The 70,641-nt window shown below is 42.8% G+C and overlaps 4 protein-coding genes across 14 annotated transcripts; 1 reads left to right on the forward strand and 3 right to left on the reverse strand.

Moving 5' to 3' along the window:
- The first annotated feature begins 6,580 nt into the window (after window positions 1-6,580).
- Window positions 6,581-17,407, forward strand: CLBA1 (clathrin binding box of aftiphilin containing 1). Of its 2 annotated transcripts, none has more exons than XM_075104082.1 (6): window positions 6,581-6,758; window positions 7,743-8,418; window positions 11,870-12,018; window positions 13,521-13,650; window positions 14,927-15,040; window positions 16,494-17,407. In XM_075104082.1, the coding sequence occupies exons 2-6, from the start codon at window positions 7,960-7,962 to the stop codon at window positions 16,533-16,535; spliced, it is 894 nt and encodes a 297-aa protein (XP_074960183.1). In that variant the 5' UTR covers window positions 6,581-6,758; window positions 7,743-7,959; the 3' UTR covers window positions 16,536-17,407. The 2 variants fall into 2 exon arrangements, with proteins under 2 accessions (XP_074960183.1, XP_074960182.1); XM_075104081.1 differs by having other exon boundaries at window positions 6,583-6,758; window positions 16,478-17,407.
- A 4,251-nt stretch (window positions 17,408-21,658) lies between these two features.
- Window positions 21,659-43,712, reverse strand: LOC142062101 (SERTA domain-containing protein 2-like). 8 transcript variants are annotated; one of them, XM_075104087.1, is made up of 4 exons: window positions 41,737-43,712; window positions 40,209-41,656; window positions 33,194-33,322; window positions 21,659-25,333 (listed from the first exon to the last, which is right to left on the reverse strand). In XM_075104087.1, exons 3-4 carry the CDS (start codon window positions 33,250-33,252, stop codon window positions 24,478-24,480), a joined length of 915 nt encoding a protein of 304 aa, XP_074960188.1. In that variant the 5' UTR covers window positions 33,253-33,322; window positions 40,209-41,656; window positions 41,737-43,712; the 3' UTR covers window positions 21,659-24,477. The 8 variants fall into 8 exon arrangements, with proteins under 8 accessions (XP_074960188.1, XP_074960189.1, XP_074960187.1 ...); XM_075104088.1 differs by having other exon boundaries at window positions 41,896-42,393; XM_075104086.1 differs by having other exon boundaries at window positions 41,741-42,393.
- An 841-nt stretch (window positions 43,713-44,553) lies between these two features.
- On the reverse strand, window positions 44,554-53,937 carry CDCA4 (cell division cycle associated 4). Of its 3 annotated transcripts, none has more exons than XM_075104093.1 (3): window positions 53,822-53,937; window positions 49,055-49,135; window positions 44,554-46,123 (listed from the first exon to the last, which is right to left on the reverse strand). In XM_075104093.1, exons 2-3 carry the CDS (start codon window positions 49,091-49,093, stop codon window positions 45,368-45,370), a joined length of 795 nt encoding a protein of 264 aa, XP_074960194.1. In that variant the 5' UTR covers window positions 49,094-49,135; window positions 53,822-53,937; the 3' UTR covers window positions 44,554-45,367. The 3 variants fall into 3 exon arrangements, with proteins under 3 accessions (XP_074960194.1, XP_074960193.1, XP_074960196.1); XM_075104092.1 differs by lacking the exon at window positions 53,822-53,937 and adding an exon at window positions 52,923-53,095; XM_075104095.1 differs by lacking the exon at window positions 53,822-53,937 and adding an exon at window positions 52,725-52,877.
- A 12,421-nt stretch (window positions 53,938-66,358) lies between these two features.
- GPR132 (G protein-coupled receptor 132) lies at window positions 66,359-67,731 on the reverse strand. The gene has a single exon (XM_075104096.1). The coding sequence runs from the start codon at window positions 67,711-67,713 to the stop codon at window positions 66,619-66,621; it is 1,095 nt and encodes a 364-aa protein (XP_074960197.1). The 5' UTR covers window positions 67,714-67,731; the 3' UTR covers window positions 66,359-66,618.
- Between the last annotated feature and the right edge of the window lie 2,910 nt (window positions 67,732-70,641).

Raw genomic sequence — 70,641 nt, forward strand, 5'->3', positions numbered from 1 at the left:
ACCACAGTCACACTGCTTTACCAGAGCAGTGGCATCGTCTGGCAGAAAAGGCAGACGACCACCTTACACACATATGCAAAACTCACACAAATTCTGCCTTTTTGCCATTTAATTCCATGGTTTTATTTTCTTGCAAGGATGGCATATATTTTTCATTCATACTGTAGTGCTATACTTTAAGAAATAAAATGACATCTTTACTAATAATTTATTGCATTTCACAGGGTTTGGGGACATGGGGACATCCACCAAGGACTTGGTGTCTTCTTTTGGGGGCAGATAACTTAAACTATCTTTAATTCTGTTTCCCACTGTGCAAGGTGAAATGGTGACGTTTCCCCCTGTGCAAAGTGCAGTAGTGACCACTACTCCACCTACCCTGGAGCCCTTGTGAAGCTCACTCAGAGAATGCAGAAGCGAGATCCTTATGATTAAGGAGCTACAAATATGCTAATTATTACGATTCAATGTTCTTTCAAATGCTGCTTGAAGCGAGGACTTGAGTTTTTAAAAATATTTTTATGGTAATGCTTTGTTTGATTTTTTTTCCTAGAGATTTGTTAAGTGTCAAGTGCTATGACTTAAGTTGAAGCACAGCACTTCTAATGGAGTGTCTGACCTTTCAGCAACCTCACTGAACAGCACCAACGAAATTTCCAGGCAAGCTAATTAATACACTGGTACAGCAGCAGTCGGGTGTACCTCCAGCAGCTTAACTCTCAGCCAAGAGGCTGAAATCTTCCTACCCTCCCCACACCCACATCTCACTAACAATAACGGATTTGGGACCTAATCAGGCATTAAAACAGAGGATTAGTGAGCTGCAAACTGCAGAGATCGTGACTCAGTTTACAGTGCATGCAGGGGACTGGCAAAAATTACAAGGCATGCTTTCAGTAAATTAATGTCTACGTATCTGAAAACCCATGCTGGCAGCAGAGACTGTTGGACTTATACTCAATATACATGTGTGACTATTTTGAACGGTCAGCAGAAAAAGCTACACAGAGTGGTGGCTTAACGGGAAACGACAATAGAGCAAGGAGAGGGTATAGGCAGGTGACTGCGAAGCACCAGATACAGTTCAACTGTGACACCACACACTACTGCCATACATTTCAACAACTACCTTTTTGAAGATGTGGAATACGTAGCATCCTTCTACAAGCTCTAGCACATCCAGGGAGTGTAGGCCCCACCTTCACCTGGGTTCAGAAGGGGTACCCTAAAGAGAACATATGCTCCCAGTTTTTCTGCTTTGACTACACTCAGGGCAAGATGAGATTTAAGTAGGAGAAGAAAACAGCGGCAAGAGAAGCAGGAGTTGGAGGTTTCAGAGCTCGAGAGATGTGTAATCATCTGCCTTGAGGATCTTTCCCTCAGCCAGGTGGATCATGAGAAGACAGACCTTTAGATGGCCACTGGCTATGCCTACAGTAGCAAGTAATTTGGTTCAATAAGGCTGTCTTCAGAGGGCTGGACTCACACGTCAGTCACTGGAAGGTGCTGAACTCCCTCTTCCCCTGGCTCCTGCTGCAGGCCTGCCTGCAGGATGTGTGTTCGGAGAGCAGTTTAGTGGCTCTGGAGGGAGACGCTGTTGTGGGGCTGTGCCACCTCCCCAGAGCCTTTGTTTCTGAGTAGCCAGTCTGGCATCTGTAGTATCTGTCAGCCCTGCTGAATGAGTGGAGAAGTGTTCTACCGTATCTGCTATACACATACATTACAATGTTTGTTGTATGGCTGTGAGGTAAAGTCAGCCATACCGGGTCAGGACTAGGCAGGCAGTTTCCAGTCGTTGCTGATAGTTTCACGTAGCTGCTGTGTGAATGATTTCTCCTGCAGCTCATAGCCCCCGGAGAACTGCTTTTAAAGGTGTGCCAGCTCTCCTGGGCAGCCTGCTAATATTTGTCACTTCCCTGCAGATCTGAGCCCAAAGCTGTAATTCCGTCAGAAGCTTTGTGCCCCCCTGCCAAGCAACATGTATAGAAAAGCAGTACACTTACTGTGTTGGTAACAGGAATGTGCGTATGGGGGTGCTGATGCCAGCTATGGGGGGGAGGAGGAGGTAAAAAAAGGTATCTTACAGTACAACCTCGAAGAGATCTTGCATGGGATCCAAGGATAGGAACCCTGGGGCCATGTCAAGGCACTGTCATTGCTCAGGTTCTCCACCATGGTGAGAGTCCAGTTGAGCAGCTGCTGCCATGCTGTGGTCGCATAGTAGGTGCATGTCTGCCATGCTCTCAGTGAAGTGTCACAGGACTTTATTCTCCCAAAATCTGTGGACTGTTGCTTGCCAGTGCTTTCATAGCAGGAGTAGTTGTGAGGTTAGCGACCTCCTGCTTCTGCCACCAAATTATTCTGCTACCTAGGAAACCTTGTCCCTCTCATGGAATAACAAGCACTACCACTGCCATAAGGCGCCCAAGTCGCAACTCTCTGAGTTTTTATGAGGCTAAAGAAAGACGAGAGAACAGCTGGCAAATGCATAGTAAGAAAAAAGATCTGATAAAAGAAATGAGGGGTTCAGCAAGTGGGATTGACAACAGAAGGGAAAGCAGCTGAAGAGAGGAAAGGATTTCAAACTCGAAGTGTCAGTGGATGATGAAGTGGTGGCAAAGACTTGAAGGCTGGCAGATGCTGGCAGACGGGAAGGTGCCTGTGGCACTTGGCCCTTCACATATAGCACAAGAACCACCTCAGGATCTTGCGGGAGCTCTGAGTAGTTTGAGAGTCTTCTTTTGGCACATGTGCTAGGTAACATGCTGGAGGATCTTAAAGTAGTGCAGCCCACACATGGGTTTGGAAGATGTTTCCATGAAGAAGTACTGGAGTGGAATGGCATTTCACTGCCTTTCCCCAGAAGACACCTAGTTTGTGCTCCTCAAAATCACTCCAAGAACCAGATTAGCCACAGACGCAAGTGTGAGCTTTGCTTCAAAACCACACTACTGGGGTAGACAAAAGCACTGAAGGCAGCCAGGGCACGTATGTCTCTTGCATATCTAACTTTTTTGAGAGATGGATTACAGCTCCCTTATCTTCCACACTTGAAAGAAAGAGAAGGACCTAAAGCATACATCTCCTGGCAAAGGATGATGCCTTTTTTTATGGGCAAGTCTTTCTATATTGACAACCCATCAGTGTAGGGGTCCTAGGAAATGGCTTTTCTGTGGTCAGTATATAAAGCTGGTGGTCCAATACCTTTTTAATGTAGTGTGGAGAGGGGATGAATTACTCCCCCTGCTCCGGAGGATGAACAGTGTTTTTCTGTGCATGCAAGAGAGACAAGGGAGAGCTGCCATCTGCTGTTGGAAAGATTCTGGTTCATCTTTTAGCCCAGACACTAACTGCTGCAGGTGACTCATTAGTGCCAGTGACTCCCATCCCACTGTTTCAGCACACAGAGAAATATTCCACAGGGGGCACTGGCAGAGGTAAAGTTTGCCCTGCAGTGCTGTTGTTCTAATCTCTAACTCAGGAAAAAGCCAAAGGATTTTGCTGACATTTTGAAACTTCCATGCTGAGACACCAACAACAATACAAAGCTGGAAGGTATGGCAAAAAAAGCCATGCCTCCCCAGGAGGGAGTTTATTGGAATTATGAATCACATATTTAAATTTAAGCCATAGCTAGTCAATTAAATGCAATGTTTTTCAAAAAGCTGAGCACTCCCTATTGCTATCGAAATGAAAGAGCTGCTGATGTCCTGCACTTCCAAAACCTGGATACTTACAATGAGAAAAAAAAAATTTAATCATTTACTGAAAAGGCAGCTCATTTAATGAAAAGTTACTTTGAGTCAAAATTACTTATCTATTTCTGAAAACATATTTACTTTTACTTTCTAAATGACATTTTTAAGCCAGTTTAGCTAAATGTAACTTATTCTTTTTTACAAGAAAAGATATCCAAATATTTAATACAAATGAAAGAAAATATTTCTGTCATTTAAATAGCAAGCTGCTCTTGTTGAATGCTTCACTTAAAAAAAAAAACACTGAAAATTCCACATAAAAAGGTACTGATTGTTTATATTTTTTTCCAAAACAGAAAATGAATGGAGAAAAAAGCCATCCATATCATCCTAGTCATTTACAGGGCAACCACACAATTCAATAATTTAGGACTAGATCTTTCACACAAGTAAAAATTCATATTACAGCAGTGCGGTGCTGATTTGTTCTGAAAGTAAATATTTTTCAGTTTTTCTGTTGCATTTTTTTTATTGTAAATTGGCATTTTTCCAAAGGTCAAAATGAAAAAAAAAAACTAGAGTGTATGTACTAAACTTACACACTGGAAATAATTTTCCAGTAGGAATGGTGGCAGGAGCAGCAATAGCAGCTGCAGATGAACGATCAGAAAAATCAGTTGTTTATGTTTGTGAGTTTTTCAGTAGTGAGGCTCTGCTTTTGCAGATGCATACATTTAAGCGTCTAAATAGAAGGTTATAGTTTATGTTTGAAGGTTTTGGCAAATTGACCCTGTAAATAAAGACTGTACTATTAAAAAAAAAAGTGATAGTTCAGAAAGAAATTCTTGATTAAATGCAGGAATTATGGAGTAGATGCCAAGGCCTGGTATATATAAGACAAACTCTTAAGACTTATCCCTCAAACAGATAACATGATTTTTGTCCCCAATATCCTTCAGAGGGGAAAACTCTTAATCCAACTGTGGTAATGTTTTTAACTTAAACTAGTCAGTCTATGCGAGGGTCTAATTTAAAACATAAATTAGGGATCTCAGCAGCTGTCACTCTCACTCAGCTGGCTGCGTCAAGAGAAGTGAATGCAGAGGAGGGCAGGTGAAATCCACTTTGCAGGGCCGCTGCACCTCGTGCTGACTCCGATTTGAAAGTCTGCCCAAAGCGCACCAGCGCTGATTTTTCTTGGGGTGATTGTGGGTTTTTAGCTGTGTTTTCCTGAGAGCGGCGGAGGCAGCAGTAGGTACATCCAGCAGATGGTGCAGCCGAGTGCTTCCTCTGCAGGGACTCAGGGTTAGCAACTGGTTTTCCCGAGGTGGGTGATAAGGTGTGCTGGAGAGAGAAACAAACACCACCATTATGTGGCAAGTGCTTAATGAAGTTACTGATGTTACTCTGGGAAGCAGGCACTATGGTTTCTTCTGTTCCTACACTGAGGTTTCTATGGTCTGGGGCAGCTTCTGATGCTTACCAGCTCTCCCACCGCTCCATACAACTGTAAAGACAGCTTGAACTTGGCAAGGCAGGGGCAGGTTTGCAAAACCCACACATCCCTTCCCCTGTGGATGCAAAGCATGGTATGAAGAGGAGGGCTTCAGCCTTTGTGTAGTCTGTTTGTAGCCTTTTCCTTTGAGAAGGCAAAGGAGAAAATGTAAAGCTGTGCAAAACAACCTTGGTAGCTGAAAAAAGCTGAGCTCCCTTCAAAACTGAAAAGAGAGCTGCAACCCCAGAGGTCCCTGCAGCACAAACTTACTGCAGTGTAGGATGATGCTATCCTAACAAGTGTCAGATGCTTTGGGGCTGAATTGTGGTCCTGCTGAGCTGGCTGGATATCCTCAGAGCTGCAGGCTGCCACGGGATAGCCAGGGAGGGTAAGAAACTGCTCCAAAGCAGAAAGAAAAGAAATTAAAAAATCTTTCAGAGACTTGCCGATAAAGTTGCTTTGGCTGTGTGTCTGGGCATCGCTCCCAAATTCAGCCTCTCACCCTCAGATAAAGCACTACAGCCTGGAATGAGAGTCAGATGTGTGGGAGGGGAGCACATGTATCTGTGCCTCGGCTGGAAAACATATATACTGTAATGCCTAGAAAATGCTTTTTACTTTGGGCCTTGCTCCAGAAAACCTTTCTTCTTGCTTTTACAACTGTCCCCAGTTGCTTGGGACTGCTCAGATGTTAAACCCAGCCCCAAGGACAGGGATACTGAGGAGTTTTCTTCACGCTCTTCCCTCTGCCACCCAGATGTGGGAGCAGCCAGCCTTGGGCACGCTGCTGGCAGGGCGCACTGCCGCTCCTCAGAGATGGGTGAGAAGAGGGTCACCCCAGGCTGCGGGGTGACCTGCCTGCAGCGCCCAGACCTGCAGCTTCTGGCTCCATCTGATACGAGCGGATCAAATCCCAGCCTCAGGAGAGAGGGGACACAACCAAATACCTCATGGGGCAAAAGGAGGGAGAGAGGAAGAGGAGATCCCGAGAGGCTGTCAGTGGCCTATTGCAACCATTTTGTCATGAGGTTATATTACTGGGTGAATTGATTGGGGTTTTTTTTTTAAGTCCGGACCCTGGAATTTTGTAATGATGCGAGGATTTTAGCTGTTCTCAAATTAAAAGCAAACATAAACCACTGCTATCAAACCGTATGTCCTTAGCCTGCCAGATGGCAGAAAGAAGCTGGAAAAACGTGAATACTTTTCTTTTTCACTTCACAATTTTAAAACGAATCTCTTCCCGGAGGGCGGCCGTTGCCTTCTGGCTGGGAGGCGGCGGAGCGGTTTCAGCCCAGGGGAGACGCAGGTGAAGGCACCCGCGGCGGCCGAGGGGCCAGCCAGGAGCACCGGGGAAGTACTTGGCCGCGGCTCCGCTGCCCCGTGCCGCTCCCCTGGGCGGGGCGGCGGCCTGACAGAAGGCGGTGGCCGAGGCCGGGCTGGCCGGCGGGGGAGCCTCTCCGGCCCCGCCGCGGGAGGCAGCGCCTTGGCTGAGGGGCTCCGGCGGGCGCGGGGGGCTCCGCTGTGCCCCGGCCGGTCACGGGGTTGCGGCCCCTGGATGGGCGGTAAGGCTGTTTCCTCACGGGTGGCGCGCCCCGGGGTGCCCGGTGGGGCGGGATCGGGGCGGCCGCCGCCCGCCGGGGCTTCCCCAGCCGCGCTCCGCCCGGGGTCCCGGGGCAGGCCCGGGCGGGAGGGAGGCCCCCGCAGGACCCCCTGTCCTGGCCGGCCCCTCCGAGCCCCGCCGCTGCGGCTCGCCCCGCCCCTGGTCTGTGCCCGGCCCGCCCTGCGCCCCCTTCCAGATGAGCTTGGAAGGAAAAGCCCCGAGATTGGGGTCCGCCGGCTAAGCTCAGAAAGTATCTAATATCGGCCGGTCTTTCAGGAGCGGTTTTCGTGTAGCTCCTGACCCGCCCCCCCCCCCCCCCCAAAAGAGCTTGTCAGTCGGAAAAACGCTTGAGGAGGTGCGATTAGTCGAAACCGATAAATGCCGCGTTGCCTGTATGATTTACAGGTGTCAGGCCGAAGTCGTCAAGCCGCCTTAGCCGCGCGCGCGGTCGGAGGCGCTGTGTTTCTGCCGGGGCTCAGCGGGGCCGAGCCGGGCCGAGCTGAGCCGGGCCGAGCCGAGCCGGGCAGAGCCGAGCCCGCCCCTGCGCTCCTCTCGGGCGGCGGGAGCCCGCGCCCACGGAAAGGGCCCGCAGAGCATGCACGGGCTGGGAGAAAATCGCTGTAGGAAATATGTAATAAGTGTTGGATGTTGTCTGTAATTATTTCGGTTTGTCTTCTGTATGCTCAATCAGTACTCAGTTAATATCCAACAACTTCTGTTAAGTGTTTTCTGACTATCGTGCACTAATTTAGTGGCTTGCTTGTGGTGCGGGAAGATAGTTACGTGTAAATGTTAAATAATTTGGCTACGCCGATTTTCAGCTGTATAATCCTGGAATGTGTTTATTTTAATCTGAGCGTTCCTTCTCCGACCTTATCCGCTGTCCTTCTTTATTCCTACCCAGCCCTTATCACAGAAGTATTTATTTACAGTTCTTTCTTTGCAGGCTAATATCCTACGCAGAAAGTGAGACAATAACATGCCCATGCCGATTACTGTAGGAGAGGCTGAAGGACATCCTGTTTTGATTTCGCAGTGCTGTTATTCTTTGGGGTGATATGAAGAATTTTATTCTGTCTTTTAAGTATTCAGATTTCTAATGTAACTGAACTTCAGTAGCCTTTTCTGCAGTACAGATTTCAAGAAATGAATTTTTCTTAAAGATGCAGAACCTGTCACTAGTAGGAAGTCTTACTAATACAGACACATCACACCGCATGTCTCTAAAAGATCTAGCAGCTGAAGCAGGCGGTGTGCCTCTCGATGAAAGTGACCATGACTTAAATGAAAGTACAAATAATGAAGAAATCATTAATCTTGAATTAATGCGGCCAAGCTTCCCATTAGAGAATAGCAAAAGGAGAAGTTGTGAGGGGTTTTCTGAGGGCAGTTATGGTGCCTCAGAACCCAGTGGTTCCTGGGGCGATTTTGAAGGCTTCAAGGAGTCCTTAGACAAATCAGAGAGATTCGGTCATAATTCTGAAGTTTTGGTGAAGTCAGCAAAAACTTCTCGAGTTGATACGGACTCAAGCAGCGGACATTGTAGCACTTCTGCTGGGCACCTCAGTTCTGAGCCATCTCTACACAGTGGGAAACAGGAGGCTTCGAGCTCTCTAAATGAGGTATGTGCTAACAGTAAACCAAAGACCAGAAATGTTTGGGTTACTGTTTCCTACATCTCAAGATTTGTATCTGAATGTCTTCTCTATAGAGGATAATGCTGTACAGGGAGGGAAACTGTCAAGCTACTTTGCAGCTAACTCAAGTGGAACAAAAGCAACTTCTTTACAGTGTTTGACAAATACTTAAGTTATCCTGCTGGAGAGCTTTGAAGAATGTAATGCACTACTTTGCTTCTAGACACTAGGAATGAGTAAGCAGTAGAAAGGGTGAACCTTGCCCTGAAGCACACACAATTTAAGAGCTAGGCAAGAATGAGCGCAGGAGACAAAAAATCGGGAAGGTGGGTGAGAAAAACAGGGGGGACACAAATTCTATGGGCTGCCTGCAAGCTTATTGAAATAAACCAACATAAAATAGAGCTAGAAATTGTCAAAACCAATAACTTTTGATATTTAATATACAGCCTGAGTAATCTAACGGTCTTTCTGGATTTTTAGATTGATTGCGTGTGGAAGTTAATGACACAAAAAACTGCGTAGAAATAATTTAATATCATTCACTTTCTAGCACAGGATGTTACATTTGCTCATACAATGTTAGAACCAATAGTCTGAATAAATAGTGTAATGTGTTCTTATCAGCACAAAAGAAAGGTTCAGGTTAAGGGTTATACGTTGGTGCAATTAATGAGTTTCTATGTTTACCAAACATGCATCACCAAAGCAAAGTAACAGAAGGAAATTAAGAATGTACAAATACAAACCACCCTCATTCTCGCTACTTTTACCCTACTTTAAAACACTTGAAAAAAGAGAACGATTGTCAAAGACTTCCAGGGTGTTAATCAGTAGCAGTAATAGCTTACTGCTTGTAGTCTGTTCGAAGAGTTTTAGTATGCGTAGGGAACTGTGGGGGTTCTGGAGACAGGCTTTCTTGCCCTTGCCTGTGAAGCCTACCTGTTGCAGAGGTATTACTGGGGAAAGCACAAAGGTGCGCATGGGGTAAGCTGTCCAGCACTGAGAGAGTGGAGATCACAAGACACCTGGTTACTGGTGCGCAGAGAATTTAGATTGTTTGTAATGCTGGAAATTTGGGACAAGAAGTCTCATGTTGAAAAAAGAGAGTATGTAATGACTGGAGCTGAAATAGAATATAGCAGATTGTTTGGTTTCTTTCCAACAGCAGTAGATCTTAATCTTCCTGAAGCCTTTGCTTTATTTTTGCATTTATTAAAGGCAAAATGAAATGTCCAGTACAAGCTAAATAAGTTAACTGTGCCTAGAGTTTCAAGTTGTCTCAGGGTAGGGAAAAAGCTGCAGAGCTGTTGGAGATTTCTTTGGGTGTAGAATATACATGTAGCTTGTCCTTCGTCCATGTGGTTTTTGCATTGCTTGTTTGAGATCTTAAACTCTTGAGGTTGGGGCTCTGTCTTCAATATGGTCAATTAAAAAAAAGTCCAGGTAGGTTGGAAGGGACATCTACAGATCATCTGAGGTCAGATGTCTGGCTGACCTTCAGTATCTAATGCTTCAGTTAATTAAACAATGTCAGTCTGTATTTTAAGATTAAAACAGTCACTAATTTCCTTGCAGTAGCTGGATATTTTGCCTATATGACTGAATTAGGATTTTTCTTGTGTCCTTTAAATACTGGACTTTGTGAAAGGAACTAGTGCACTTGCTTAAGCACTGGAGTATTCTGATATAATAGGATATAGAGGATTTAGTCAAAAAGCAGAGATAAGAAATTTGTGCATTCATGTTTTTATAATTAGTACAAACCTGCAAGGTAAATGAAAATATACCCAAATTTTGTTTTAGAAATGCCCACTGAAGTGGACAGTAATCAAGGTAATTTAAAAAAAATATCTTGCATTTGTTATCTGGCTTGGCTAAACTCTAAGCCGGTGACTTTTATGCATGTTGGAGTAACATCACAGGCTCTAAGAAGTTGTTACTATTGCGGCAGACCTGTGCTTCCCTCGATTCACACTTCTGTGGCTGTAACTTCCCTCCCACCCCAAAGCCAAGAGCAGCTGCCTGATTTTTCCTGAGCTCCCATCCCATTTAGGCTTTGGTATTTACTTGGAAGTTTTTTTTTTTTCCTTGACTGTGCCCCCATGTATGCTTTAGCAAGTGTGCTTTCACAGAATTCTGCTTCTCAGGCATCTTCCTGCTCCATATAGTATCCCTGTTAAGTTAAATCTGCTGAAATAATTTACAAATTGATTTAAGTATTATGACACTTTGGGCAAGATGGAAAGGATTTTGCCCAGGAGTCTTTGAACGTCACCCTTCAGGATAGGCAGTATAGCAAGGCCTTACTTCAGAAGGAGCAGCGTGGGTCACAAATTCTATTTCTAGAAGGATGCTCAGAAGTGCAGAAGCATTTTACCAGCTTTCTTCATTTTGCCCACTCATCATTAGATTAAATCCACACTCTTTCAGTATTCACTGCATTCGTCTGAGTTCAGTATAACGAAACTGTGGAAATTTCTCAGTTTATTTCAGCTGTTTGAATGACAACTAAATGAAACTGTCAAAATATGGAGCATCCATGCTTATGCTTTTCAGATTAAATTGTTGATTAAATTGTTGCAGGCAAAGCATGCAAGCTGACTGGTTTCATTCTCTAGTTTTCACACAACATTGCTGCTCCTGGATTGCAGTCCCTCTGCAGGGTGTTGCAGTCAATTAATTGCTTTGATTTAGAAAACTGCAGTAATTCCTTCCTTGAAGGAAGAAAAGGACAAAGCTTCTGGACCAGATGGCATGATAACATCCCTTTAGGATAGGATGTAAATTATGCACATTTTTCCTTGTACATGTATTTCTTAGCCCTCAGATAACCGTGTTACTTCCAGTAGGCCTGTTTGGATTGCTCATGTGGCTCTGTTCAGTCCTCCAAACTTCCTCCTCATCACTGCTGGAGGAGGAACAAGTATGTAAATCTGGCACTGGTTTTTAACATAGGCTGGAAAATGTTTGGTGCAAATGCAAGGATATAAGAGGCATGCTGACCCCAGCTTTTATGCAGGCTTACACGGTGCAAGTGTTTATTGGTTACAAGCTTTTGAATTGATGTATACATCAGTTTTGACCTGGACTGAATTAGCGGAGCAGAAGAAGGAGCCCTGAGTGCTGATAGGCAAAGCAGTCTATAACTTAGTAGCTGGGAAGCTAGAGACTAAGGTTCATCAGAAGCTCTTGGACTCTTGCTTCTCCTCCTGTAATTCTAGGTAAATGCTCAAAACATTGAACTATGGGCTCAGTCCCTCTGTGCCATTAATATTGACACAAATTTTAAAAACAGTCAATAATACAATCTCTGGAAACATTGTAGTCTTTGGACTAGGCCCTTCATTAACTGTGGGGATGGTCTGTAATATGTAATAATTTGTAATAAAATAATAATAATAATAATATGTAATAAAACTCTTTTTTTTTCTAGGCAAACCACAGCTATGAGGATACATTTAAGTTGGGCTTTCCAGAAGTGTCTGTCTCACAGTCCAGAGAGAGCATAAGAAGCTTAGATCAAGTACTTGATACAAATAATGAAGATATTGGAATTCCTGAACTCAAGGAGAATCAGCTTTGGTAATGAGTTGAGATTAACAGTTAAAAAAAAAATTAAAGGTTCCTTAGCAATTACACCATTTATTTATTTATTTCATAATTTAAAAATCAGTGGTACTTGCAGGTGAACTTAAAATTCTTTTCCATCACTATGCTCTTCAGCATATAGATCTTGCCAATTTTGTGTTGTCTTGTTAAAGGAAATGGATTGTATTTTAACCATTGAAAAACAAGGAAAGGAAGATGTCAAAATTACAAATTCCTGCTTGGGGTTTTTCCTGCTGCTGGTGTACCTCCTTATGACTAAGCCTCTGGAATGCCAGCACACCCAACAGGCAGCCTGTTCTTCCGGTTCACTTGTCCTTTCTTTACAACACATCTAACTTATTTCTCCACCGTCTGAGGCAGGAGTGTTCCTGCTGCTTCTACTGACAACCCACTGCTTTTTTTCCCACTCCCTCCCCAGTTTTCCCAGGTGGTAACTTCTTCTCATGTTTAACCAGATGTGCTTCAGAGTCTGTGGTGCATCTGGCTTCTTTGCTGGGGTTATGTTAATAGCTATTAGTATCATTAACTTAGCTTCCCTTGAGACAGATGGAATGTTTTTAGACTGGTTACCTGTTTTTGAAGGATCAGCAGCTTCTCAGCAGTGTTGCAGTTACAGAACAGTATTGTATTTATTTTTGCATATGTCTGAGGCTTTGTATCTAGAAAGCTGGGTGAGGCCATACTTTGGAAATGTCATAAGAATCACAAGAAATTTAGCCAAAACATCTAATGTGGGCATCCTTTTGGCAAGTTCCTTGTATGTGCGTGATATTCTAATTGGCCTCAAACTTGTGGAGAAATATGATATATATGTAAAAGGGACTGTAATATTATAGCAGAGTACCAAATACAGAAAAAAGACCCTGATCCAACTGTGGTGAATAACTAAGGTCAATGATAATTGCATCTTGTACTAAGCAAAAAGCAACTGGATTTCTATAGGATGAATGCAATATAAGAACCCAAAGTACTATGTAGAGGGAACTCTCTAATTCTCACTGTTTCAGTAGCGTGTGCCTTTGGCTTGGTTGGCAGTACCTATGTGTCCAGAGCAGATGCAGATCACTCACCCGAGCAGCAGGCTGCTGCAGCGGAGAAGCACGACTGACGGGGGGGAGAAAGGTTTGAGAGACAGAAAATGCAAAGTGCAGAATTAATAGGGCTGAACTCCACCCGCATTTCACAGCAATTGAATAATCTGAGCTGCTGGCATACAACAATCTCTGAAATACACTTCTAACGCACTTATCTGAGGAGCCCAAACATACAGTTATGTTGTCTTACTGTTTCCGTTAATTGTCATGCAAGCTTATTAGTACCTTGGGTTGATAGTTTGAATGAATAGGTTTAAGATAAATTGCTTTGTAGATCAAGGTAGGCTAGTACACGACTTGTGTAGTGAAAATAACTAAGTTATATACATCTACTGGAAACTTTGTACACCTTATAACCTCAGACTGTGTTTTTTTTCCTAGCATTCATTCTGGAAACATATGGAGGACACTTAGAGATTTTGGTAATACCCCCAGCTTAAGACATCCCCGGAGTAAATCTCATTGCCAAGAAAACCTCTTGAGTGTCCTTGGAATAGATACAAATCAAAAGGTAATTGAGCATCGGTTTGCTAGTATGCCAGTGTAAACCCTTGGTTATGAATCTGATTTTCTGTAAGCTGTACATGCAGGGGCACGAGGAACTAGAACTGGGTGAGTCATAAGTTTTTTTTACAGACACCCTTTTAAAATGATAGTCTGGTGTTTTCTCATCATTATGTGTAAGTGACTGTGAAATTGTGCAGGATCAAATTTCGATTGTCTTTACATTGAAGTCTCCATTATGTGGTGCCCTGTTGCATTAGGTGGTACGTTCAGCTTTAGTACAGGTGTAGAATTAGCTTTCAGATGTGTGTGCAGTAAGATGGTTTTCTTTTTTTGCTCAGAGTGTGATAAAATTGTTAGCCTCTAATACCTTTCCATTAAGTGAAAATCATATTTGAATCAGAGAGGCTGTTAAAGTAATTACTGGATGTTTTTACTGTATACGAACTGAAAGCGTGTTCCCTTTTCCTCAGATTATTCTATTTTTGTAAGGCTTGAGGGAGAGGAGAATGTTTTAAATTGAACTGAGAACAAACCTACAGTATTTAAAGATCTCAAAAAGAAATATCTCTGTTCAATCTCTTGTTTTGAGAAGATAAGGGTATCAGAGATGGTTTAGTATTCAGCCTGGTTGCTTAGTTGGGATGAATTAGTCACTTGTTCTCAGAAGTAACTGTTTCTATCAGTAATTTGATTGCTGAAGCATGAGGGGTGGGGTGCTGCATTCAGTGTTCATTTTACAGTCATATTTGACCTTTCATACAAGTTGTGGACAAACAGAATGACAGTGCTGAAGGTCTAGGACCTATTCTGCACTTGAAAGTGACTTCTATAGAACTGCCACTTAACAGGAGGGAATGGGAGATGTTTCTCCAACAGAGTTCAACTCCCCTTCTCTTCCTTTCTTGCCCATAGACACACTGGCATTAAATCAAAGCACAGTCAGCTTAAACTTATGTCGCTACTTCTTTTCTGTTACTGGAAGATTGTATTGCTCTGTGAATACTGACAATGATGATGTATTTCTTGGCTATTTTATGGTTAGTTCTAATTTTAATTGGAAATGGCTTTTTAAAAAATTTTAAGTCACAGTTAGCTTCAGCTGTGTAAAACTTGTTTTGGCATAAAATTGTTTTAATGCAAGGGGAGCACATGATAAATTAAAACACAGCTTCAGAAAATAGGATTTAGTGGTTATTGTTATTTGAGGGAAACTTCTTTAGGTTATATGCTTTGAGATCATACAGAAATTTATACATAAAATGTAAATTATGTTTTACTAGGAATTTTTGGAGAGCCAGGATGACATCTTTGAGGAATCAAATGTTAAAGATAATGAGGACTTCAGACTTGATGGATTCAGTATGAATGACTGCAAAGCACTGATCCAGACCAAGGTAAGAATTGTTCTGAAAGTAGGTACTTCAGAGAACCACAGAGTGTTTCCTGCATGTCCCTCTGTGCCATAGCCAGCTGTTCTAGCGTATGTCCTAACGTAATTGTTTGGTCCTGATACGATTTTTTGGATGTGGAATTGTTTTTTGCTCTTTGAAATCTGTCTGACAGCTTTAGTAAAGGTACCGAATGCAAAGCAACATAACGCGGGGGATACTGACGTGTAAGGTTATTTGTTACCTAAGCTGGACCTTATGCCACATTACCTATTGCTTGAGAGAGAGCAGTGATACATAGAATCTAGTCAGGATGCTCTGATGGCAAAGGAAGATTCGCGTGTCCGTAGAAGGATCAACGTGTCAATCACTGAGAGTGATGATTGTAACTCACTCCTAAAACATATGGTAACGGAGACATTAGAAGCAAAGCTGGTAGAGAAGAAATTGCATTCAAACTTGCATTTCAGATACTCAGAATGATTCAGATTTGGTTTGTTCAATTGGGGAGAAAACAGGAGCTACTTAAGGAGGAAGGCAGAATTGATGATGTAATTACAAGGATTTGAGAACATTACTGGTTTTTAAACTGTGTTACAGAACATATAGAGAGGTGAAATACTTTGTTGTTAGTGCGTTGATGTCTTTGGTCAAACAGGCCTTAATGAGCTCCGTTTCTTTCTTGCTAAAGCAATGCAAGTTAGAAGGAAAATTCTGTGATTCCCCATTGCTTTTAAAAAATATCACCCACTTTCTGTTTCCAGCAAAGTATTTTGGGTTTAATGCAAGGTCCCTTCCTCAGCAGAGAACAAACTTGAGCAACTGTTGTTTCTGTGGAGATGGACAGGTTAACGCACACTTTCATTGCTATCTTTTATTCTACTTACTGCATGGGACACAGAGGATGTACGCTGTTCTGGGAACCCTGTACATACAAGCTGTTAGGCTGGAAAATTCATAAAGAAAAACCGAAAGGGACTGTCCAGCTTATTTCTTAACAATTCAGTTCGGCTTTCCTCAATGAATACGTGAGGGGTGGGATCGCAGTAACTGGAAATGTGTAAAATACAGAGACAGGGTTTAGGCAAAGGATAAGTGGTTCAAGGTAGACGAAGAAGGAATAAAAGTAAAAAGAATCATAATAGAAAGTTAAGGTAAATGGACAATATTTTTCTGGAGTAGCCTCTGAGGGGAAAGAACAAGGCGTGCATCTTGGGGTCTCAAAGTAGAGCTCATCAGGAAATGTATGTCGCCGTTTCTAATTCCTAAGCAAGTTAAATCATATAGTGGGATCTTTTCAATTTATCTTCCTAGTTATGTCATTTTCTTCTTTCTTATGCTAATTTTATTTTTAGGATATCTGTGTAAGAGATTGAAGTATGCTAAGTGATTAGCTTACTGTAGGATGGAAAAAAATTAACTTAGTTTTTTGTTTTCACTCAGCTTTCTGTATCACCAGATTCCAGACACGGTCATCTTTTCACCTGTAACCTCTTCATGAAAACCACATCATCAGATGGAAACACGAAATATATAACAAGCCCAAGGAAGAACAACGTTTTTGCTACACACAACCTAAAAATGAAATTTTTCAGTAGTGATATTTGTTGAACCAAATGCACTTTTTTTATTGTTTTTGAACTGAATGGAGTTTACCTTCATTTTGTTACTGGCATGGTACTATACACTACATGTGTTCTTTAGGAAAGTAACGTATTACTGTATATGAAGTACCTAAAGCCCCATTATTAGGAGATATTTATCCTATTTAGTTATGAAATCAGAGGCGTAGTTTTGTCCTGCTAATTTCTCCTGCAGAGTCATGCCTCTTGCAGTAAATTCAGCTGCAACCACACTTCAAAGATACTCTGGTAGAGTACTCTCCTGAACTGTGGACCTTTAAGGCCTCAATGCCTCTTTGATCAAAAACCTTGTTTCCCTGCCAAAATCTAAACACACCTGAGGTGTGTTGCAGTGTGCCTTGTCACTGCCTCTCCTCATGTGTGGGCCAGTCTGGATCAGCTGAGATCCAAAGTTACTTTGCCACTGCTGGACATAACAAGAGGAGCCATCTACATCCGCTGGCTTTCACTGGGGCCTAGGAAAATAAAACTCTCAACTTCTGTCTGATAAAGTGTGCTGTGCTAATATGGGTAGAGCCAGTGAAACGTTTTGTTCTGGCATTCGTTTCTAACTGAAGTAAATCACCTTTCTGAAGCCGATTGTATCAGGACTTCCTGGATTTATTCAGCTACCAAACACTTACATGATGCCTAACCGTGCTTGTTAAAAGCTTAACTGTGGTGTAGTTCAGGTCCTACACTGCGCAATGCTGTAAATTGCTGCTCTTTATAAATTTTACAGTAACTGTCACCTGTGTTGCCCATCTTCCTGCATGCCTGAGCGCCAGAGGGGACGCACTTCACTAGCATTCATGTAATCTGTGCTTCTTTGCTGCAACAGCTTGATTCATTAGTAATAACTTTTAAGCAAGTTACTAATCTGTTTATGGCTTTGGCCATTCTGAATGAGAATTTGACTTGGCTTTTTATTTTGAAGAGTTGCTAAGTGCTGCAACTGACACTTCATGTGTTAAAAGCAGGGAACAAACGTGGATATTCCCAAACTAAGTTAATTATTTAATCCTGTGCCTATTCTGTTAGCATTAAGCATACTATAAAGCACTGGCAGACTCCAACCCTTCATCTAGTAAACAGTTCAGCAGTGAAATTACAATTGCTATAATAACTTATAGCTTTAGTAGTGTTTATGATACCTCAGTGCTATTACCACAGGATGACCGGTGTATTGGTTACTCAGTAGATGGTAACAGGCCATTTGGAAAAGCACTATTTGAAAGCGGCTCAGCCGCTTCCCTGGCCCCAGAGGGAGTTCTGCAGTGCCAGGCTGAAAACGCCATGTGGTACAAGAGCAGGGTTAACTTTTTCACTTAATGCTGGATTTGAATCTAAGTCTTTCAGAGCCCTTAAACATGTATTAAAAAGGTGGTAGTTATAACTCACAAAAAAGTCAATTACCAATGAACAATGAATAGATAGTTGAGGTTGGTAATAAACATTACTGAAATCAATTGTAAGAACAACATCCTATTTTTCTGCTTGCAGGCAAGCAGGGCCCTGCAGAGGGGCTTGAGAGGGCAATCTAGCGTGTACGGTGGGCGGATGCACCAGAGCCCAGAGGCCCTCTTTTTTCCTCTGGGCTTGCAAGTTTGCCTTCGCTTTGGCTAACACCAGATGGCCATCCTGAAGAATGTTTTGCACTGTTACCCCAGGAGAAGGGTGAACACACAATCTTTCCCTCATAGTAGCAGGTTTTACAGCCCTCTCCAGGTACCTATGGGAGGGGGGAATGTTTTCAGCACTTTGTGGTTCAGTGGGGAAAAAAGTACTGGGGCTGCAAAGGTGATGGGCTCCACGTTTCAGGTTTTTCTTTCTCAGAGAGATGCTTTGGGCCACCTGACCCCTCACTGCCTGTAATCACTAACCGCACAAGAAAGCAGAGAGAGCACTGACTCGTCTTCAGTCTGACATGAACAAGTTCATCTCTTCAAAGAAAAAGACTAGCAGATTAGTAATGACAAAGTAATTCATTTCAGCTTCAAGGTTGTGGAATGCTGGCAGCCCTCCTACCCTTATCAAGATTTGGACACATCCTGTGTATTTGGGGTATTCACAAAGAGAAAATTGCACTTCATTTCTCTTAACTGACAGGAGAGGACGCTCAGGGCGACAAACCAAATTTTAGCCCAGTTTTCAGGCGTATCACATTGTATAAAGTAGCCTGGCCCCCTGTTCTTATCCTGGGAAATGAGGGGTGCCGGAAACCCCTCTGGTGCGTTTTGCACAAGTACTGGCTACTCATTTCCTTTAGTCATTTCCTCGTTCCTGCCCTCCCCAGCACCCAGCCAGGCGTGCCAACAACCGCGCGCGCGCACTCTGCGGGTGCACGGCTGCGCTGAGAAGTAGCAGGTCTCTAGTCTGTGAAAAAGGTGATGGGAGGAAAGAAAAACTTTGTATCTTAGAACATTTTAGCTCTGAATTTCATAATTTCTCATCTGGGTTGTGAGCTCTCAGCTGTGAAATACTGAGTTTTGATGAACTAAACATGTTACTGTACTCTGTGTTTGCAGAAAGCAAATACCATAGACTTTTGATATTTGCTTGGGATTTTGAAAAGGTGAAAACTAAAGCATGGTAAGAGTCTTAGAGAACAGAGCTAGACAGAAATGCCTTTTTCTTGCGCTGAGATTAGAGGGAAAATACATCCATAGAGCAAAATTTTTAAAAGTTCAGATCAGCGGTGTAATTACTGACCTGTTTCTGTTGAAGAAACACTGTAAACAGCTTTGCAAAAAAAACCAACTGCATCATGAAAGACTGAAAATAACTCAATGCATATTCTGCTCACAGGTACAGCATAAGGAAAATTCTAGGGAACTTAACAAAAATCTTTCAAATTGAGCAGAGTAGGAAGGCAAAGTTTGGGGAAGTTTTGTTTGAGAAACAGCATGTTGCTAGCATTTGTAGACTTTTAAAAATAAGTCCAAATGACATGTAGAATTTGATTAACGAAAAAAAAGGGGGGGGGGGGGAGCTAGATTCCAGACCCTAGGATGGTTTCTAAGTATACCATAAGCCCACTGTTGGTTGGACATAAGCAGGAGACTTGGGCGTAAAAAAAAAACAAAAAATCTTGCAGAAGCTTAGAAGTTCTTTTCGAAATGCAGGGCTGTTACAGGATTTAAAAGCACTCTCACCTTTTTAATAGTGAAGATCAGTTTGAAGAGTCCTCCCATTTTTTAGCAGGACTTCCTGAAACACTCCTGCTCCTGTTAAGATGGCAGAGAGAATTTGGCTAAAAATGAGCTGCATTCAAATTAATTGTTAAACCGCAAACTTCTCTGTGGATCAGAGTTTAACCTGCCAGATTCACTCGTAGGATTCAAAGAAAAGAAACAGACAACGCACCCAGCCAGCAGATGCAAAAGGCTTGCTTCAGCCACACCAAGCGGAAGCTCTCCCTTCCTCCCACTGCCTCATCCCACGGATGAGACCCTCCGGCGTCGTCAGCCCACAGCCCAGCCCGGGTGCCAAAGCACAGCTGGCAGGGCTTAGCACTCTGCTGGGATAAATGGGTCCTAATGAGGGAAAAATGTATGGCATGAAGTTGGAACTTTTTTTTTTTCTTTTTCAACCAATGCAAGATGCCTGTGACCGCTGGGCAAATACTTAAATGCCGAAAGTCTTCCAGCTTTCCTGAACTTCTGCCTTAATAATACATAGTTTTAGAGACACACTTATGCATCTTAATAGCTTAACCCTTCACTTCTAATATTGGCTTTTAATAGCTCAAAATTAGTTTTGCAACTAATTGTAACTCATCCTTCTCACGGAACGAATAGGTTATTATCTTTCGTGTATTTTACTCTTGCTTGAGCAGGAAAGTTAGGCTTTGTAAGTCTCGCTGCCAGCATACAGAATACTGAGCCTGACAGAGCACTCGGGCAGCACCTGCACCTCCCCACCTAGCCCTGCTTTAAACCAGCATTGCACTGAGCTGTGCTGCTCAGCGTACTTTTAGGTTCAGATCTTTCAGTGTGGCTAAAACTGGTGATGATATTTGAAAACCTACACCACCTTTAAAGATCCTCAATGTGACCTGAAAGCAATATTTCAAAAATATTTTCTTAGAAGACTAACCTGAGCACGCCTCCGTAAGGCAGCATTTTCTATTGCCGAACCTCAGGACCCATCAGTACGAGAGCAGGTCTGCACTGCAGGATCGGTAACGTCCTGCTCAGCAATGCGGACTGGCCCAGGGCTCACATTGCCATGGTAACCACCTCACAGCTAAAACCAGATTTCTGCAAAGAAGTTACTTCTGGACCTGCACTTTTCACATCGTGATCAGCAGGCTCCAGGGCAAAAGGCAGGCAGAACTCCCGGTCTGCAAGTAGCAGCTAATGCAGCCTCATCAAAAGATGAAGCTCACTGCAGAAGAGTCAGGATCTCATTTTAGAGGCCCACAAGAGTTAAGAGGATGGAAACCTCTAAATCTGCTGGTGTAATTTGTAGTAGCACAGACTAGCAAACAGCCTTCCACTAGCACTGAGTGGCCTTGTTTTCGTCCCAGACGGACAAGTATGTAAGCCCAATGTGTCAACAGTACATGCATCAAGGACACTTGTCTCCAAGGCTTGCTTTCAAGCACGCAACCCCCGAAGCAACACAAAGAGGCACACGGGCCAGGAAGACTGCGTAGGGCAGTCGAGACAAGAACCAGAGGACAGCTCAGTGCTAACACACACGTGCCACCTGTTCACAAGAGGAACCCCCCCACCCCACCGGCCGGGGACAAAATGCTCTGTGGGCCACCCCTTGTTTTGTGGGGACAGGACAAACCAAGGGCAGGTGAAGCTCTTTATGGTATTTATTATTTCTGGGGAAATATGAAGAAAAAAAAAGAAAAAAGGTATAAAAGCAGTCAGCCAGGGCAAGTGTGACATCTTTGTGATTAAAAGACCAGATGAAGGGTGGCAAGGTGCCATGGAACTTTTTTGTTTTGTTCTTAAAACAATAATGGAAGGCTTCAAACCATAAATGGTTAAACTGCAAAACTGTGGCTTTTATTTCCAAACATACAATAAATAGGTCCACCACAACTAGCCTCTAACTTCATTTTACATGGAAGGATTTTAAAATTAGTTTGTGCATATTTAAAAATTAAACTTCCCTTTGCACATAGTTCCATACACAACCGAACTGCATTACATACCAGCTCACGGTCTTGGCACTGTGATGCAAGCAACCAATCAGAAACAGAGCTTTGCAGCAAGCACTTGAACAAAAACTGCATTCTGAATTGTTCATAAAACATCTACCAACAATTTAATCTATTTCTGAAGTATACAAAAAACTTTAGCCTGTAAATGTTGAAAAGTTGTCTTCTCTCATGTTTCTGTAGGGGCTGCAAGGTGAGTAAGTGGATTTATTAAGGGTTCACTATTTGCTGCATGATATAATTTTCATACCAAAATATCTTTACTGCATAGTAACATTCTGTATTTTCAAATGCAAAAAGAAATTAGATGCAGTCTTTTATTTTATTCCTCATCACTGAATTTAAAGACATTTTTAACCGCAACTCTCCTTCATCACAGTGCAGAAGGCCCTTAATATTTCAAGGATTTATTCAGTCATATCTTTAATACAAAAGTAGAGGCTGAGGAAAAGCCAGAGTAGTCTATACACAATGCACAATCTGTGTACATTCTGAAGCTGTACCTCTTCAAGAACTATTTATACACTCTTCAAACAAATCCCTTTATCCAGCAATTCAAAATACTTTAGATCAGAAGTTTTATATTAGAATCAATACATTATATGCTTATAAATACATTTATACCCTTAGGTTGCTAAACAACCCCGATGGCTGCGAGGATGTGACCTGAACTGGTTCTCCATTGGTTCGGGATACCCAATTGTATCGGCAGCTAACTGTTAACCGAAACAGTCACAGTAAAAAAAAAAAAAAAAAAAAAAAAAAGGAGAGATCTTTGCACAAGGTAGGTCTCCCACAGCATCAGTAAGGACTCAAAATACTAGGTGACACCCTGGCCCCTTCAACAGGGCCAGGATTTCAACTTCTGTGAGATGCAATGCACAGGCAACATTTCTTCCTCTGCTGATGCCCCATTCATGAAAAGTTTCAGCAGAACAACAACAACAACAAAAAACCCAAAACCCAACAAACCAAAAGCAAAGCTTTTACAACTGCAAATTTTCTTACAGGACAGGTGCTGCAGCTTTCAAGAACAAAGTAAAAGTTTTATAATTAAAAACACCCTCAAAACTAATGTGCAAGTGTGTAGTTCAGAAGATGACAGCAAGGATCAATACAGACCTCAGTTCAAGCTGAAACAGAGTATCCAAACTATCTTACAGGAAAATAGTTCTCACTGCAAATCTCATCTTCAGTTATCGAGTGCGCTTATATATAGTTATATACACACCTGCCACAGGCACGCACCCCTCCTTCCCCAGAACAACCTGCAGCGCCATCAGCAGCAACCGCCACAGCGCTTCCAAAGCCCACCCGGGCCCCAGCCCTGGCGCCGCACCTGCGCCGTCAGAGCCCCGAGCTCCCACGACACGGCTGCAGGGTGGCTCTCGGTCGTCAGCACTGACTCACCACGTATCAACGCGTATTTCAGGAGTACTCCGAGCAGTGAGCACCGGTGTATTAAGAAGTGTTTTCAACTTTTGTTTCTTAAAGGATACAGAAATGCTGACTCTCGAGTATCCTCCAAAGGTGCTAGAAGTTTTAAATTTGAAGCGTTTCTTTCCACAATGCCAGGTATACAAATGTGTATCTTTTTAAATAATATTGCACATAAAAATCATCTTAAACTTTGTAGTGAAAGCAGGGTTGAAGGACAGTGTTTTCCAAAACGGATTAAAAAGCTACCTGTACATAGCAAGTTTTAATTTAAAGAACGCCAAGATTATTCAAAATCTAAGCACATAATACTGACAGAAAAATGTTAAATTGCACAATCTACATATAAATTACATTTGTAAATACTTAAAGGTTTTTAAACATTGAATACCCTTGATTTCACAAATCAGCTAGGTCACCGTCAAAGGATCAGCTTAATGAGTTAGAAGTACTTTCCCCCAGAAAAAAAAAAAAATAGAAACAAAAAGATCTGCAGTCTTAGACGAAGCACTGGAAAGAGTTAAAGCATTTCAGCTCAGAGGTAGTGCTAAACACATCCAACTAGAAGTCCATTATATTTGAACTATGATGAAATAACGTAGTAAAATGTAGAAAGACTATAAAATTTACAAAAATAAATAGTTCTGAATGCTTTAGAAAATGCAAGAGACTTCGTTGATAAGCTTCTTGATCTGCTTTTCTGACTGAAAGAAAGCAAAGCATGTCTCATTTTTAAAATATACCCATCTCTAGTAATGTGTCTGCAATCCACGCGATCCAACTACGCAACTTGAATTATGCCAACCTGGCATAGACTCTGATATTAAAAATAAAGTGGAGGCTTTGTAAAAGATCATCTTATATGAAATTTGCTTTGCATGTAAATTCTTCTGACAAATTAAGAATTGCACATAAAAAAAGTTTATTGAAAGAGGCATGAAGGGTGATAAGGGTATGTGCCTATTGTTCCACATATACCCTGGAAGGAAAAAGATGATTGCACAGTTCTGATAAATAAATATTTCTTTAAAAAAAATCTGCCACTTTTTTGGTTTATAAGTTTTGGAATCATTTATGAAATCCCACTATGGACAAATTATTTTTAGTTTGTGTTTTCAAGAATTCTTTACAACTTTTCCAGTGGCTTTTATCCTGAAATCAAATGGAAGGTGGCAGTTAAGAAGTATCTTTGGGTAAAACAGGTATCAGGATCCAACCAGAATCTCCATGATGTGGTCCAACTCACTCAGATCTGTTCTACAGATCTGAATGTTGTTTGCTGAAGAAGAATTACAAGATGGAAAGGTTTTCAATGGTTCTTCTGTAGCAAGAGATGGTGGTCTGGGCGGCATCAGCGGAGGGCAACAAAAGTCTGAATCATACATTGAAGTGTCAATATCTTCAAAAATGTCATCTATTGCCAAATCCTTCAAGTAACTAGTTGAATTTGAAATCTCAAAGGAACCAAACACACATTCAGCTGCCTTCAAATCCTGTCTATCATCTTCTAGTTTTAGACCAGAATTTTCTGGAAACTTTGGCTGGTCATCTCCAGTAGGAACCAGACAAGTAGGTGGGCTTATATCTTCTACAAAGTCTAAATCCTTCAGAATAGACGAGATAGCAGATGACATATCATCATCTGAAACTATCAGCAGGCTATTTTCAATTGGGTCTTCTACAGGCCGCAAGTCGCAACAGTTAGACTCTTGCTGACTAATACCTGAAGGCAACTGAAGAGAAATCCCAGATGACTCCATCCCTGTGTAGCTGTGAGAACTAGGAGTAATGCCAGGGCAGACATTAACTGGCTGCTGATTACTCTCTTGTCTCATTTCGTCTTGAATTTGCCGTACTGTGTTGGCTATGAGGACAGAGCGGTGCAAGTTCGGTTCCACCAGCATTTTGTACGTCTGTAACTTGGTGAGGCACATATTAAGCACCAACTGCCTCTTAAGCGGATATGGCAGATTTCGACTGGAATCAAAGGCACTCGAGAGACCAGCCATGTTCTCCTCATAGTCACTCAGCTTGCGTTTTAGACCTCTCCCCAACATGAACCTGAAAGATAGAAATTATGAATTAATCTTGGGCAAGCTTACTGCTTCTTCTGCACGATGTCAGCAGACACTTCTGAAAAGTCTAGCACAACACGTATTGGTTAACTTAGACTCTAATGCCATAGAGCACTGAAAGACAAAATAAAATCCTACACAAGACACTACTTTCATTGAGAAGCATTTTCCACCTCTATTCTTTCATAACAATTTCTTTTAAACAGAAAACATGAAAGAAACATAGTAATTTTTAAAAAAAGTTTTATGGTTTACTTTTAACTCTACTATGAGACTATGAATTTAATTATTTAAAATCTTTAATAGGTGAGCTTTCTAGCCTCTTATCCATTTAAATTGCATAGCATACAAAAATTCATTGATGAGAGACATCTGAATGTCCACATGAAATCAAGATGCTTACACTAAGGATTATAATAAATATACAGAATATATCAACGTTTTCCTTTTAGCATTCATTCCTAGGTACAGTAGTTAAGACAAAAATGGATATTGAAACTAGCTTTAATCTCATTAAGGTATTCTTAGTGTCTTGCTCAGTGTCTCAGAACTCATTTCTCTCCCTCTTCTTTGGGGACTTGAAGTTGGTTTACTACAGTTGAACCACCCAGCACTAAGGGCATCCAGCAGGCGGCTATCAAACAGCATTTTAAAAGTGACCAATTTTGGTAAATAGCTAAAAGGAAAGAAATAGAATTTAGTTGCTTTCAGCCTGCTTTGTGTTCTTTTGTATTGAAATACAGTAGGTACAGAACACTGCAGTACAAAAAAACCATATGCACGCACACCTGAAATACACACAATCCAAACAAAGACGTGCTTGGATATTTTGCAATTACCATTCAAAATACAATGTGTTTCATTAGGGATGACAAGCACTATGCAATCACTTGTATAAACACAGAAAAGGAGTACACCATGCACAGGAAACACTGGTAAAATCTTGGTTACACACATCTTGATATGTCCGTGAATCAGACACCTCACTCCCGAACAATTAACAAAAATTAAGCAATCATAAATTAGACACCCAGTGGCAGATTAAGGGCAGATCCTTCCTACACAATGATCCAGACCCCGCGTGCTGCGGAGGGCCTCCCAACTTCCTTTTCATGTGAGCACTGGATACTGCCAGCAAGAGCTCAGCTGACTGCCGCAGCTGCCAGCTGGTAGCCTGTTGCTAGACTTTTGGGGACAAGAAGAAGGCAGCAGGATAAAGCCTCTTTTACTTTTGGGATTTCTCCAGATTTGCAGGAAGCACTGCAGGACTCCATGGCTACATCCACCCACTTAGACAAGGCTGTTGGAGAACTCGGCTCTTCTGCAGGAACAGAAAGTAAGCAAACAGTGCTTACTTCTCTGTGAGACACACAGGAAAAAACAGGCAGCTGGTAAAGGAGTTTAAGACTTCTAGATCATACCCACTTTTTCTTTTAGGGACATACCTGGATGAAATCAAATTTGTCCTAAGAATGCATTTTTACTTAACAGGTAGTAGTTTGGCCTATAGTTCCATTCACGAACATGTTCAGTATTTAAAAAAACACCAAACACTTCAATTACTTGTCATTTTGCCACTGCTATTTTTTAACTTTGGAAGTCTGTTTTACTCCAAAGTTTTCTCCTAAGCTGCCACAGCACCAGCTGAATCTCTTCAGAAAACATAAGGTGTCTGGATGTGGTGCGCCTGTTCACCTAGGTGATCTTCCCACACTTACCACATACTGCTCCCCTACCCCAGCACCCCATCTAGAGCTAACAGAACCAGACAGAACAGAGCACTCAATTACAAAGTCAGCAGAAATCTGGATACAAAGTTCAGGCACCAAATAAAATAATAAAAAGTATTTGGGAGGGCAGTGCGCGTGTGAGGATGCCTCAGTCGGTGATTATCGACAACACCATCAGCAACTGATAATTTTAGACACAATCTATGGCAAAAAATCACAATTATTCAGGACTTTTACTGTAAAGTGTTGCTAAGTATATCAACTCCTAACATATCATGAAGGCAATTAGTGTCACAGAAATCACAGAAAACTGACAATAAAATTATTAGCGCTTCATTTTAAGTAGCATTTAAATGCTGTGTACTACCTAGGGCATTACCCCATACCATCACTATAAAGAAAAAATATACATCAAAATGGGTATTCATTGACTACGAACTATCCTTCCTATACACTGCACACTAGGTTTTTTCCTCCCCACTAACTAATTAAAGCAGACCAAAATTCACACAAGGGACTGGAATTAAGACCATACAGAGAAGAGTAATTCTGACAGTTTATGCATTCAGAATGGTTGGTTTTGACAATTTATTGCTTTTAATATATTTTAATATGTTTACACTTCATTAGACACACAGGAAATACTAGACTTATCTATTTGAATTATATAAATAATGTTAATTTCTAACATCTCAGAAATGTGCTAGTACTTAAATTCTGTAAGCAAGCTTAAGGCAGGCAAACCGTCATATGAAACATACATAATTCCACGAAAACAACTCAAAATGAACCGTTTAACTTTTGAAGTCATACAGCAGTCTAATTAGGCTAAATATTTCATGCCCACATACAGACATCCTCCTTTTCATTCCTCAAATCTCCTTCATAAAATTTGTCCCAGAGCATTCTAGGAATATGTAACAAAGCTTGAGCATGACAGCATTCTAAACTATAAAAATGAAGTGCAATAAACATTATTTGCTCCAACTTCAAATATTTTCACTTAACCAGCTCCCCACTCTCTAGATGTCAAAGTTTTTTTGTTTTGGGTTTTTTTTTTTTTAAATACACATAGTCCTATTTTATGTTTTAGAAATTCTGCCTGTTTAATGTGAATTTTGCCTAATTGCAAGGATCCCTAAGTCTCCCTCCAGGAGATATATTACTTCAGAGGTTACATAAAAATCTGGAAAAGGCTAATGAAAACCAGAGTACCACTGGTACAGTGGATTTAAAAATGGCTAGTCTCACGGTTGCTACAGGAGACATTAAATTTCAGTTCTTCTCAAACACACTCAGCTGCTGACCTACAAAAGATACAAAGCGTCTTTGTTACTAGCTAATCTACATTTTATCAGGCCTTTTGCTTTACTTTCTAGCACAAGAATTTCTGACAGGGTCATATCCTTAATAAACTACTCCGTATTTTCTAAATAACTTTTCCTTTTGTAGCATTGCGTATTAACACGCACATCCCGAACCCAAAACTCACACACCTGTCAAAAGCTCTCTTTTGATAGCATTACTTTGCAATATAAAGGTGTTGATCACGTTAGTTAATTATGCAGCACTCCCCCACCTCAATTTTTGGTACTAAGGAAAACAAAGGTAAGGCCACACAAAAATCCATGCTACCATGCCCAGACAATCCTGTGTTACTGAGTGACTGCTGCACAGCTGCCAGTCCTTTCAATCAGCTGACAGAACAGCACAGCCAGTTCAAAGCAACACAAATTGGGCATACTAAAACACAAAAAATGTCCAGAAACTGCACTCTCCTTACTCCAGCCTAATCCTAGGAACCTACTCAGATCTCAAAAAACTGGATCAAGTAACAGGATTTTGGAACACGCCAATCTGATAACTCTGTAATTTGTAAGTAAATAAGCTGAACTAAAATTAAAGTTGATGCCAACTTCAAATGTGAGGTCTTATACGTAGCTGTTCAATAATAAAAGAAGAAAGCCGTAAGTCACCTTTCTCTTGAACTTTTCCTTAAAGTTCAACAATCAAATTTTTTTGAGTTCAGATGCCCTATTTTAGAATCTTCTGTCATGAAAAAACCAAGAACAATGAGGAATGCCACATCAAGTTTTTTCTGGCATTTTCTCATCTTCCCTCATTATAGTAATGCAAACTGAGCCACAGGCCATTTATGGCAGAAGGCTTTTTTTAATTAAAATTATTTTGCAGATGTAGAGAGAAGGAAGCGAAGTGAACTTAACATTTAGGAGCACCAAACCAAACTCTCCATCCACATCACTGAACTACAAATGAGTCTCTACGTAGAAATTCTGCCCCTGACAGCATGTTCCTCAGTTTCTTCCAGTTCCATGGAGGACATTTTACAGAAACTCCTCCCTGCTAAGATGGGAAGAAGCATCCATGCACTGTAATCCTACACCGTACCATGGTTTGAAAAAAACTTGGAGGGAAGAGGCATGTCCCTGGCTGGCAAATCCACACAGAATACCAAACAAACAGGCCTGGTCAGAGCGTGCAGCTACTCAGAAGAAACATTCCAGGCTACCAAGAAAAATTCACATTGCAATGCGCTGTGGACAATACAGGACTCGTGCCACCATTTCAGAGGAAAAACACAGCTCCATCTGTCACAGGGTCTGATAGTGCAGTGCAGCTGCCGCTGACACATGGTTAGGAAGTACAGCTGGAAACAGTCACAAAGAAGAATGCAGCATGTGAAAACCCTCAATTACTTCTATCTGGGCAAACTACTACTTAATTTCCTCTTCCTCACCTTCCAAAAAAGGTTTTAAGAGCAAGTTAATGTTTAGAACTCAGATCTGCACACAGCTTTAATTTTCAGTAAAGCTTCAAAAAACATGAGTATGTAAGACACAACTGCCACAGTTAGTATTGGCTGAACATGAACTTTTCATGCACAAGACAAGCACTACAGTCACCGACACAATAGTTATTAATTTACCATTAGAATATGTTTAAAAAGCAAGATCATCAATAAAGTACTTGGCCTGCAATATGCAGGTCAAAATCATTTCATTGACTGGGTTTTCTTCTTAGGATATTATTAAACTCAGGCTTGCTTGATCCTTTTCATACTGTCACAGCATTGCATTTTTCAGCACAAGACTGCCTCAAAGTGATAAACTGCTTTTTCTCATAGGATAGAAATAGAAGATTTGAATAGGTGTAAGCACCTCATGAGTGAAAGCTGCCTGTCTAGTTTTCAGTAATGAAACTTAAATATTAGAATGAAAATTAGAGACTCCTTGCTATTGTAATTTGGTTAATTCCCTTTCAAGGTCTCATTTGGCTTGTAACCGTAGACAGCACGTAACAGTAAAAAAGGACAGAAGTTTCTCTGGATTGTAAACTTGTGTTAGTGACTGACTGAAGCCAATTGATAGCCTGATCTCCCGCTCTCTCGTCTCTTCCATGGACACCCATTTTGCAAGCACACATCTATCTGCAGGAAGTGCAAAGGAAGACAAACATCCCTACAGTTATGGTTACTTCCCAGCATTATTTGATGTATGCTACATGCTATTTTTAATTATAATCTTTCCCCTACCCAACATACATTTTAGCTTAGGCAACACAGGTCCATTGTTTTAATTAAGCAGTGGACTGGCTCTTGACTAGTATTCCATATATAAGAAGCTGCACAAGAAAAAGGTAAGACTGAAGGTACAGTTGACAGACACAGTATAAATCCTTTCCTCCCATCCGGACTTAACGCTGATCACTTAAACATGACTTACGTAACACAGTAAGCTGTCAGACTACACAGAACAGTGGATCTGATCTGGTGTCCTCAGCAAGTGTTGGAGATCCCCATAACATCACATCTTGGCTGTCCGCAAAAATTAAGAAGGAAGCGAAGGAAGAAGGATTAAACACCTTAGAAAACAGCAAAGTAAAAAGTAATCTGGAGCTGAAGACACTTTAAAAATACACAAAAATGTATTTAAGTCCATTGCCTCCCCACCCCCCCAAAGCTCTGCCCCAGTTTAGCCAAGATAAGTAACTGCTGGAGAAGGCGCAAGTGGCTAAAAGTGTGCATAAAGGGCGGAGTGCAGTCCTACCAGCTTACTCCCATACCTAAACTCCTATGTAACAACTTCTTCACAGGAGTTAGAAATGATCAGAAAATAGCTGCTCTCAAAGAGGGGAGAATTAACATCAAACTCTTTGGTCACCAAATCCTGACCTATAGTACACCTAAAGTTACTACTAAAGCAACTGGAACACAGAACGAAGATATGTTACTGTTCAGACTTAAAAAAACCCCAAACCCAAAAAATCCAGAACAAACACCCCACCCCCCCCCCCAAACCACACAGAAAAAAACCCCAGACCTATGGATGTTCCTAACATCCTTTCCCGCATTTTCAAAATAAAAGTAGGCTGAATAGGTTTCATTAACAAGAGGAAAGGAATGAGAGGTAGACCGAGTTTAGCACAGAATTAGTCTGGAATTCATAACCTTCCCACTGTCACTTCACTATTTGTGGAACTAGAGAATAAATATGTATCATACACTAATATTTTAGGAGCTGAAATGATGTTTACAAAGCACTTGGGAGTAAGTTTTGCCTTGATTTAAAAGTTAGTTTCAATCCCACCCCACACAACCTGTTTATGTCTAATGGGATCTGGAAAATTCCTCCCCTTGAAGGACATCTTCCTAAGTTCCTTACTCCTATTTTATTTCATAAAGCACTGGTAAGATCTTTGCTTTACAAACTATCAAAGCTAATTTCAGAGCACAACATTTTGCTCTGAAGAATAAACTCCTCTGTTAGGATGTGCACTTTCCACAAGCTAAAACAAGTGGAGCTGGGCTGTTTACAACAGTAAATGAACCGTATTCTCAGCAGCTGATATCTATCTCTAGAGGCTAATAGAGAAAGCTGCTGAGGCAGTACCGGTGTTAGGTAGAGAAGAACTTCCATCCTTAAAGGAAAACAAAGTAAACCACCGTCACTCTTCTCCTTCCTCTTCCCCTCTACACTTGTGTATTTATGTCCACCTTTACAAATAAAGCTCACAGGTGTGTATTTTTAATAAGAGCGTTTAACAGATTTTTTTTTTTTCAGGAATTTTAGGTAGATTTTTTTTAGCAGAAGGGTCCAGAAGCATTTAAAACCAAGGATCAATAGTAGTTGGGAAAAGTTAACACATGATCAAGAGTTACTAAAACTAGAAACTCCCCTAGTAAAACTAAACTGTAATTAAATGAGAACATAAAGGAATCCAAACAACAAGAACCAAGCCACCAGGGTTCCACCAAACTATCTCACTGAAGAGACAAACAATCATTAGACCTGCAAATGTGATGACATACCTCTTCGCAGCTTGTTCTAATCAACTGAACAGTTCTCAATCTGTTTTCTTTACTGTATCTATTCACTTCAAATACAGAGATACTGGATGTATTTGCCTACAGAACACTGACATGTACTTTAGGGTTACAGTGATCTAAATAAAGATCCATTAATAACAAAAGTTATAGCTTATTAACTACATCAAATTGGCATGCCCATACTTTAACAGAAAAACCAGACCATTAACAGTAAAAGCAACCACAAAAAAACCCACCACACATACCCCCCCAAAAAAACACCCAAAAAACAAAGAAAAACAGCTTTATCTTCCTGATAGAAGACCATACATTTACTCTAGCTCTCTGTATGGGATAGTTAGGTAAATAATTTTCATTAACCAAATCAGAAATCACTTTAAATTTTCTCTAAGAGTAGCGCACAACTTTTTTTCAAGTTGTGAGCCTTCTCCTCACTAGATAAGACTGTAACACTCAATTTCATCTGCTGAACAGTGGCCCTTGCTGTAAGATTGAGGCCTTAGTTAATTAATTTCCAAGAAACGGGATCTTACGGCAATATTCTTTGTTAATTATAGTACTTCCTCATTATAAAGGAAATGCAAATTCAGAATAGTCAAACCAAAGAGCTTATACTATTCAGTAAGCCTGAAGCACTTTACTTTATATTCTATACCCTGTTTTTAAAAATTGTTTTTCAGTTTACCATTCTAACCCACAAATACAACATCTAAGGCTGATTATCAGAACATGCGCTACGCACGTAAGATACAATTTCATAAAAACATACAAGTAGTTACCCTTAGAAAACAGAAAGGCGCCCAGGCAGGAAGATTCTGGATTTTGCATAAAGTGTGGTCATCCAAGAGTCTTGAACTATTCAAGAGGCCAAGCCATCCACCGAGGTAGGATGATGTGACTTAAGGGGAAAAACAAAACAAAAACGAAAATAGAGTATTCCATTACTGTGTGAAATTCTTTTTAAACCACAAGTATTAAGCTCACAATTCAATACGTTTTAAACGACTTGTGCTAAATCCTATTAAAAGTTAAACTGAATAAGAAAAACTGAAGTTCATTAATACACTGAAATAAGAAGACCTAATAGTTTCCCCTATGAACACATAAAACATAGAAATGATCTTTCATAAATGAATACCACAGAACAGAACACTGATCCTTTAAGTGTTAGGCTTTAGGATAAGAACTTGCATTGATACTTCTTCAGGTTACTGAACACTGATTTACAGTTGTAATTGTCTCAGAAATCACCTATCAGGAGAGACAATACCATAAACCGAAGAAGTACATTTCAGAGCTATCCCCTAACATTTACAGGCTGCAAAAGGAGTTATATTTTTATTAAATTTCCTCACTTTCCTCTTTTTCAGCATACACAAAACCAATACGAGAAGATAGCTGGCAGGATGTCCTGTGATTGCATATAATATTCAGTGTGGCACAATTTTCATCAAAACCCTGATAAAGCAATATTTTCAGTTTGGCCAGAGACCAAATGGATTAAATCAAGTCACTGGAAACTCTGGGAAATGTGAAAAGGCTGAAGTGACAGTAAACTATGAACTAGGCTAGGGGATGTGGAGAGAATTGCATGATCTATGCTCTTGAGGTGTCAGCTCCACCCGAAGAATCAAAGTTTTTTAATTCCAAGAATTAAAGTCCTTATACAAGCTAACAGCCTATTGTCTTGACTGTATTTAACATGTTTTTGTGTGTACAATACACATACACGCAGAGACACCTGCCCCACAACTACAGCAAACCAATTACTCCACAAATTTACCACAAGAGCAGGAATTAGTACTTATACAGATAAATACATTCCTTCATGATCAAGAGTTTATATGTTATTCTACAGATCTTAATACATAGTGAAAGGCTACCTTACATTTAGACAGATGGACAAGTAAATGAATACAGTTCATCTTACACAGCAAGTCATAGACTGACGCTAAGCAAAGGGCTCCTCTGTTTACAGAATCTTGGAACTGTAAAGATGCAGTAAAACAGCAGTAAAATGCCCATGACCTAAGAATGCCATGCCTAACCCACTGCGATAAACACATTAGTATCTCTCTCCCTCCATCTAGAACCCGACTTCTTTCCTATCGCAAGGAGATCCATGGTATTTGTAAATAAAAAACAGATAAAAAATAAACAGAAAAATGGATATTCATAACTTGTTTGCTTTGAAACAGCAGGACTTCAGAAGGTCACTGCTGAAGTCTACTGAAGTGTACTTGTTAGGTCACAGGGAGAGGTGTACATTAATTGCATTTTCTATACAATGAACATAAAGGAACAAATGTTTTAGAACGTTAAGTCTTTTTAGCACTAAAGAATCCTAAAAATGCTAACAAGGATACTAAAATGTTGAAAAGTTTTATATATCACACCTTAGTTTTAAAAAAAGCTAAAAGCATTTGACAAAAAATTAATACTCTTAATTTTACTTTAGAAGTCCAACCTTTTTGCTAGAAGGCGCTAGAACTTTTACTAGAAGTCCAAGAAGTTTTCAAATTTAATTCCTTTATTATATACTTAAAAGTACTCCTGCAAAATTAACCGTTGAGGTTATGATTTTTCTCCTATATGATTTCACACTGGGATGACTGTCAGACTAAGTACAGAGGTAATGTACTAAGTTTAGTTTTTACTGTCTGTTAAAAAAAAATATATGGAGATATATAAAAGACACATGGTAGCTAGCTGTAAATCACTAGGAATTGTATGTGCAGCAGATTTTTCCTTTCATTTTCTGTTACTGTCTTCCCTCACAGCTTCCTAGTACTGGCTTACAGGACATTTTAGATTATAGCATTAATTTCAATGTTTATGGTATTGTTCATATTGCAGTTAACTACCTGTACTAAAGAATCTCAGCTGATCCCAAAACAAACTAGAAAAGTACCGCTCAGGGCTCCTACCTACGTTTTTGGAAATGAAGTGTTCCAACATAGTTTGAAAAATTCCAGGCCTATCTAGGGGCAGAAATTACTGACCGCATCTATCAGCGAGATGAATTTACGATATGCGCAAGAGAGACCGAGCTTACGCTCCCCGAGCCTTGCCCACCTACTCGCAGTTCAGACTAACACACGCGTTTACCGAGCCAAACAAACCCTGCTATTAAAGAACGTAACTGCAGCAAACACAGCAGTCGCAACTCTGCCGAAGCGGCGATCCCGGGCGCCGGGATGAGCGAGCCGCGATGCAGGGGCAGCCTCCCCCGCCGCCGCCGCCGCCCCTGCGAGCGCACCAGCGCCGGCAGAGCCCGAGGGCGCCGGGGCGCCGGCCACCATTTGGCCTTTGTGGAAGGAGACGAGCCGGTGCTTCCTGCAGGCGGCCGCCCCCCGCCCCCCCGCCGCGGCGGCCGTAACCAGAGACGTCCTCGGGCTTCCCGAGCTGCGAAAAGTTACACTCCGCCCCCTTCCTCCTCCTGGCTCACCGGAGACCCCGGCCAAGCTAATTATAACTGCGCTCCCAACTTCCACCGCACTCCCGGCTCCCGCTGCCCCGCTCGCCGCCCCCCCCACCCCGCCCCGTAACTCACGGGGCCCGCCGTGCCTGCCCTCCCGCCAGTCCCAAAGGGACCCTACCTGTCCCCGCTGCTCCGCCGGCCCCCGCGCCCTGCCCCCACCCCGGGCAGTGCCCCCCGCCCCCCCCCCACCGGGGCTCCCGGCCGCTCCCGTCCCAGCCGCCCGCCCTGCCCAACCCTCCCTCCGCCACCGCCGCCGCCGCTGCTCCCCGCCGTAGCCCCCCCCACCCGCCCCAGGCTCGCCAGCCCCTCGCCCGCGGAGGGTGGCGGCTGCCCTCCCGCCCCCTGCCCCCTCACGGCGCCTCCCTCGGAGCCGCCCGGCCCGGCCCGGCGACTCACCTGGCAGCGGAGGAGCCCCCCCCGTTCCTTCGCAGCCTGCCGTGCCCTCCCTACCCAGCCGGCCGGGTTCCCTTCAGCGGGGCTGGGACTCCGACCGGGAGGAGGCGGAGGCGAGCGCCACCCCCGCCGGGCCACGGCAGCCTCCGCTCCGCCCTTCCCTCCGCCCGCGGCGGCAGCAGCAGGGAGGGAGGGGGGCGCTGCGTGCACGGCGCCCGCCAGCTGGCCACCTTCCCATTGGCCAGCCGCCCTTTCAACCTGCCCAGCAACCATTTTCTCACTGGCCGACAAGCCGAGAGGTTGGACTCCCAACTAGCCCCGCTACACCGTCCAATGAGAAAGCCGACAGAGATAAGGTGGGCGGGGCCGCCCGCCAGCCTCGCCCAATCGGAAGACGGGCGCCGCTGAGTCCCCCCGTCCCCGCGGCGCGGCGCTCCGGCAGGCGGCCCCGCCCGCGCGGCGCGGGCGCCGCTGACGAGGGCTTGGGGGGGGAGGGCGGAGCGCGCGGGCAGGCACGGGGCGGCACGCGCCGCCGCCCGCAGGCAGGGCAGGCAGGGCGGAGCCGGGCCGGGCAGGGCCCCAGGGGCGGCGCCGGCCACCCCGACCCAAGCCCTGCACCCCCTACCCACCCAACCCCCCCTTTTCTTTTTGTGGTTTAAACTCAAAGAGTTAGCTGTGACAGAAATTGCCCGATTTAAATCGGGAATCGCAAGGGCCTCCCTACAGCAGCGTTCCTACAACTCCCGTTTCCAGGGCAGTTGGGAAAGAAGACGCACACGTCTCAGCCAGCGATAAAGCCACATCAAACATTGCACAATTCTTCCATAAATATTCCCTTTAATTTTTTTTTCTTTAGAGATGAGGTGGTTTTGGCCATGTTCAAACCTCTCCTATTTGCTTTCCGTGGGCATTTGCGTAATCGAGTTACATTGGCACAAGTGCTTGTGCAAACCAGATTTCAAAATCTGACATTCAAGTACTTGTAAGGATTGATTTTGAGCCTTTGTCGAACCTTGCCATGGGTTACGTGATGAATCCCCAAAAAGCTTCTCAGCTCTCTGAGATGGGTTTAGATTAATCCCTAGGACAGTGAAACCAAACAAAAATCAAGCACATTCGGACAGACAGCTTCTTCCTACACGGAATGTGCGCACACAGACCAAATTCACACACAGATTGCATGTTGGTCTAATAGATTTTACAGAAACACTTGCAGTTGGCTGGTGGAGATAAACTACAACTTTGATGAAACAGGAGTTGCTTTTTGTCATTATTCAGCTAAAGAAAACTGATGGTTTTATGAAGCCCCTCAGGTCCAAGGGATTTTAACCCTTGTGTCTCCTGATGGGCATTTGTGAAGGGGCAGGAGCGCGCAGGGCCTGTGACCCGAAGGAAGGGGCGAAGAGCAGAGAGGCACAGAAAGCCGTGGCTGACCCCGGCAGGGTCCACGGCTGGAGGTGAGGGGACTGTATCTCCAGGCCACCTCTCCGGCAGCGTGCTGCCACCCATTTCTGGGCCACAGCTGTGCCCTGACCTCACTGCTGGGGGTCACGGAGCACAGAAGGGGAGCGAGCGCTGCTGCAAGAAGCATTAATGAATCCTTTTGCCATGCTGCCGGGGCTGTGCCAGAGAGGATGATGCCTCCCCGAATGGCTGAGGGGTGACACCCCCACCCCACAGTCCATCTGCTGCACCAGGTATAAACAGGGCACCGGTGGCAGCGCTGAGGGGGAGGAGTGGACCAAATATCCCCCCCTGTAACCCCTTCCCTTCCTACCATACGCTGTGGCTTAAGTGGAAAAGTAACTCCAAGATGTTCAGGATTCTTCTCTTTGCCCAAGTCAACCAGGGACAACGAGGAGCATTACACCAGGACCGACCCCTGCCATATGGTAGGGGTTATCTCTGAGGAGTAGATGCAGGATAGGCGTACAAAGGTAGCTGGTGTAGAAGGGACATATCTGGAAGGATTGTGTCTAATGCAGCATATAAAGGGGTAATTTAACCAGCAGCACCACCAAAATGTTTTAATAACTCAAGCAAAAATTAGGTTTCCTAGACTTGACCCCAGTTGGCCAAAACTACACAATCTCCAGGCAACCCCACAGCACTGATACAGCGGTCAATTCATTCCTCTCCAGAGCTACAGCGAGTTACTGCAGTACCTGAGCCACCCCGCCATTCTCATAGCCCCTTCGCCTCCATCTCCTCCCGTTCTGACTGCCGCTGCCAGGGGTCTAGATGGGTAAAGCACATTTGTCCCCGGTCAGCAGACCTCTGGCAGACACCAACACCAGTCGCTCCGCTTTCCCCGCTCTTTCTTAAGTTATTAACCTGATGTGGTCAGCTGTTTTGTAACCAGTTTTTGTTCAACAGAAAGGGTGCGCGTGCCTTCTACAGCAGGAGTTTTTAGAAAGGTCAGTTCTGTTTCATACATGCTCTGACAAGTTCTATGAAAAAAATTAACAGGGAGTTATTTAAACACACACATCAGAACTTTGGATTTATGGCCCAACATTTGAAGAAGTTAATAGAACTTACACAAAAGACACTGTTTATTTGCAAAAGTTTTTGCCATTTTTCGGCTTGTGTAAAGTGTCAATGGTGGGATTCGTATACGAGAACTGGAACCTCATTCAGCTTAGCGATGTTTATGTCCCGTGCAACTTGCATCTTAAGCTAGAGGAGCCAGCTGAAGAATTCAGAGGTCTGAGCTCACATGTAAGGTCTTTCACAACAAGTTTTCTAAAAGGCCCTTACTTTCTCAAATGAGGTCATGTTCTAGGAGTCTTTAATACTCTCCCGTTTTGCCTTAAACTAACCTTGAGGCAAACAGAGGACTTAATATGATTATTTTATGACTTAAACAGGGTCTTTCAGTATGACTATACTCACTGCAGCAGGCCAGTATAGCATTCTCATGAGCAGTTTTGCTTTTGCAGCAAATTTCATATGAACCAGAAAAAGACCCAACCCTAAAACCAACCAGGGTCTCCATATAACTCATCTGAAAGGATTACTGGAGGTCTGCTACTTCTTTCTACTTACCCTTGGACTAGGCATCTATTCAAAACGTTCCAGGAACACAGGAACTAATGAAGACAGCTTTCCTATGGATTTATGCCTGTGATTAATTGCCTCTGTGTCTAAGGTACAAGCTCTAATTGAAGCTGGTCTCATGCCTGGAAACTTTTGTATGTCTCTCCCTTATCTGGATTACTGGATATCAATACAGAACGCAGTTTTCTTCTGATCTCCCTTTCACCTCCACACTTAAAAAAAAAATTTCTAAAAATGTAGTGACTGTGAGATCTGACAGATTTGGTTAAAATTAATTAGCTATTCTGTGGCTGAATGACACGATCACGCATGCCATACTTCCTAGGAAAGGGAGAAAGGGTAGTGCCTAATGCACTAAAGCCTGGTTAGTTTTACCACCTCTTTTTGGTGGTAAAGCCTCTGTGAAGTACTAACTAATCCCTACACTTACTCAAGTTTTAAAAAAAAAAAAAAAAAAGCCATGACTCAAGATGTTTTTTTTTAAAAAAAAACAACACTGAATATTTGTCAGAGTACTAATTAAGCCATTATTCTATTTCATCAAAAGCATCAAAATTTTCAAGAAAAAGCACTTTCTCCCCATACCTTTCAAACAAAGCAGAGACACAAAAGCAAACCAGATTACTGGGCTTCAGTTAAAATAAATAACAATTCAACAATTTTATCTTGACCTTCAGACAGCTCACTGGACAAAGAACCATCACAACACCCAGTACTTCCCATATCTAGCATTTTTGCTCTCGGTACTGATCTCAAACACAGAAAAGTGCATTTGTTGTAGGTACTGTTTTTCTCCTCTGAGTATTAAACTCTTTCAGGTTTTTTGTTTTTTTTTTTTAAAGCAACATACCTGCACTTCCCTTTGGAAGTCCTGTTTTGGAAGCTTGCACAACCCAATGTTGAAGTTACATTTTCTTGATCTCCAAGTCTTATCTGTAATGGGCACATGAAAAATACAATACACTGTTCCTTTGTTGTAGCATTTTACTATTGCAGTATTACTTGCCACTTCCCACATGCTCCTAGGGGACTTCCAAGTACAGCAGACATGTGGACACATTTCCTTTTAATTCTGTTTTTGCAAGAAGTCATGTAATCACCTGTATCTTCAATTACTCCTCCCTAAAAAGGTGACAGATGATATTACTGAATGTTTTCCCTGCAATGGAAAGTTGCCTCTAGCTTTATATTTTCCTGTTGATATGTTGGTTGTGTGTCAACATTTACCACAATAATTCTTCAGGTCATAAAACACTCATTTTGGGGGAATCTTGGTTAAACAAAGGAGTAATTATTTTTTCTAAAAAAAGCTACCGTACAAACTTATGAAAATCATGTCAGGCAATGAAATGCTAGTATTTTTCACTGGCTCTAAAAACAAGAAAAAAGTCAAGTCACTACAGACATCAGAAGTAAATCTCCTCCCTGACAACTTATTATTCAGCGGGATCTCATCTCACCTCTTCGTGGAACTTCCTTGAAGAAAACAGGAAAATTTAACTGTCAACTTTGCAAGAGTCACCAAAAGGAGTTTAGACAGTCCTTGGGAAAACTTCTAGTTGAACGAGCCAAATTGACAAAAATACATATTTTACTAAGATGTATATTTAATTTCTTTGGAACTTGGTGGTTTTGTACTTTTAGTATTACTCCCATAGTGTGAAATCACACTCATTTAAGAGTTGATGAGCCATCAAAATTTGTCATGATCAGTCTTTTTATTTTTTTGCATAAGGGACTACACATCCTAGGCCTGAGACATGAGCATACTTTCACTTTGAACAGAAGTCACTTTTGAAAGCATTTTTATTTGTCTTATCTCAGATGTCAGCAAATAAATGGGTATTTTTTTTCATCCTAGCTTTTGACAGGGTTTTTTTAGTTTTATGGGAATATGGAATAAGTTGCAGAACTGTGCAGCAGTCATACACTCAAATCAATGTTCTGGGGCACAAGACATCCGTAATGGACTGATGATTACAATATAAAACTGTACTATCAATTTACAATCATGCTTTTTAAAATGCCTACTAAAGCAGTCCAGACATACCTGAGACTTCAAAAAGTCTAAGGACAGCTTTGAAAACAGGCAATTCCCGCTGAGTGTGAACACTCGCATGTGAATCCCTAACCTGTTCAGGTCTGAAACCCCTCACTGCCGGATCTCCGAGGCAGTTTGGAAAGATGCTTTTCATCCAAAGGGACAATTCCCTCTTCATTCACCAGATTTGTCCTTTAGGCAAATACGGCTGCATTCACAGAGGCAGGCAGCATCTTTTGCTACATAAACTCACAGAGCTGCGGAAGAGAGAGGGGATTAAAAAAAGCCAACAAACACCGAACAAATGGGGAAATGATAAGCAGACAAGCTTTCATACACACAAGCCCTGGCTAACGCAGCCTGGATCCTCACACTTCTTGCCTTTGCTGAATGCCCAAGCTCCAGACGCTCCAGTTGTTCTGGATTTTCTGGCAAGGGAGAAGGAGAAATAAAACCATAGGCACAGAGGCAGAACGAGACAAATATTCAAGGTTACCTGAGAAGGAAGCAGATTTGATGTTAGCTATTTGCTTGAAAGTACTTCTTTTTGTGCAAGTCTAAATCTGGGTAACATCATTCAGACCAGCAGCCTTGTTTCAGACAGAGTTGACTGCCATGCAAGTTTCATGACTCTTTTCCCTAGGAGCACATAGAAGAAAAAAGGCTGCTAGAAGTGGTAGCAAAATCTTACAGAAGCCCTTCCTAATTTAACAGAGGTTCAATTATTTCCCATTTATGTGTATACAAGAAAATCACCATCAGCAAGTATCATTTCTTGCCATTTGTAGTAACAGTTCATAAAATAATTAAAATTCACCATCTTACAGGCACCCTATCACTTCTGAAGTCACTCAGCATCTTAGAGGAATACAAAGAGGGGAAATATACTGTATTAACTTTTAAGTGATGCATATTTAACTAAGACCTCGTTGGACCAGCAAAGACATTATGATGCCAGTTAGAAAATATTTTTTAAATTCTTTAAATGTGAAGAGAAGCTACCCAGAACAAGCGGCTGATTTAGAGTGAGACTCCCCAATAAAGCAGTAGGGAGACAAGCTGATTTTACACTAACTGGTCCTTGCAAAGTCAGACCAGTTCTAGGCACACATCAGTTCTAGACAGTGACTGTGCAAGTTTCAGCAGTACAAATTCTTATACCTGCTGAAGACTAGAGCTAAGATATCAGGCATGTAAAAGCACATAAGATTTGGCATAAGTTTTAAGAATGTAATAAAACAGGATATCTATTTCTGTTTAAATGCGTAACATAAATGCATACTTACCTAATACCTTTCCTGTTAAGCCAAACAGTCTCTTTGAATTGCTCTAACTAGGCACAGTTTCCTCAGTAAAGGAATGCACCCAACTAGATGCCCGGTACAGTGAGATACAGATACATATATATACGCACACACATATGCATTTGACATATACAGTTGCAGAGTTATGAACAAATTATACTAATTCCTACCTGTAACGTGGAGACTGATGCACACTAAGGAGGTAGGGGGAAAGCATTTTAACATACAATTGCTCAGCTAATGAAAATGTAAGGCGAGGGAGGGCAGAGGGGAACACCCACAGCTGTTCAAACCTGTGGATTTTGAACTGCAGTTCATAGCAGTTTTGGGGAACTTTCCCAGAGGGGCAGAAGATATTTTGTTATTCAACTCAATGCTAATGTTCCCCTTTATAAAACTCTGAAAGTGCCTGGCTCTCTGCTTTACCCTAAGGCATCTGTCATCCAATTCAGTGGCTCTATTCACGGGGAAAAGCATCAAGGAAAAATCTCCTGTGGATTTATAATTTTGAAGGAAGAATCTCTGATACTGCAAACAACAATGCCTAATAAAACTGACTGTTACATTGCTGTGAGATACAGCAGTTCACATCAATATTTGTATCCTCCTGAAGCAGGATATACTACTGCAACACCTTTCAGTTATGAGTGATGTCTCTATTGATTAAAACATGTAGTATAGGCTTGTCTCTTTGGTTCAGTTGTATTATATGGACTGAACTTCACATATCTATACAGTCTTTCATAGTTTAATACAAAATTAATCAAGCTTTAATTCAGGAAGCAATGTTTAACTACTGGATTATCTCATGTCCAAGTTTAATACAAAAAGCAGTTTCAAATTCACTGAAGACTCACACCAACTGCGTGGTTTCATGTGACGGAGTTATCAAGTTCAAAAAAATTAGCAAAGCAATGCCATTTTTCCCCAAACCAGATGCTTCTAAAGCACTTGTTGAAATCATGACCTCAGTGGCCTCATTTTTGTGGAGGTGACACTGTTATCTCATGAACACTCCCCTGCTCCCACCCTCCCCATTTTAGAGGTTTGAGAATCTGAAAAGGATAGTGTGTAGTAGGGGAGGTCACTTGTGGGAAGGCAGAGTCTCTCAGGCGCAGAAATGTACTCTCTTCATGTTCAGCGCCTTCCTTAGTTCGGGTCTACAGAAAACAACTGAGTTACTGGCAGCAGTCTTCCCCTAGCACAGCCAGTGCTAACACATACCAGAAACCAATCCACCTTTCCCCCCTTCTCTATCTCCCTGCTAGTTCAGAGCTCTTCCCCAGTACCAGCTTATGAAGGTAAACATTTGTTATTTTATAACAAAAATAATACACTGTACTTGATCTGTCCCTCTCGCCCGAAAAATCTGAGGAATAAGCTTAATTATATACACTCAAAAAACCAAATGTGAGTACCTGAAGGAAAGAACACCATCCCATGTTGTATTATCTTTTCTTATTTAAAAAAAGCCAAGAGGAGACCCTTGGTAAGAGAAGAGCATATTAATTATGACAAGAGATCATGACATACTAGTTGAGATTTAAAGGCCGCTAATAACACTTTTTCTAGTAATTAGTGCAAGATAGTTATCTGATATAAACAAATATTTGATGGTAGACTTCAGTGATAAACAATTCACTTGATGACATTTACATATAAATACACATAAATAAAAACCTACATAATTTAGGTTTGTAGTTAACAAAAAATACGGTCTGAAATGAATTAAATGTAATTGTATCTAGCTGGATCAAAGCTCTTCCTCTAATTATACTCAAGTATACGGGGTATGAAAAGCATAATTGTACAATTCTCAATTTAGTAAAGTACTACTCTATAAAACAGAATCATGAAAACAGCTCTTACATTTTAATGTAAAGTATAAAATTGTATATTTACATTTACATACACTTTACTGAACTACATTGGGTAGCTCACAGTAAAAAAACATCCCTTTTTGAAAATCTTTCAAAAAAATACATCAACTGCAAATATGATCAGAAGTTACTACGTTAGCAGCTGACATAACATCTGTAGTAAAAATATATTTTAGGAAAATACCTGGAAAAATCTAAACACCAATAAACACTTTAGAACTATTTTTGAAGTAAAAATTGTAGCAAAAAACAGAATAAGCTAGCTAAGGTAACAGGAACTATTGCATACTGCTCTTTAAGAGCCACGTAGCGACTTAGAACAGAAGCAGCAGAGTAGGAGTTATGTGGTGTAACAAAGTGGAAAATGGAGGAAAATAGGAAACCAGTTATCCAACTTCTCTCTATGTTTATTACCATTTTTACTGGGAGAAGTGTAAGAAAGATGAGAGACTCCCTCTCACTTAGCATATCCTCCATCAAAGGCTAAAACAAATTGGTAAAAGGAACCCAATTTCAAGAGCCTTGGACCCCAATCTTAAAAACATTTACCATATGGACTTACAGTTCAATGGACAATAAACCGGATTATTACACTACAAGTTGCAGGTTAACTGTAAGAGTTAACACTACTTTGCAATATGAAGTGCTTTTTCAATATATATATCTATATAATATATAGATATTTGTAAAATACACGTGCAGATTTGATAGAACAAACTGTGGAAATAGCTTTCTCGAGTCTTTTTTTCCCATTAACAGATCTTGATCTCCTACACAAGGAGTTTCAGGATTCGACAAGGATTTCCACAATATGATCAAGCTCATTAAGATCAGATTTACAATTAGAGTTAGAAGTTGTAGTTGTTGGAGAAGAAAACGTTTCAAGCCCATCACAGTGTCCCATTTTTGTGGTGCTCATCATGCCTGTTAACATAGTATCAAGATCATAGTAAGAATTGTCAACTTCTGAAAACAGATCTTCAACAGAATTAGGACTTTTATTCTCCAGTGTCTCAAATATTTGATCTAATGATTTTTGAAAGTTTCCTTTATTTTCTTGTGGGTTCTCCATTTCCCACACATTGCTCTGCAGGTTTCTTGGAGCTTGTGCTGAAGAGGCTGTTGACATAGTTCCTGAACTATCTTCTGCCTGATCACCCTCAAAGTCTTTATTGAAAGTACTGTAGCCTGGAACATGCTTCCCCTCAGCTTGTTCCCTAGATGAACGACAGAGGATATCTGTTGAAACAAGACGATCCAGGGATGCCTGCCCTGTACTCTGGGTATTTATCATCTGCCAAGTCCCATCCTGAGTCATTTCCTCTTGGATCTGCCGTACCGTGTTGGCTATAAGTACTGAACGACAAAGGTTAGGCTCAACCAACATGTGACACAGCTGAAGTTTAACCAAGGACATATCTAAAAGTGACTGCCGCTGAAGATTATATGAAGGAATAGCCTTAATACCAGCCAGAGTTCCTTCAATATCTTCTTCACCATCAAAACATTTTCTCTTTAATCCTCGCACAAACATTGTGTCCTGTTAAAAAAAGATAAAATAAAAAATTCTTGTACAACATAAACAGCTCAAGAGGGAGGGAAAAAAGACCAAAAAACAGAACAGAAAACTTCAATCTTAAATATAAACAGCAAACGCTTTTAAGACACAAACATCAGAACTGTCATACTAGCTTATGGAATGGCCAGTGTGGTACAACAGGGGTCAGGAACATATGGACTGGATCCCAAAGGTGGCACTAAGGAACCAGAGGTGAGCAGGTCCACAACTCATGGCATCGGAGAGAGGCAGGGGCTCCCACCTCCTACCTTCCATTAAGCCCCACGCTCAATGGAAGCCAGGAGCTGCTGCTTCACACAGAAGCAAACCTCTCCATGGCTGCATTTCACCTACTGGAGAGGCAGTTTCTCCTCAGTCTCCCTGAGCTTCTACTTGCATGCTTAACCTCTAATTTTGGAAATGTACAACCTGGCACACCGACTTTAAAAGATTTGACCCCTCCAGAACATCAACATGCCTAACAGAGCGACATGAAAAAAATACCATCGGTAGCATACTTGAAAGGTTAGCTTATTTTGGCTACAGGGAGAGTAAGATCTTGATTTGTTCCATAAAACTTGAGATATTCAACTTCAATTCAATTGACGTGCCTAAAGCAGTCCTTCTGGTTCCCTAAGTCAGGTGAGTAACTGAACTCTGTAATTCCAGTATGAATTGTGCAAGTCCAATAAGGATAGGCACAGCCATCCTCTGTATGGGCTTCTGTACTTCTTTTCCAGTGGACTATGAAAGGAAAATTCCCATATCCCTAGTTTAGGTTCACCAACTAAAAATAAGTGGGGTGCATCCAGACTTCTCATTATTTACTTCTAAAAATCACTTGCTGAATCTTCCAAGGTATGACTTTCAAGGACTAGCCTCCAGATCTTCCTCTGAATTACACTAATTTTGACAACAGTGCCCCATGCAAATATTGCAGCTGATATCTTGAAAAACAAACTTTTTTTAAAAAAAAAACACAGTAGATGTCACTTATTTTAGCCTTATAAAAATGAGGCTGCAAATGAAAGCTAGTACCTGATCTTTATATTTATGCATCTTTGTTATGTCCCTTCTAGGTCTTCTGTCCTTAGAATTGCTGCTTGCCTAATATTTGGGGATTTTTTTTTTAGTCTAGTGACCCAAATAAAACAAAGTTTTTCAACTAAAAGCTAATAAAACCAAAATACTATCGCAGTGCCTTTCTATAAAATTTTTCATTTCCCTTGGTAAGCCCTGCCTTGCTTTTTTGGTTGCTAATGTATGTTCCATGTATTTTCAGGGAGTGCGCTCTCAGCTTTTTCAGAGTCACTAAAAAAATCCACCAAAGTGCAAAAACATTGTTCCTTTCAAAATATATTACATGCTTATCTATGCTGAAAACCTGGGGATAGCACAGTAGCTAGATAAACATTTGGACTGACTCTGTACAACACTTCTTACATTACTCTAGATATCCATGAAATAACCTTTTTTTTGGTATTTGCTGCCTCTTAAACATTTCTTTCCACTGAAGGTGCAAAACTCTTTAGAAATCATAATATGCAGAAATCATAATATGCAGAAATCATAATATGCAGACTACAATATAGAATATATGAACTCGATCTTATGGTCATTCTTCATACAATTCTTAAAAGCTATGCATGGATTACCAATATATTAAATGCTTTGGAAGTTTCTTTTAAAATTTCCTCCTGTAACCTAACATATTTGCATTATTCCCATTAAATACAACCAAGTTTTAACTTGATAGTACCTTTTCCAGATTTTTAGATATTCCTGCAACTTCCTCTCACAGGATATCCCATTTGGTTTTTCCTACAAATTTGTATGTACAGTCATTTCTAAACACACCCCCTCCATGTAAAACTTGACCTCTAGAGACACCTTTTGGGACTACTAATCAACAATGTATGATTATGTCATCAAATATTAAACGCTCTGTGCAGAGTTTATTGCTTCTTTTATTTCAACTTACATTTTTGTGAAGAATAATTAAAACTTGAATTGCATGTTAACCTGATTTTCATATATCTACTATTCTAAGGCACACCAACAGAAGAACAGAATGCAATAGAGACCTTTAAAGCCTCAATACATCACATGCACTTGGGTGTGTAGAAGCAGAGGGAAAAATGTTGACGGATTTTAAAGGAAAACCTTTCACAGCATTCATTGGATTTTTTTCTATAACCCCTTGTTATGGTTTAACCCCAGCTGGCAACCAAGCCCTACACAGTCGCTCACTCACTCCCCCCTGATGGGATGGAGAAGAGAATTGGAAGAGTAGAAGCGAGAAAACTCCTGAGTTGAGACAAAGACAGTTTAATAGGTAAAGCAAAAGCCACGCACACAAGCAAAGCAAAACAAGGAATTCATTCGCTATTTCCCACCGGCAGGCAGGTGTTCAGCCATCTCCAGGAAAGCAGGGCTCCATCACACATAATGGTTACTTGGGAAAAAAACCGCCATCACTCCAACCGTTCCCTGCTTCCTCATTCTTCTTCCCCCAGCTTTATATGCTGAGCCATACGTCACATGGTATGGAATATCCCTTGGGTCAGTTGGGGTCAGCTGTCCCGGCCGTGTCCCCTCCCAACTCCTTGTGCACCCCCAGCCACTCGCTGGTGGGGTGGGGTGAGGGGCAGGAAAGGCCTTGGCTCTGTACAAGCCCTGCTCAGCAGTAACGAAAACATCCCTGTGTTATCAGCACTGTTTTCTGCACAGATCCAAAACACAGCCCCATACTAGCTACCATGGAGAAAATTAACTCTACCCCAGCCAAAGCCAGCACACCCTTACTTCCAGTTGGCATCTTACATCAAAAAAACAGTTCTTTGTCACCCTGTTTCTGAGATTGCACAAAGCACTACATTTCTGTTTCATTTAAGAAGCAAAAAAATTACACACCAGTAATTGTGTTTGATGTAGTCCTTCCTCTTCTCCCATGCTACTGAGCAAGAGTCCATACAGTAAAAGTTACAGCACCACCTACCAAGTACAGGGAAGCAAGATGTTAGCCAGGTACAGGAGATACAGAACAAAACAGTTTCCCATTTCAGAAACTTACATACCTCTATATTTTGTCAATTACTTTAGTATCTCTATCCTCACAACACTCCTACAAACCTGAATAGTACTATTAAACCTCATTTACAGCTAGAGCACAAAGGTGATTTGCCCAACAATACATGCAAAATCTGGGCAGAAGGAAACGGCCAGTTCAAGTCCAAGTCCTAGGCTACTACCCTGACCTTTGGTCCAGCCTCTCCCTTTTCCCTACACCTTTGCAATTTAAAGAGCAATCAGATTCTTCAGTGATCATCTGAAAAACTTAACTGTGCACAAAAGCATACTGAAAGCAAGTCTTCACAACTTTTATTGCAAAACTAAACAGTTTTCACCTTTGTTGTACAAAACCACTTATCTCTGCAGCATCTAAAGAGGAAGTACGCACAAATACAAAACTGAAACAGCAAAACTAAGGAGAATTTTCCTTTACCAACACAGAAACTTTGTGACTAAGATTTACTTTGCAAGATGACAATAATGAAAGTAATGACAGTAATTAAATTGTTTTAATGACAAAGGCCGAGTTTTAAAAACACATTTAAGGCAAAATAAGATTTGATATACCAAATACAACTACCAAACACATGCAACAATTCATTTGATTACTGAAACCTAAAAGAATGCTCCATTTCAACAGGTTACAAAAACTTACACGATAAAATATGAAAACAATTCAGATACTTTTCTAGACATGTCTGTGCAGTGCATGACAGCTCACTGTCTGCAACTGAAGTGCACACCTAGAAAAGAAACAAGTAAAGAGGATGCATATGGACATCTATTTTTGTTTTCTGTTGTGGCCAGTAATAAAAAAGTTTTGAAGAGTGCTTGCTTTCAAAATTAGTGGGTGGGGAATGAGATGGTTGACAGAGGACGTGGCGGGCGGGGGGGGGGGAAGCCAGAAAATATATTTTTCCTCAAGAAGCTGCATACTTGTTAAAAAAATACCACAACAAGAAAAACCCACCTTAAACACTCCCAAGCCAAAGTCTTTTGATTCAGTCCCAAAATATTCAGACTAAAATGCTGTTATGTCATGGAAACCATATTTCAACCAACTCAGAGTCTCATTCTCTTTTACAGACTGAGCTCACAGCAACATTCAAGACAGGGTCATGGGAAGTATGAAATACAGCTCCAGTAAGACACCGTAATACTAAGTCAATAAAGTATTTCTTTTTTCTGTCAAACACCTTATCATGCTATAAAAGTTCAGAAGGTTTTGCTCCCTGGGTATACTTTCAAAAAACTCTATAAATGAAGGGCAATCTCTTTGGGAGCCTGTATACGGTAACTACTTGAATACCACATTCCTGCTAGATGATACGCTCTTAGTTTATGGTAGGTGACAAGGGCATAAACTTTGTTTTAAAAACAACCCAAACAGACACAAATGCACAAAAAATGCACAACAACTACAGATGAAGATGATGCAGTCACAAGAACAATAAATTAAAATATTTTCTGCTGCTATATTGGATACTTGATAATATTAGAGGAAGACACTTTGGCCGTTTGCCTCCCAAAATAGCAGACTGACACGGGAGGGGACTGTTAATGGCAGTGCATGAGTCCTGGGTAGAAGAGCCATTATCACATCCACAAACTAAAAGACATAGGGGATGCTGGCAGACCAGTCCAGTCTGTAATCTATTAACATATTAAAGAAGAAAACAGTTTTCCCATGCAAAATAATAATGCGTTAGAGCTCCTGCATGCGATTCCAGGTTATTGCCTAGAGCAATAAATAAACCATGTGGAGCTCCGTTAGCATGAAGAATATGCCCATCACAGCAATTATTTCTTCAGATTCTATTAATTGGCACACAAGCACGCCTCAGATCCTAAGTTCTCACTAAAAAATAAAATTAACTTCATAGTCATTATCTGATGCAATTAAAACCTTGGAAATAAACAATCTTCCCCACACCTCCCTGCACTATCTCCAGCAAGCGCTCATCTCAAGAGAATACTAAATTTGAAACCTAATTAATTAAAATGTAAGTATGTTTCTCTATTGAATTACATATTAACATACTCAAAAAGGTCTTAGCCGTTGTGTAAAATCTCTTGGTACACGACAGCAAGGTTGCTGCTGCTTTAGAAACAAGGTGTTCAAAACTCCCCAATTTTAAGCAGCATCATTCTCTAAGAGGCAACATCTAGACTAGCTATATCATCTCCCTTCTTCCACTACTATCCAACTGTCAAGAGCCCAAACTTAGTGCATTAATCTTAACCGCTGTTTGAAATAGCTGTACAAAAAAAGCTGACAAGGAGACAACTATCTGTAGCATAATACAGTAGGAAAAAATTAGTTTTTTTGAGTTTTGGGTGTTGTGGGTTTTTTTTAATAGCACAGGGAGAATGGTATCATGCAATTCATTTAAAGTTTTGCTTCTGGGACTGACAAATTCCCAGTCTGCTTTACAAATAAGGTGCTTGAAATTTGATCCAATTCTTACTAGAACATCAACTTACACATTCCAGATTCACACTTAATTCAGACTCATGTAGTAATACGCTGCCAAAAATATACTGAAGTACTTAAGGGGAAAAGTCGGTTCCTAAGATTTGGGGTAGTAGAGAAGATAGGACATTTCAGCACTGTTCCTCTTTAGGAAGCAGACAAGAACTACCTAGGCCAGTGCTGGAGGTTTACTTAATCAGGGTGCTTTTTCTTTTGGTACAGCCATCAGAATAGTGATGATGGTTAGGAAAGGAAGGTAAGAAGGTATTTTATCTCCCCTCTACCACTCTTATCAACCCCCTGCCCCCCCAACTGTCCTTTATAACAACTGTGGCAAGAATTCAAAGCTATGTGTAATGATGCAAAGACAACGGAAAGCCAGGTACTCCTCTTTAAGCATGCACATGTGTGCGTATGGTGGTGTTACCAGATGGGCTGCAGACACAGCAGAGGGCTGGCAGGGCCAGAAACATCCCTGTTCGGACTGGGACAAAGGCACCTATAAAGCAGCAGGGTTTGGTCCGCCCCCCGGGCGTAGGGGGATGGCAAGCATCGCTCCAGAACACCAGGGCTTTGGGAAGGGGCACTAGCTCCCGCGGAAGGGCACGCTGGGAAGCGAAGGCACCGCACGACCAGGGCAGGCGGCGGAGGAGGAGCGGAAATCTCGTGGAAACGGAGACGACGGAGGCCGGGGCGTGGGGAGGCGGCGGGGAGAGGCGTGACCGCGGGCGCGGCCGGGGCGGGGAGCGGGCTCCGGCGCACGCAGGCCGGAGAGGGAGCGCGGCGGGGGCCGAGGCCGGGTTGAGCCCCGATGCGTGCGCTCGGGAAGCCGGGGAAGGTTCCCCGGCCACAGTGCACCGGCGGCGGGAGGGCAGCAGCGCCAGGGCGTGCGGCGGCGCCGGACGGGTGGCCCCGGGGTGGAGGCACGGGCGATGAGGGGACGCGGCTGGGGAAGGGACGGAGAGGAGGAGAGGGGCGCCCGGCGCCGGCGGGGACACGGGCCCCGTAGGCCCGCCCGCTCGCCCTGGCCCCCCTCACCGCGGCCCCGGGCGGCGGTTCCTCAACGTCCCGCGCTGGCGGCAAACGGCCCGCCGCCATTTTGAATCGGCTCCCTCCTCCGCGGGCTCCGCCGGCACCGGCTCCCCGCCCGCGCCGTCCCTAGGCGGAGCCCCGGGGAAGGCGGGTAGGCCTGGGGCACCGCGCTGCGCCCGACCCAGCCCAGCCTGCCCTGCTCACCGCCTCGCCGCCGCTTTCGCCGCCGCCTGCCAGCGCAGGAGCCGCCGCTCCCGCCTCACGACCGCTCCGCGCTTCAGGGGAGAGGCGTGGCCAACTGTAGGGCCCAGCCCCGCCCTTCCCCCGCCCGCCATCTTATTGTCAAAGCCCACAAAGGAACTCGGTCCCTCCGCCCCGCCCCCGCCTTCCCGCTGGGGGGGCGGGCTTTCCCGGCAACCACGCCCGCAAAGGAAACAGCGGCTGCTATTGGCTTTCGCCAAACCATACAGGCGCCGCTCACCGCTGCGATTGGCGAGGCCGTTGCCCTGGCGCCCGGCCTCTCCCGCCCCCAGTCACAGCCCACGGAGGCTGCAGGGTTGCCATGGCGCCCGAGCCCCGCCCCTCGGCCGTGAGAGGCTGCGGGAGGCGGGGGCGGGGCGGAGCCCCGGTTTCAAACGGCGGCCAAGGCCCCGCGGTGCCTCTGGGCTCCCGGCCACGGGCTCTGGCGGGAGCAGGTTCGGACGCGGCCGCGCTGCAGCCCGCAGGGAGAGGGGGCGGCTGCCAGCCAGCCTGAGGCTGCGCCGCCTCCCCTGCTGGGCCCGGCCTCTCTCTAACGCCGGGCGCCGCTTCCTTCAGGGCTGGGGGTCCCCGGTGCCAACCGCTGCCGGCCCTCCCGCCCTCCCTGGCAGCCGCTCGCTCTTTCCCCGGTGCTGCCGCCCCGCGGGGGGCGCCGAGCCTCCCGACTCCATTAGCAAGGCTTGTGTCATTTCCTGTTTGAGCCTGGCCTCCCCGACCGGGGCTCGGAGTCAGGGCACGGGGAAGCCGCTTCCGCGGGGCGGGAAGGGGTGAAGCTTCGCACCCCTCGGGGACCCGCCGGCCCAAAAGCTCCGGCCGCTCTGCTGAACGGGAACAAACAACCGAACCTGAAAGTTTTGGGGCGCTGCGGTGGCGTCCACCTCGATGCGGCCGCACATCTGCAAGCGCTTAGGCCGACAGAGCGTTTCTCGGTCGCTTTCCCGGTGTTGCAGCGACGTGCCTCTGCCGCCAACGGAGGCAGGAGGAGGGCGGGGGGAGCCGGGCTTGTCCCGGCCGCGGCCGCCGGGAGGGAGCCGCCGGGGCGGGGAGCGAGGGAGGGAAGGAAATGGAGAAAGGCAGGGCTGGACAGCAGGAGGAGGGGGGCATCAGCTGGGTTTGGGGCTCGGGTTCGGTGGGAGAGGCTCTAAAATAGAGAGCTGTGGCTTGGTACGAGAAAGCAGGAGGAACTATCATTTCCATAGCAAAGCAAGATCAGCTTCTGGGACAAGAGAGGTTGCAAAGTGCAGTATTTCCCCTTGGATTTTACAGTTTCTTGCACCGTGTTTATGACATCATTACGAGTCAAAACTTTGAAAGAACGGTACCGCAAAGAGATGTTCTCATGCTCTCTTCGGCTTGATGTTGGCTTCCTCTAGTTTTGACGCAAAGAATTCAAATAGGTAATCCCACAATAAATCCTGCAAGAACCTTTGAGCCTCTGTGGATTTCCCTTTCGAGGTAGTGGGTGCTGTTCCCTGCAGGATCACTGCTAGAAGAGTTCATCGGTGTTGCTCATCTATATAGCGAGGTACATAAGTACTGTCTCCTTATCTTTTTTTTTTTTTTTCCTTTTACATACAATGAGAGGATCTTGACATTTTTGTTTGTGGGTTTTTTTTCCCCCCAATAAATTCTTCAGTGAAACAAGACAATGTATGATGGCTTAAAAACTACATCATCTCTGTTTCTGATTAAGCCACTGAAAGAAAAACTGAAAGGTTCTCAGCACTCTGTTGTCTTTGAAAAGCTGAGAAACTCTGTCTCATCGAGGTATGACAAGATTTGATTATTCTCAGGAGAAAAATCTCACAACTCACTTGTGAGAACAAAACTTGAAAAGTCAAAATGGAAGAATCTGGACAGACCTACGCAAAACCAAACAGCCCGAAGTATTTACTAGAAAGCAAACCACCTCTGATAGTCCTAAAATAGTGTTACAAAGAATTTAACTGAATCGTAACAGCAGTGTGATAAAGAGAAAGATTAAATTCTAGCTACTTGCTAAAGTTTTTCATCCTCCTACAGGTTTCAGTAAATGAAATTTTAACACTAGAGTTAAAAAGAACAGGTGAAAACCTGGTAATTTCCTACACAGATATTTGTATATTGAGAAAGCTATCTCAGCCCATGAAACCTTTGCAGCTAAGATAATCTGCAAGCAAAAGCAGAACTGATGCCTAACTTGAAGGTCTAGAGGCAAAGCATGGAGCAGAACTGGAAAGAAACATCTGCAAAGCAGCCTGATAGGGGAAACAGAAATCAAGACAATAACTGCGTACAAAAGGAAAAAAAAAAGTGGGGGAAATTATAGGTCAGAAATGGCAGGAGGCATTTTAATTGAAAGGTGATTCAGAATATGTACTCAAAGCTTCTAGACAATTGAGAGGCATTGCACCTGGTGAGACACTGCAGAGCAACCTTGCTGATGAAATGCCTGCCACAGATGACAGGAGAAAGTGATGCAAACCAGCTAGCAGTTCTCTCCCAGGAAGACAGGTCACCATGGGCACTCAGCAAAATCTTCAGAGTGAGTGGCAGTCCAAAGGGGATTTAAAAGCACTGGCAGCCTTCATAAAAGTGTGATTACCAAAGAGGAAACCACTGACTGGGGTGCCCTTCCTCTTTGAAAACAGGAGGTACAGGGCCGGTTTAACAGGAGCAGGCACTGCCTCGACCTCCTTGAGCAGATCCAAGGTGCAGATCCATCCTTAGCACGTGTTGGGGCTTATTTGAGCTGGAGCCCCTGCTCCGGAGCAGGAGGGCCAGGTCAAGTGGAGCTGCTACCCTGAGCCCTTTGCCTTGGCTGGGCCGTGGTTAGCCTCTGCTCGGCATGGGTGAAGGACGGGCCCGACTTCAGTCTGTGAGGGCCGCATGTGCGGAAGGCCCCAGCTGTGCCACTTCCCCCAAGGCTGAGCGGCTGCAGGAGCCGTGCTGGCAGCCAGCTCTGGCTCTCCCCATCCCGCAGCCTGCCTGCTCTGCCGGGAGCCCTGGCCTGCCTCTTCCTCCGGCAGTGGCTGGTACTGGGTGGTGTGACCTGCCTGCCATGCTCGTTGGAAAGCTGCCACTACCCCCTCCCTCCCAGCCCCCTCCCTTCCCTTCTGGAGCAAGCCTGTGCTGGGCTGTGCTTGATGCCTCGGGAGATTTGCTGCTTCCTTCTCAGAGCTGCTCAGCCCCTGCTGAGCTGGCCAGACTTTTACACATCAGCGGTGACGGGAAGGCTGCTTTAGAGTTGGACAGTGTTTATAAAACCGCAGAAATTAATAGGAACCCAATGGCTGGGAGCAGGGCTGAAACCGTGGTTTTGAAAAATGAAAAAAAAAAAAGTAGACAGAATTTCCAGTATATTTGTGCAATTTCAAGCTCCACAAAGGATCTCAGTCCCTGATATTTCTGCATTACAAATTATTATAATAATAATGGGTTTTAATATTTTTAAAGGGCTAATGCAGATAATCTTTATATAGGTATATAAGAAACAGAAATATATATAGGGTGAAGTTCCTCACTTTCTACTGGGTCACTGCATTGATATTATTTCTAGCCCATGGAAAGGTCTCTCGGAGTGTTTCTTGGGCTCTGACCGGCACTGTCTTTTACTCAATGTTTGTATGAGGCTTAGTGCAGTGTTTCACAACTGGTGCCTTGCAAGCTCTCAGGCAGAGGGCAGGAAAAGAAGTCAGGAGTTTGCTTAAGCTTTGAAACAAATGGTTTCAGCGAGATAGGACGGAGTTGTCTCAATACCAATACTGAGCTGACAGTGAAGCGTTTTTCACTCTGCACTCTGTGTGGCTGCAGTGTTTTCTGTCTCTGGTCTGAGGGCCCTGGGGTTTATGTAGCTGGGCAAATAGTTAAATAGTTCAGAGTACGGCGGTGGAGTCAGAGCCAGGAAAATGTGTGCTTGCATGGGTGGTGCTTGGGGCCAACCAGACATGACTCAGCCCTGAACTGGAAGCCGTGAGCTGTCGTCAGTGTAGTGCTGTGCTCTGGCTAGCGAGTCTCATTGAGAGACTAGGTGTGTTGGCTCACGCTCTGTGCTGTACCGGCACGACTGCGTGAGGTTTGGAAGAGTTTTGGCTGTGATCCCGCTGGTTCAGAGCGGGGACAGAGCTTGCTTGCCTCTGCCTGCTAAAGACAATGTGGACTTGCTCTGAGTCTGTATTGTTTCTCTCATAATTACTGTTTGATTAAAGTGTTTAAGATATGTTTGTCTTAATTTGGCTCCAGAGTAGGGCAGGAGGCCCACTTACAATGTACCATTTCCTTTAAGACGAACCTCGCAAATTCTGATTACCTCTGAGATAGGCAGCATTATGAAACAGTCCTGAGTGCTTCTGCAGAGGAGCACGTTCCTGCAGCAGAGCTAGCCTAAAAAATCCAGGAGCAGATGGAAGGAAGGCTAAGGAGGGTAATTAAACGTGGCTGTTCCCTAAGAAGTAAGCCTGTTGTAGCCGCTCAGCTGGGCCCTGTAAGCCAGGTACAGGGTACAACTTCATTGCGTGTGGTCTGCAGTCATGGTGCACTGAATTTAAGAGAAAGTGTTTTTGTATTGTTACAGCGTGTTAATATGTGGACCACCAAAGGTGGCTGAAAGTTCTGCTCAGCCTTCAGTGAGGGTAATATTTTCCTTCACTGCTCTGAGCCTGGAAAGGCTGTTGCGCTACCTGTAGAGGGGGGCTGGACAAAGAACAGCAGGCATCTGGTGCCTGTAACACAAATCAAAGCATTCATAGTGAGTGAGTGAATGTTTGTGGGCTAACTGTAGCTTGATGTTGGATGATAATGATGCTGACATCAAATGCTAGTGGCTTACAAAAGGAGAATAGACTAGTCAGAGCACTCATCACACTAACTAATCCATGCTCCACCTAATGAATGTCTGAACATGGCAGCAACTGGCTGGCTGCATTGGCTCGGCTGGGTGTTTGTGCTGGCGGAAAACTGAAGAGCAGTAGCAGACAGGTGATGGGAGAGAGGGTGTGTGGCTGTCAGCACAAGAGTGGCAAAGCAAATCTGTTCCTAGGCAGAAGTCTCTCTGCCTCAGGCCACCAGCCTCCAGCCCTAGGTTTTATGGCTGTGGGTATCTGATCTATCTACTAGGAGGCCAGGGGGATTAGGGATGACATGAGCTATGAAATGAGCAAAGAATGAGCTAAAAAGAACTTGTTCAGACTAAGAAACCCTATGCGCTAAAACTGGCACCGTTGTGTTTATCCAGCTCAGCTGGCAACTTTATGGAACTGATAATAAATTGGTGAGAAGTGGTATGAATATGTTTTGACTGCAGGAAGTACAGTGGAAACAGGACATGTGAAAGCTGTTAGGTTTGTACTAGTCTGCAAACGTTTTTAGTTCGCCTGGCTAAAGTGGTTATGTTGGAGCTGAGGACCCTTCACAGACAGCTGTAGAAGTTACTGACCATCACTTTCCTCTTATGGTGGAAAGGACCTGAAAGAAAGAGTATGCTCATATTGCAATATTTGCTTATGCACCATAACCACCACGATGTGACAAAATAAAAGAGGTGTTTTCAGCAAGGTTTACAGTTGTCAGCCAATTCAGTGAAAGTGTTCTCCACTGGGTGATATGCAAAGCTACAAAAGCCAAAGGGGCTACAAAGCACGCTTGAGAAATTCCAGCCATGAAACCACAAACAACAGGTATGTGCGCTGGCAGGCAGGGGCCAACAGCCAGTATGTGGCTTTGTGTTGTTGGTGGGCATCTGTGGCAGGAACAAAGCCCAGGTGACACAAAGTTAAGATTTTCAAAGCAGTACCTAGCGAGATACTAAAACTACAATAGAAACCTCTAGTGGCAAAGCACCATACACTGACCAAAGAGCAAAAGTCTCCAGAATATGCAGTGGCATCCAGCAACGATGGATTTTAAAGCACAGAATGTTGTTTGGGGTTTTATTTCAAGGCTTCTAAGCCCTCTTCTGAATCATCATGGTAGTTCTATGTTTGTGAGGGACAAGACTGTTGTTGCAAAAGTGTTGCTTTATAGAGGTTTTCCAATAACTAGAGGAACACACCTATTTCCTTCATAAAAGGGATTTGCTTTTAAACATACACTTTGGACACTTGAATGCCATGTTGTATGGTGCTGCTTAAAATATGTGTTCCATATCTAAGCATAAATACCACAGGGCATGACAGTTGCTATAGCAACTAAGCATCTACTATTAAATAGCACCCACAAGCTCAGAAAACATGTGCAGCCTGTCACTACACAAGGTATTCCTTTCTTTGCAGCAAGCTAAGTACCATATCTTCATCTTGGGAGTCAGTCTGTTTCTGAGGCATGTGCGTATGAAGATCTTTTTTTCCCCCCACCAGCTCTACCTTCCTTTGAAAACTGCAGATACTGTAAGAACAAAATAGCCTGAAGCGATTGCAAGCTGAAGAAGTTAATGAATAATTCCTTTTTTGTATATCCTTGAACATACATTACAGTATGGCTTTCAGAACTTTTAGGCCAGATTTGAGGCTGACACCTTTGCTGTGTACAGTGTTTTACTCTTGAAACCAGCCTTTTGGAAGGCACTGTGCTGTTTCTAGAAGTTGTGTCCCTGAAAATTACAGTGTTGGTGGGAAACTAATTTCTGCAGTAGTGACAAACTGGAGAGTTATAATTCAAAACCACAGTTAAATCTAACAAAACTTTTAAGAATATGTAGGTCAGTTGTTTATTTTAAGTTTGCCTTAAAGTTGTTAAGCGTTTGGACCATGAAAACCAGGGGAAAAATTAGAAAAATAAAGACATTAGAAAAATAAAGATTAGCTTCTTATCAGTAACTTAACTCTAGCGGTTGAGACTTTAGTAACAAGCCATTGACAATATTAGTGAAATGTGATTTTCTTTAGACCCATCATTAATATCAAGGAGAATAAAATTAAGCATCCATAAGAGAAATATGCTGGTATAGAAGTTAACGCTTTATCTCCAAGTTAAATTGATTCTCTGAGCTTCTTGGAAGAGTGGACGTGTAATGGCTTGTTGGAGTGTTTCAAAATATTGTTTTAGGGTCTGGTGAGTTGATAGGTTAAACTGGAAGATGTACTGTACACAGATTATTGCTAATGTTGATTTGACGGTGACTTATCTGAATTACACAGCCTATAAGAAAACATATGTCATAAATTATAGTAGGAACATAGTAATTGTAGTTTAGGGAGGGTATCCGAAAATGAGCGTAAGTAGTAGGTGAGCTAGGGCACGAAAGGGCGTATTTAAAAAGTATTTTTTACCCTGTTTTTTTCCTAAGAGAACGATTGCTAATGCCTGTCTGCCTTATCTGGCTAAAGGGTTAACCCAATTAGAAGCGTGAGTATGAACACAGATAGCAGGCTGTGAGCTGCTCTTGTTCTCTGCTCTGCTCCTGTGCCTTGATGGGAATGACAGCTTTGACTTTTGTAGCAATAAAGGAATGTTAACTCACATCTCCTGGTGCTCTGTCGGTAGCCAGTGGTTTCCCAGCAATCATTTCAACATTTCTAATGTTAACAGAATAATAAATCTTTAATTGGCCTTACTTAATCTGACTAACAAATAGTACCAAATGCCAATAGACTTGGGATAAAGTCACCGGAGCTGCAGTGAGCAGTGGTGCTGGACTATGTGGAGTGGTTTGCCGAGGCAGGGAGGCAGAGTGGGGCTCCTGAAAGAGTTGTTTAGAATTTGCTGGGTGTTCAGATACCACAGGGGCTGGCTCAGCTGAATGCCTTAGATGGTATGTTTGTCTCCTGCCACTTGCATCCTATCCAGAGAATCAAGGGCAGATCCTGGCAAGTTCTATCATCCTCTGTTTTTTATTGCGTGATGCAAGAGAATTGACTCACTTCTTTAATCCCCATGATTTTTCTTGCTTGTTTTCATTTCTGGTTTTTTGCTTCTTGTTTTTCCTGCCTATTTGTAACCACCATTTGAAAAATGTGGCATGTTTCTTCCATAGCTAGATAAACATTATAACCCAATCTTGCGTCTGCCTCAACAGCATGGTAAGTCTGCCTCATCTGTATGGTAAGCATGACCATGCACACATGCATCTGTATGGACTGTATTACCTAGCAGCTCAGTGTCTTACAAATTTATGATTAAAGGCTGTGAACGTAAGAGATATGAGAGACTATTTTTTTTTCTTCCACGGTGAAGTTCACCATGGCCAGCAGGAGAAATAGGCTAGAGTCTGGTGCCCTCTTGTGACTATGTTAAACTTCTGGAAAAGCCATCATCCTGTGTCCTAAAAGGGATCAGGGCTTGAATTACACTGGAAAACATGAAGAAATTTATTCAAAACAAAAGCTGGAAGTATAGAAAAGGGAAATTAACCTCTCAGTGTCATTTCTGAAATGAAACTTCTGCTGCGTGGTTCAGCAGAGAGGCAGTAGACTCACGACCTGTAGTTGACTGACGTGTTGAATATTTGAACGATACGTGCTTTCATAAAAACTTTTCTTCATGTTAGTCAATTAGATGTAGGATGCTGAAGCACTGACAAGTCAGGATTATGCATTAATATTGTTTTGTATCATGGAAGGATATGTCCAAACTACATTTCTACATTAAAAAAAAATAGTATTTTCTCCAAATTCTGGAGGTTTAAAGTCATTATGATCTGAAACTATAGGCCAGCAAAAAAAGTTCAGATTCACATTCATTCTTCCAGAGCCTTCAGGGGAGGAGGGCTGGTTTCACAGCTTTGCTTTAACTTCACATTGATTTATTTGTAATGGTTTTCGGTATCTCCAGAGGAAAAAAAGAGATTATTTTCTATGGTTTTATGTTGTACAATGGTTTTTTTCTAATCTTGGAATTTCACTAAGAGATGGTTCTAGTGTCTGAAACTGAATGCTAAGAAAACAAAAAGACAAGTATTTAGTACAACTTCCGGCTTCTTCCCTCTTATGAGGGGGGAATGTTTCTGGTGAGGAGAGGGAGTGACTCATCTTTGAATAAAGCAAGCAGGGTCCACTCAGCCTCTCATTAGGGGAAAGCCCCTTGCTGAGTTATAAAATCACACCAGCCTTTGAATTCTGTTTTTGTGGAGTACTGAAGTTACCTGCTGACCTTTCGTTTCTCATCTGATCTTTTCTGTTATTATGTTACAGTCTGCCTATATGTGCTTCACACCCTTGTCTACAAAAGAAGTTCCCCTTTCACCCGCTTTTTCTTGTTTCTGATAGAAACTTCAGATTTGTACTTGGCCTGGCTAGAATCGCCTGCCTTCCCCACAGTAAGAGTCAAGAAGGCAAGAAGTCAGTCACACTCCTGAGTTCCCTTGATATTTAATGTATATTTTTCTTCTCTTTAGTATGTTGCTTCATCCACTCCTGAATTTAGTTTGAGGCTTGTGCATTTGTTGTCTTTGGGACACAGCTATTACTGCAAGCAGTGCAGTTAAGTGCACCATTCCATTGAGAGCTGTGGGCTCTCATAAGCCTTATTTTAGGAAAGACTTGATCAAAGTAATTATAAGTAGACAGGACCATACATGCAGCTAAAAGGAAAATTTCAGCATTTTTTTAAATGCCTTATTAAATATCCTTTATCCAACCTATTGTCACGTCACCTATAAATGTCAAACATACAATAATAAAAGCTACCTGTAGTGGGTAGTGTGAGCCTAGTCTTCTGGACTATGTTTAAGAAAGGCTAAAACCCCCCCTAAATTAATCAGATAGGTAAGCAATAGTGCTGTTGCCTCAAGCATATCAGGCTCACACTGTCAGAGACCCATTTAAGTAATCTGGTGCTAAGAAAGTGCTTCCTAACCCACAAAAATAGGAATGCCAGGAAGGGAAGAGCTTGAGAGGAAGTGTCCACATGGGTAAATCTCAAAGCACTACGGATTTTAGAGATTATTACTGGTGGCCTACTGTGTACAGAAGTTGCAACAGCAAATGCTATTAGCATTACTGATTGTTTTCAGTTCTTTACCCAGAGAGGTACTATGAGCCTTGTGAGCGCTTGTCCCTCAGTGTTTCCAGTCTGGAAGGCAACTCTCTACAACAGTATTACTCTTAACTTTTTTGAGAAACAAAACACCTCCACACACCAAAATATCCCAGTACGGAAAAATCCCAGTGAAGTCCCCGAGGATCTAGTGCCCATGATACCAGTAGGAGACCCAAAGGTAAAAGGAAAGTCTGCATATTTTTTTTCTGATGCCCCAACATAAATAGAAGCAAATAAAGTGCTTTGAATCTGACCCTGAAAGTGCTGACTCACTGTGCTCTAGTGCCTTTTATTTGCCTCCATGCCATTCACTGCTCCATTGCAGTAGACTCTGAATATGAATATGACACACCTGGCATCTCTTTCTAGTGTCTCCTGCAAAGGCTTGTATTTTAAACCAAGAGGACAGAAAATGCTCAAGGGAAGAAGTGTCCCATTTTACAGATGGGGAACTGTGATGCAGGCTGATGCATTTCGAAGTAGTTTTCTTAACACTCAAGTATTTGCATACTTGTTCAGAACATCTGCGACTTCAGGTTTACAAGGCTTTCCAGGACGTTGTATATCATACAACACCCTTTTCCCACAGTATATCTCTTCCCTTTGATTCTTCACCTCCCTCAAGAAAATGTTTCAAGACAGGCCTTTGAACATACAGGGGATGCTCTGTGATCTTGGGCTGAAATGCCTGGGCCCTGCCACAGACTGAGGCTGCCAAACAGGATGGGTAATTTCATGATGTACTGAGAAGGCTTATTTTGCGGTTGCTCGTGTAGATGATATTCATGTGATGTTTTGTGAAGTTCTTACTACATAGCTTATCATCTCTCCTCAGCAGACTTTTCGTCTGTCTGCAAGGCTGTTTTTTGCTTCATTACCTCTGATCATTTCTTACAGGATGGAGTAAGAGTGTAAAACCCTAGAAGTTATCAGTGATCTGAATTACAGTGATGAGACACAATGAGTTTAGAGTCCTAATCTTTCTTACCAATAGCTCATGATAGCAGCATCTATTACATCTATTACATCTATTACCACGATATCGGTATTAGTCTAATTTGGGATAACGGATTTCTCTTTTTATGGTTCACGTTCCTTTCACTTGAAGATTGCATGATGAGGCCATACTGCGTCCCTGGTGCAAATAGAGTATGAGAAGCGCCCTCTCCTGTGCAAAGGTTAATCGTGCAGGGGAAAGGGATTGCAGCGGGATGCAAACCACCCCAGGAGGCACTAGAAGAGGTGGAGAGGACTGGTAGGTATGACATCCTCATCTCTAGACACTAGTTGCAGAAGACGTGCTGGGAGATCCAGCTTTGGGGTTGCTGCCACCTGTATGCTTCCCTGAACACCAAAGAAGGTAAAAAAATTATTCCATCTCTCATGGAATCCCTCCCCCCCCCCCTTATCTGCTACCTTTAGTTTGTGCTGGTTTGAAAATAAGATGGGTATTCCAAGTTGTGCGGTAACTTTGGTGTCATTTCACTATATAGAGGGTGTTTCCTAAAAGACCTATCACACAGCGTGACCTGTAGGATGACAATATGCTCATGAAGAAAAGCAATTAGACTGTGGATGTTTTTGAGAGCCTAGTTCTGAGTTAGGTTTCATCACTCACCTCCCAACAGAAATTTGACATTGGCTTGTACATGACAGCAGGGACTAAATCAGACTGGCTACTGGGTCACCAGCTGCAGATGAAACTTTGTAATGCATGGAGAGTCTGAGTTCATTCGTATCTGGTTTTGCCTGTTTTTCACAACTATTGTCTTGAAGGAAAATTTAATACTGACCATGAAAGCATTTCTTAAACAGGAATAGAGTTTTATGAGTTACCCCAAAAAATTACTTAAATACTGCCGTCTTTAGTCAGGATTTGCTGTTTTTCAATGTGGATACATTGCTTGGTACCTGCCCTCTAATCCCTGTCGTGGAATATTTTAGTTTGGAAAGCACCTCTGGAGATCATCTAGGTCATCTTCAAAGTTGGATGAGGATGTACAGGACCTTGTCACCCCTAAGGCTTTTACTTCAGCCCACATCTGAACAAAGATGATCGAAGGATTTTCATTAAAAGAAGATGCATAATGATGTAATAGTTTAGAACATTATGTAAATTAGGCAAGGCAAAAGAATTACAGGTGTTGCATCACACCCTGCTAATCCCTGTTCCCTGCACCTACGGCACTGGGCTCCAATATTGGTTGCTCTAAAGACACTCACATTTTTTCAGAGGAAAAACATCAAAGAGATTTCAGAATTCATTGAGGTGAATATTTATTTTGCTTCCATTTCAATCAGTCCAGAAGTCTGTATCTTTGGTTTCTTCTAAATTCACTGCTATTATTTATCAGAGTTTTACATTTAGACTATGAATATCCTGAGGCTGGCGCAGTTTGCATATACATCTTCAGAGATTAATCACCAATGCCCTGCCTGACTGGGGTGTTACAAGCAATGCCTGCTGCTGATTTTTTAATAATGGAAAGTTTGATTTTCAGCAAAGTTACAGATATTCTGCACTTTGCAGATCTCTTTATACCTTAAAGAGTTTGATCTCTAGGATGCATATGAAAATACAAACCCCACAGTCTTGCCAGATTCATATCATTCTTACTTTTAATTTCTGGTTTGAAGGCACAGGAAACTACCATCAATAATTTATTAATAACAAAAGTGGCAGCAGCAACAACAAAATCTACCCCAGCATAGCATCATGTATGCACCACCAGCATGTCCGAGGGAGTTCCCATCTATGGGGAGAAGGGACTGTGTCCTCCATGCTGCCATCCCTTCCTTGCCAGTAAGGCACTTAGCACTTGTATAGACTCCTACACACTAAAAGTTGTATCAATACCAAAAGGGAAGCGTTAGCTTAGTCAGAAATGAAACACAAGTTCAACAAACATTCGGAGATGGCGTAAAACCACTCCATGACACCACTCAGAAATGTATACATTTTCAGTGCATTCCAGATTTGACTGCAAAGTAAGTAAAATCTACTAAATGTAAAATATCAAACATTAGATTTGTACATTTTAGGAATTTCAGGACAGTGCAGGGTCTTGACTAATACAGTAGAAGTGCTGTTGGTCTGCATTATCAGGCCCTTTTAATTCTCCCCAGAATGTGCAAGGTAGATAAAGCTGCATACTGAAGCATTAGGAACATTTTCAAGGCTCTTGTTGAAAGACTTCCTCATTTTTAATATTTTCCACTGGTTAACCACGATCATAAACAACAAGAGTACGTGTATGAGAACCTGAACCTGAACTCCTCAAGAACTAAAAATGTCAACCAGAAGAATGGGCCCTACATTGTTCTTCTCAGCAGGGACTTTTTATTTTTTTGTCCATCTCAGAAGATAAAACTGGGTCTGAATTTACATGAGAAAAAGAGCCAGTCCAAAAAATAAGCTTTTAAGATTTCAGTTTGAGTCAAAGTAAATTACTTAGTTTATTCCGCATGTTCTTAGCAAAGCAGTATTTTCACCAATGATACTTGTGGGCAAACTTTATAGTAGGAGACGAGCAGAAATAAGAAGCATCACTCCTGTAGCATCCTCAAGGAGTTACTGGCTCATGCACATGGCAAAACTTCCTATGGATGTCAACATGTAAATACTTGTGTGCTGCTGTCTGCAGCCTGTAGCTGGTGTTCGGAACTTATAATTTGTGCCAGCAGCTAAATGCTAGCTATCACCTTCTTGGTCTTTGCCATTATATGTCTTTTGAATGTCAGATGATTCTGGTATTTCTTTGTTTTCTTCTCTTAGCCCTTCTTCCTGTGATTCTTTTGACATTTTTGATTCAATGCTCTCCGTCTTGTGATTAATGGATGAATTCAGCCTGGATGAGTTCAGTCTCCATCTTCTCAGACTCCTATAAAAATCTTTTCTGACATTTTCACTAACCAGTACGTAGAGGATTGGATCAGCAACACTGTTTGCAGTGGCTAAACACAGAAATGCTGTAAAAATTGAATATATTTTTTTTTCAAATGGACATGAGCAATTCTGATGAAGCATAAAGTATATGGATCTTATTATGAGTACCACATGGTAGGGAGCAAAGCAGATCAGGAAAATGACAATAATGGCAATTGCCAGATATTTCACTTTGGCTTTTTCATGGCAAGTCAAGCTGCTGCTTGTTTTTGTATTTTGGAAAATTTTGTAGTTTGTGAAAATGAGGATTATGAAAGGTATGGCAAATCCAAATAGGAATCTAGCAATGCTCAAAGAAGCCAATTGTATGTTGAGGGGCAAAGTCTCAAAGCAGGTCTTATGTTTTTGTTCTGTATCATCCATGTAAAACACAGGAATGTGGATTATTGCAACCAGAACAAAGAGCATACACACTATTGTGATTGCCATTTTCTTTCTTCTTCTTCCCCTTGACTCCAGAGCATACACCACTGCCAAATAACGATCCAGAGAAATGCAGCACAAAAGCAGAATGCTGATGTATATGTTGCAGAAAAAGATGTATCCTGTTATTCTGCAAGCCGTTACACCCATATCCCAGTTGTGCCCATTTTGCACGTAGATAATCCAGAGAGGCAAGGTACTTAAATACATCAGCTCACACAACGATAAACTAAAAATGTAGATGCCAATTACGTTATTACTTTGGATTTGTACAAATGTAAACAGGGAAGTTAAGCAATTTGCTGGAAGGCCTACGGCAAAAACGATGCTGTAAACAGCAACCAGAAGTGTCTTGCTTTCTCCATAGGACATATCGTGGCAGATGGAACTATTATTTGTGTCTGTACAATTTTCCATTATTCTTTTTCCAGCTGGTGTTTCCTGAGAATCAGAAGACAAGGTGGACAGTCAGCATTTGCATCACTTAAAAATGTGTCAGTAAAGTTTATCGTCCCATAGGTGCCAACAGGACATGTCAGGGGAACAAGTAGTGTGTTTGTCTTGGGGAAGCGTCTGAGACAGGCAAGTTTTCCGAGACCTGCTGGTCTCCTGGGAATCAGGTCTGATTTACTTCCGGGAAAAATGCCTTTCTTAACAAGGAATTTCTTGACTACAGAATGCCTGTTCTCTAAAACAGGGTACTGGGGACTGCCCCTAAACCAGGCTGCCTCATAAATAAGACAGAGCTGCTGATCAGTTACTTAGTCAATTCCCGGAGGAAATTAAGGGCATTAGTCTTCAATTAATTTTTTTTTCAAACTGAGTAGGAAAAAATGTAAACTGTAGAGATTTCAGAGGCAGACTTCCAAAGAAGCTATCATTTATGATTGGTCAGATGGGGAAACTCTCTGAAGTGCGTGGTGGTAGTTGTTGTGTCAGAGACTACCCAGCATACAGGAACTGGAATCTGGCCACTGGTGTGTACCTTCACACTGTATTACATCATAGTGGTTCACATCTAGCTAATTCATACTTCTCTTCTCCCTCCTCTTTATTAATAACAGCAGCTGAAGAACAAAAACGTGTAGTGCTCTATAACCCTGACCATAGTAAACCAGTGAAACTGCCTACCACATCTGTTTGGTGCCTCTGGGAAACAACAGGAAATAAGAACAGTTGGAGGAAGTAAACAAGACCAAAAAGAAGAATATACACACATTGAAGAAATGGAGGTGAAGAAAGTTAACAAAAAAATTCCACCTTTCCATGATAACGTACACAAGAGCAGACCTGGTATTTGGTTAGTGTTAAGTAGCGCTAGGAGAAGCGTTTCTTGCAAAGTCATATGATGATTTCCATGCAGAAGTCTTCTCCAAGTGAAGAGTAGAATATGGAGGTGGGTGTACCGTAACAGTGTTGTGTGCCCTTAAAATTGTACTTTGCTGTATTTATGAGTTGAAGGTGTCCACTGTATAACATCCTTGATAAAAAAAAGGTCTTGTCTGATCTAATCTTTTGGGCGTTCCCTTATGGGATGGATACCTGCTCCAGGGAATAGTCAGCTAACTCCAGAAGCAGGAGATGTGTTGACAGAGATTGAGTCCCTGCAGACAGAGGAGGGGCGTGAGCTTTCTTGGTCTACACTGTGTATGAGCAGTTTCTTTAACACTGAGTTCATGCAGGGGAGAAGGCAGCTTTTAGTAGCCTCGGAACATGTATTTGTTGCTTCTTTGGGCCCACCTCCAGCAGACCAAGGAGAAGCAGTCTGCTCCCAGTGCAGTGAGACTATCTCCTGCATCTCTGGAAGGGTGGACAAGCTGGTGGGGACCGACCTTCCCCTCCATATGGGCAAGAGCAGTCCCTGGGGTGGCACAAGCAGATCCACCGTGAATGCCTTACAGGGCACCTGCCATGTGAGATCCCTACAGCTTGAAGGGCAATCAGGTCCCCTGACTTTAGTTACCAGAAGATGAGAATGGTATGAGAAAATGGACACAGGTTGCCTGCGAGACCCTTAGAGCAGAATGGTGCTAGCCACAAACACCAAGAGAGGTTCTCCCTGCCCATGCCAAGAGGCATTCGTTTCCAGCAAGTACCCCGATGCAGTCAGAGCCCGCTCAATGACAGCAGCTTCTGAGTGAAGACGCCCCAGCAAGCAAGCAGGCGGGGCAGAGGCAGCAGTACCTGCCATCCCCAACCCCAGCAGCAGTTGTGAGCTGTTTCCCAGGGTGAGGATGTTTGGAAGGGGCCTCCACAGACAGAGGAACTGAGAAGGTGCTCTGTGTGTGTAAGAAGTACACTGGAGGGTGGGACCACATTCTGCGACTACCTTCTACTTCCCCTTATGGCAAACCATGCTCCGCTTGTGTACTGACAAGTTGATGAGGGTTAGCAGGCAGCGGTTGCTGTGCTGGTTGGACCAGAGTGTCTTACCAGAGGGCTGTATCCCTCCACGTGTGAGAATCGGACCATCTAGAGTCCAGTGGGTATGTTCAGGCCCTCTCAAGAGGGATCTGATGTTTCCTTTAGCTTCAAATGTCCCACCGTAAGAACAACTGTAGAAGAGGATCCTCACTGCTGTGTGGGAGGAAGATGGCACGGAACTCAGCAGGGCTGCTGCAAGGTTTCTGCGTGAGAGGGTGTAAAATTACTTCCTTTCTTTCCTAGCAGTGAAAGTGTACTGATAGCTGGTGTTAACTTAGAAAAATGATGGTTGTGATAAGGGCTGGTGGTGACCTGATTTTTTTGCTGCCTCTGGGCATCTGCCACCCTTGGTGAATGAGGTGGGGCCTTCTCTGGGCCACCTACTAAACTGCTGTAGAGAGGGGATAAAAAGAGAGCTTGGTTTTAGGGTCAGCAGCAGTTCTCTGCCCAGACCTCACCTGGGTTGTGGCATATGAAAGCTTGCCTTCGACTCAGACATGTCTGACTGATGTGAGAGCTGCTGTACACCTGCACACCACAAAGCGGTCTTGGAGACCTCCCCTTCTAAGGTGAAGCACAGCAGGTGAATAGGATTCATACGTGAGGGAGATGGCAGCAGCTGAGGTGGGGATGCTGCACAGTCGCACCCACCTTGGTTGCTCAGCAGCTGTCTACCCCTTGTGCCTTAGCAAAAAAACCTTCAAGAGTGGTTGAAGGTGCCCTCTCCTTCCCACCCCCTGGGCTTTGTACACTTCTCTTGATCCTGTGTTTGTCTGAATGTTCTCCTTTCTGCACTGCCTATGCCTGCTGTTCATTGCTCGTTGTGCGAAGGCATGCTTCCCCCAGAGGTACCTGTCTCGCCAGCAAATAGCCAGCGGTGGTGCAGGGCAGGAAGGAAGTGGTAGAAGAGTTATTCTGTAG

This window comes from Phalacrocorax aristotelis, chromosome 9 (genome assembly GCF_949628215.1).
Source record: "Phalacrocorax aristotelis chromosome 9, bGulAri2.1, whole genome shotgun sequence".
In the NCBI taxonomy this organism is placed as follows: Eukaryota; Metazoa; Chordata; class Aves; order Suliformes; family Phalacrocoracidae; genus Phalacrocorax; species Phalacrocorax aristotelis.

What these genes read in the sequence shown, in the direction of transcription:
- LOC142062101 (XM_075104087.1), bottom strand. Translation starts at nt 33,252, where the DNA reads ATGCAAAATCCAGAATCTTCCTGCCTGGGCGCCTTTCTGTTTTCTAAG. An exon ending in TTTTCTAAGGGTAACTACTT is followed by an intron (nt 25,334 to 33,193) that starts GTATGTTTTTAT and finishes TCTATCTTTCAG; the next exon opens with GTTCATGTTGGGGAGAGGTC.
- GPR132 (XM_075104096.1), bottom strand. Translation starts at nt 67,713, where the DNA reads ATGGAAAATTGTACAGACACAAATAATAGTTCCATCTGCCACGATATG.
- CLBA1 (XM_075104081.1), top strand. Translation starts at nt 7,960, where the DNA reads ATGCAGAACCTGTCACTAGTAGGAAGTCTTACTAATACAGACACATCA. An exon ending in CTTCGAGCTCTCTAAATGAG is followed by an intron (nt 8,419 to 11,869) that starts GTATGTGCTAAC and finishes TTTTTTTTCTAG; the next exon opens with GCAAACCACAGCTATGAGGA. An exon ending in CTCAAGGAGAATCAGCTTTG is followed by an intron (nt 12,019 to 13,520) that starts GTAATGAGTTGA and finishes TTTTTTTCCTAG; the next exon opens with CATTCATTCTGGAAACATAT.
- CDCA4 (XM_075104093.1), bottom strand. Translation starts at nt 49,093, where the DNA reads ATGGGAGAAGAGGAAGGACTACATCAAACACAATTACTG. An exon ending in TACATCAAACACAATTACTG is followed by an intron (nt 46,124 to 49,054) that starts GTGTGTAATTTT and finishes TTTTTTTAACAG; the next exon opens with GACACAATGTTTGTGCGAGG.